At 44.1% G+C, this 66210-nt stretch overlaps 2 protein-coding genes across 2 annotated transcripts; one reads left to right on the forward strand and one right to left on the reverse strand.

The window, feature by feature from the left end:
- The first annotated feature begins 2123 nt into the window (after positions 1 to 2123).
- On the forward strand, positions 2124 to 30123 carry LOC311118946 (phosphatidylinositol 5-phosphate 4-kinase type-2 alpha). Its single transcript, XM_084193695.1, has 10 exons — positions 2124 to 3061; positions 20186 to 20283; positions 20394 to 20490; positions 21164 to 21316; positions 21931 to 22077; positions 22195 to 22233; positions 27097 to 27210; positions 27367 to 27604; positions 29479 to 29582; positions 29696 to 30123. Exons 1-10 carry the CDS (start codon positions 2921 to 2923, stop codon positions 29774 to 29776), a joined length of 1212 nt encoding a protein of 403 aa, XP_084049821.1. The 5' UTR covers positions 2124 to 2920; the 3' UTR covers positions 29777 to 30123.
- Positions 30124 to 51805: 21682 nt separating this feature from the next.
- Positions 51806 to 54475, reverse strand: LOC311118948 (SKI/DACH domain-containing protein 1-like; the record flags this gene model as incomplete). The annotated part of the gene is made up of 1 exon (XM_084193698.1): positions 51806 to 54475. The coding sequence occupies one exon, from the start codon at positions 54473 to 54475 to the stop codon at positions 51806 to 51808; it is 2670 nt and encodes an 889-aa protein (XP_084049824.1).
- Between the last annotated feature and the right edge of the window lie 11735 nt (positions 54476 to 66210).

Genomic DNA, 66210 nt, shown 5'->3' on the forward strand with positions numbered 1-66210 from the left:
GAGGAGGGGTCCTTACTGTTGGCAGCGATGACCCCCAGGGCCATGAAGGCGTTGGGGTGGACCAGCTTGTCTTCGTGGGATATGAGGTGAGGTAGAGGCTCCACTGCCCCCAGCCCCAGCAGAGAGCTCCTGTTTTCATCACCTACCACCATGGGGAGACAGAGAGACAGGGAGCGAGATTGTGGGGGAGAGAGAAAGAGAGAGAGCAAGAAAGAGATAGATAGATTGATAGATAGAGATGGCTTTATGCTCAATAGGTAAGCTGCTCCCAAGCTTTGGTCCAGGGTCAAATGAATATATCACTTTCATTGCAAAGCTTTCCACAATCCAGTTTTTTCAGATAATGTGATTATTTCAATGAAGAAAGGATACCATATTGCTATGACGTTAGTTCTCTCACCAACATCAACGGTAAAAATCCTTCTACACCCCCCCCCCCCCCCCCCCCCCCCCTTGCCCCACCCCCCCCCAAAAAAAGATTGGTTATCCCACTGGCTATAAGGTGAATGCACCAATTTGTAACTCGCTGAATATGAGCGTCTGCTAAATGACGTAAATGTAAATGTAAAATATAGGGTAATATACATGTGTGTCATTGTGTTGTTGTGTATTTATTTTACTGTCTGCCTATCTGAATGTCACCCACACACACTATTCAATTCTATTCTATTCATTAGTAATGGTGTGGCTGTGCCTTTAAGAGTTGGCCTGCCTGTCTCCCACAGCAGCACAAGAGGCTCCTGGTATGAGGAGGGTGAGTCATAAACCAAATGAGCTCCACATCATCACCAGCAGACAGAGCAGGGCTTCCTCCAACACCACAACGCCCTGACACAGCACCGCGGCTGGAAACAGCACACTGCACTGCTCTGCACCAAAACACCCAAACGACCTCTAAAAGCTCTACAGCACCTCTGGCCATGCGGGACACTGTCACTTCATTGTCAGCTGTCTGCCTGCCCTGAGTAATACAGATTAATCCCAAATAAAGGTTAAAGATTGGGGGATGGGGATGTGCAGATATTGTATAGCTTTTCATTAATTTATGATTAAGGATTGCAAAAGGACATGCATACAATAGCCTACATAGACACACACACACGGCTGATAATATTACTTTAAAATAAAAAGGTACCAGCATTTATCAATGTCCTTTTTCTAAAATGTGTCACATTTTGTATCAATACAGTATTTTATTTGAGAGAAGGGAATTACACTAAAGATAGAGAGAGAGCGTACTTGGGGGAGGTTGGACTGCAGTGTATTGGTGCGTTCACGAACACTGGGAACTCTGGAGAAAAAAAGGGCTCATGCTGCGTTCACGTCATGTAAGTTATTTGCGTACAGCTTCCTGTTGGTTGATTCTGATACATCCCAAGTGAGAAACTTGGGTACCATGGTGCTTTCAAGACAACTGGGAACATGGAGAAAAAAACGAGGACAAATCATGACGTCAGTGATCTTCAGGTCAGAATGTCGGAACTGTAGAAAGATGCCAGTTTCCGACTTGGAATACAGAGTTGGATGACCGTTCAAAACGATTTTTCCCAGTCAGAGCTCGTTTTTTTCCCCGAGTTCCCAGTTGTCTTGAACACACTGATATCGGAAGTCAGAGATTTCTGAGTTTCCACTGGTTTTGAACGCAGTATCATCTTTCCACAACGAGTAAGCAAGTCAGACATTTCTGAGTTTCCGATATGACATGAACGCAGCATTACATGGGGAAAAATCGTGACATCAGTGATCTTCATGTCGGAGAAGTCCGAGTTCCCAGTTGTCTTGAACCCACTGAAGTCGGAGGTCGGAGAATTCCTAGTTCCGTGTTCTGTTGTCGTGAACGCACCATGTAGAGAGGGAGCTAGAACAGAATGGGAGCGTTCCAGGTCGCCTACATTACGCATATTATCATATCGTTAAGTCATATTGCTGGGATTCTTGCAATGATAAACACTACTTCCATATTTGTAGATATCTGATACAGATCTGTAATCTCGAAAATCTATATAAATGCAGAACTGGATTCAACAATGTGGTCAATTGCGCAGCGTGTATGCCAATTTAGGCGACCTGGAACGCTACTATTGCCCACTGTCTGCAAGAGGGAATGTCGCTCTGGCTGTCATCCCTCCCTCGAGCTGTCAGTTGACAGTGCAACACCGAGCCGAAAGCATCGTAGGAAAGAACACAGATTTGATCAACCGTAGATTTTAGATTGATCCTCTTTGGTACTGTCATATTTCGAGGCTGACCAACGAACGCGTAGGAGGGAGAAAAACCAAAAGGACTGAATAGCTATTTTAGCGAGCTAGCTTAGCTAGCAAGCTAACGACCGTTAGCTTTGGGCAGTGCTGCCACTACTCTGCTAAAGCTAACGTTAGCTAAGGTAGGAGTGTGCAGTACCAGTAGGCAGGCGATCTGCGATGGCATTTTAGTGTGGTTGGTTGTAAAAATTATTAGTGAGGCTGCATGAACATTTGTATTTTATTTGACCATTGCGGTGCTAGCTACGCTTTTGCTTCCTAAATGTTTTGCCTGGATGCGTTCAGTCAGTTGGGTGTTTAGCCAGTAAGCAATGCTAACGACGTCGGCTCAGTGAGGCTGTCGTGTCGGGGTTGAGGAGTTTGAGGAAGGAAGAGGTGACTTACGATGTTGGAGGGAAGTGTTGGGTTAACGAGTTAGTGGTGCGTTAGCTGACAGTGAAGGAAATAACGTTACTTTTTTACAATACATTATCAACGACCGTAGTTTCGTTAGCCAGCTAACTAAACGCTAAGGCAAATTGGAGTAGCTAGGTAATACTGTTGTTTTCGGATTGCTCGCTAGCTAAATGCAGAGTAAGGGTGATCATTGAGAGGCTACTCTCCCAGCTCCATAAATAACTGTCACTGAGTGATATCCAGACGATTTCACATTACTAAAGATGGCTACAGCGAGCAGCATTGCCGCATCTATTGCGAGCAAGACGAAGACGAAGAAGAAACACTTCGTGGCTCAAAAAGTGAAGCTGTTCCGAGCCAGTGACCCTCTGCTCAGCGTCCTTATGTGGGGAGTCAACCATTCGGTAAGTCGGTCCATTGGGGTTGGTTGGTGGTGGTGGTCAAATCGATGTTTCATGACCCTGTAACGTTACTACTAACTTAAAACTAAAGCTCAGCTACCTAACAATAGTGTCATCTATGTGTCAGAATGTGGTTGACTTGACATACTAGAGACTGCTAGGTGCAAATCAGGGATGACGGCTAGCAGTGGTTATCGTCCTGTCGATGCAAATCAGCATCTGGTCACACCAGGCTTGATTTTGAATTCAAATGTAGTTGTTTTTCAATAGAGCTTTGGCAGAAATGCAATACTAACTAGGTAGCTAAGTGGGCTTTCTCATGGTGTTGGGGTAGATTGTCAGCCATATCATGTGTAATTTCTCCAACTGCATGTATTAAGACATACCACACTGCCTGGGGTAAATGTGAATTGCTGATAGAACAGTTATCATAATATTAGCCTATACTGCGCTCTCGATGTGACACTAAGTAGCTTAGCCTCTGTGTTTTTCAGTTATTTTACTGTGTGTGTGTAGGATATGCTCTCTGAGCTCCCAGGGTCCAGTGTCATGAGAGAGCAGATATTCCCATGTCAGAGAGCTTATCATCGCTCTCAGTCCCTTCCTCACTCTGTCATTCACTGTACACAGAAGGAAGGCTGAGTCAGAGCCATGTAGCTTAACATAGGCTCACTGTCCCCATGTTTCATGACATAACATACTAATTAGCATTTTTACTAGAATGTTGTGATTGTTTTGGATAGAACATTGAAGTTCTAAACCTCAAATGGAGTTTGCTGAATTCTTTAGCATACGTCTGTGGAAGAGTGGCTATGCAAAGAATGAATGATCACCATATTCTGGGTATGTCAGCATTAGATTATCTCTGCAATGCTACACTGGCTGTTTAGAAGAAGTGACGTTTTTACTCACTGAATGCCATGTAAACATAAACTGAGTGGTTTTAAATAAAGAGCAGAGGTTATTTTGTAGATGGACCTGAAATGATTACCCCAGCCTAGCCAACAGAGTAAACCAGAGATTACTTTAAACAGAAAAGAAGCCCAAGAATAAACCTTGGCTGTGTTACTGTAAAGGCGTCCGCATGCTTCCCAGCCAAAACAGTTTGGTAGAGTTCGTGCATATATTATAATTACATTTTGTGACATTTCTGTTCGTTTTGGCTTCGGTTAGTTTTTTTCCCCGGCTGTTCGGACACACAAAAATGGTTCTAGAGGCAAGCCGAAGTTTGGCGCCGAAGTCTACGCCCCTTCATCGGTGATTGGTCAACAGTAGGGATTCTTCAATAAAGTCTTTGTTGTCATTCAACGAGAGACGAATCATCTTCTTTTTTAATTGAAAGATACTGCACCAAATATCTTAGTTAGATGTAAATATGCACGACTAAGATCTCTTCGGCAAAAACGTCAAAATTAATGACAGATTTCTTAAGTTATCTTAGATTAATTCTGACTAGCAGCACTGCTTCTTGACACACTGCTTGCTTAACCCGAAAGCCAGCCGCACCAATTTGACAGAGGAAACACCGTACAGCTGTGATGAGTGTGATTAGAAGGAGTCAGGCGCAGAAGGGTAAATCACCGAATACAGAGTTTATTCTGTCGTACACAGTTGCGCTGGAGAGCGACAACAAAATACAGGCACAGGGGAACAATCTAACCCGGCAATACAAGGTACGAGTAGCTCCACCGAGCTACACTCAACTCACATAAAACAATCACCCACAAGGACAAGGGGGCAGAGGGAACACTTATACACAGACTAATGAGGGAATAAGAACCAGGTGTGTGTAATTGACAAGACAAGACAAATGGAATAATGAGATATGGAGCGGCAGTGGCTAGTAAGCCGGTGATGACGAACGTCGAAGCCTGCCCGAACAAGGAGGGGAGGCAGCCTCGGCGGAAGTCGTGACAGTACCCCTCCCTTGACGCGCAGCTCCAGCAGCGCGCCGACCTCTGCCTCGGGGACGGCCAGGAGGACGTGGAGCAGGGCGAGCCGGATGGCAACGGTGGAAATCCCGCAACAGGGAGGGATCGAGGATATCCCTCACCGGGACCCAGCACCGTTCCTCCGGACCAGACCCCTCCCACTCCACGAGGTACTGAAGGCCCCCCACCCGACGCCTCGAATCCAGGATGGAACGGACAGAGTACGTCAGGGCCCCCTCGATGTCCAGAGGAGGTGGAGGGACCTCCCGCACCTCAGACTCCTGGAGCGGACTAGCCACCACCGGCCTGAGGAGAGACATATGAAACTAGGGGTTAATACGGTAATCAGGGGGAAGTAATAACCTATAGGTGACCTCGTTGATTCTCCTCAAGACTTTGAACGGCCCCACAAACCGCAGGCTCAGCTTCCGGCAGGGCAGGCGGAGGGGCAGATTCCGGGTCGAGAGCCAGACCCGATCCCCCGGTACGAAGACCGGGGCCTCACTGTGGTGGCGGTCAGCGTTGGCCTTCTGACGACGCACGGCGCGTTGGAGGTGAACGTGGGCAGCGTCCCACGTCTCCTCCGCGCGCTGAAACCAGTCACCCACCGCAGGAGCCTTGGTCTGGCTCTGGTGCCACAGTGCCAGAACCAGTTGGTAACCTAAAACACATTGGAATGGTGTTAGGTTAGTAGAAGAGTGGTGGAGAGAGTTCTGGGCATATTCTGCCCATGGCAAGAACACCGACCACTCCCCCGGCCGGACCTGGCAGTAGGATCGCAGGAACCTACCCACATCCTGATTTACCCGTTCCACCTGCCCATTAGACTCTGGGTGGAACCCAGAGGTCAGGCTGACTGAGACCCCCAGACGTTCCATAAATGCCTTCCAGACCTTGGATGTGAACTGTGGACCTCGGTCAGACACTATATCCTCTGGTACCCCGTAGTGCCGGAAGACATGTGTAAACAGGGCCTCCGCATTTTGCAGAGCCGTGGGAAGACCGGGCAGAGGAAGGAGGCGGCAGGCCTTGGAAAAGCGGTCTACAACGACCAGGATGGTGGTGTTACCTTGGGAGAGGGGAAGATCAGTCAGGAAATCAACACTTAGGTGAGACCATGGTCATTGTGGAACTGGTAAAGGTTGTAACTTACCTGCTGGGAGGTGCCTAGGTGCCTTACTCTGGGCGCACACCGAGCAGGAGGAGACATACACCCTCACGTCCTTAGCCAAGGTAGGCCACCAGTACCTTCCGGTCAGGCAGCGCACTGTACGACCGATACCTGGGTGACCAGAGGAGGGTGACGTGTGTGCCCAGTAGATCAGACGATCACGGATAAGAGCAGGCACGTACCGCAGCCCAGCTGGACACTGAGGTGGAGATGGATCTGTGCGTAATGCCTGCTCTATATCCGCGTCCATTGCCCATACTACCGGCGCCACAATGCAGGAGGTAGGGCGTGTGGGGGTGTTGTCTCTGGGCCTCTCCTCTGTGTCATACAGCCGTGACAATGCGTCTGCCTTCACGTTCTTCGTAACCGGGATGTATGACAGTGTAAAATCGAACCGGGTGAAGAATAGGGCCCACCTGGCCTGGCGAGGATTCAGCCTCCTCGCTGCCCGGATGTACTCCAGGTTATGGTGGTCCGTCCAGATGAGGAAAGGGTGTTTCGCCTCTTCGAGCCAATGCCTCCACATGGTCAAGGCTCGGACAACAGCCAACAGCTCCTGATCACCAACGTCGTAGTTCTGCTCCGCCGGGCTGAGCTTCTTAGAGAATAAGGTACAGGGGCGGAGCTTGGGTGGCGTGCCCGAGTGTTGAGACAGGACAGCGCCTATCCCTACCTCGGATGCATCCACCTCCACTACGAACGGTAGTAATGGATCGGGGTGGGCCAGTACCGGGGCTGAGGTGAACAGACCCCGTAGTTTGCTGAAGGCCAGGTCAGCCTCAGCTGACCAGCGGAGCCGGGTCGGCCCACCCTTCAACAGGGATGTAATGGGAGCTGCGACCTTGCCAAAGCACCGAATAAACCTCTGATAGTAGTTGGCGAAGCCAAGGAAGCGCTGCACTTCCTTAACCGTGGTTGGAGTCGGGCAATTACGTATCTCCACACCTGAGGTGGTAATGCGGTATCCGAGGAAGGAGACGGACTGCTGGAAAAACATACACTTCTCTGCCTTAGCATAAAGGTCATTTTTCAACAGTCGGGCCCGCACTTTGCGAACCAGGGACACAGGCTCGGCGCGCGTAGCGGAATACACCAGAATGTCATCGATGTAGACCACTACACCGCGACCAAGCATGTCCCGAAACACCTCGTTCACAAAGGACTGGAAGATGATGAAGCATTCATCAAACCGTAGGGCATCACCAGGTATTCATAATGCCCCGTGGTTGTGCTGAATGCTGTCTTCCACTCATCCCCCTCTCAGATACGCACCAGGTTGTACGCACTCCTGAGGTCTAATTTGGTGAAGAAGCGCGCCCCATGCATTGACTCGATCACTGACGGAATGAGGGGGAGAGGATAACTAAATCTGATTGTCTCCTTGTTCAGTGGTCGATAATCAATGCAAGGGGCGCAGACCGCCGTCTTTCTTCTTCGCAAAGAATAAACTCATGGAGGCGGGTGAAGTGGAGGGACGTATATACCCATGGCGCAGGGACTCGGTGATGTATGTTTCCATAGCCGCTGTTTTAGCCTGCGACGGGGTACACATGACTCATGGGAGGTACAGCGTCTACCCGGAGGTTTATCGCACAATCCCCCGCCCCTTGAGCTGGTAACTTGGTAGCCTGCGTTTTTGAAAACGTGTGCGCCAAATCGAGTAATTAGGGCGGGGGGGCGAATGCGCACGGTGGAGGTACTGTCTGGACTTTCCACCGTGGTTGCACCAACGGAAACACCTAGACACCTACCCTGACACACTCGCGACCACGCCGTGAGAACCCTCTGCGGCCATGAGAAGGTGGGGTTGTGGAGTGCTAACCAAGGGATACCTAATACCACAGGGAAAGCAGGGGACAATGAGTCTCCTGGGTAATCATGGTGACTGGTGCAGTAACTTCCTGAACGAACCCAGACCCTAATGATCGACTATCAAGTGCTCTGATGGGGAGTGGAATGGATAGGGGAACCAATGAAATGCCTAGACGGCATGAGAATGCCCTGTCCATAAAGTTCCCAGCTGCGCTTGAATCGACTAGCGCCTTTTACTGGGGAACTACCATGTGATCGGGAAAGTAGATGGGTAGGGTACCGTGCGCAGCAGAGGGCTCTGAACGAGTGTGGGTGTTCGATACCTGGGGTGATGCGAGAGTGCCCTGCCTGCCGCCTCCAGACCCAAAAGAGCGTTGACAACGTGTGGTGTACTGTCCCTTCGTGCCACTAGAGTGGCACTGTCGCTGTCGTCCTCCGCTCTCTCGGATGGCGGCTCCACCCAGTTCCATCAGCTCGGGATCCGAGTCGGCCGGGGTGGGAACGGGCAGACCCCATCCAGGACGTCCTCTGGCTGCCAGCAGGTTGTCCAACCGGATGGCCATGTCCACCAGTTGCGTGAAGGACAACATGGTGTCCCGGCAGGCTAGCTCCTGTCGGACATCCTCCCGCAGATGGCACCGGAAATGGTCGATAAGGGCCCGCTCGTTCCACCCGGACCCCGCTGCAAGAGTCCGAAACTCCAAAGCGAAGTCCTCCTCTTGACCTTCGGGCGGGTGATCGAAGACAGCCCGAAAGAGGCGAGCAAACTCCCCGTAGTTCTCCAACGCGGCTCCTCCTTCGTTCCAAACCGAGTTGGCCCACTCCAGGGCTTTCCCAGAGAGGCAGGAAACGAGGGCGGACACCTTTTCCCGCTCCGATTGGGGCCGGCCTGATGCTGGAGAAGTAGAGCTCCAGTTGGAGGAGGAATCCTTGGCAGAGAGCCGCCGTCCCGTCAAACTCCCGTGGTCGGGATATCTGGATCCCTCCGGGTGCTGGGGTGTGGGTGGCTGGATCCAGTTGGCCAGCTGCTCTCGACATATCGGGTCCTCTCCTCTCCAGGCGTTGGACGACTTGAAGAACCCAATCCATCGCTTCCCCCAAGCTGGCCAGCATCGTGGAATGCTCCTGGACCCGTGCCACGACCCAGGCATTCGCTCCTCTCCCGCTGACTCCATAGTGGGTGGGTGATTCTGTGATGAGTGTGATTAGAAGGAGTCAGGCACAGGAGGGTAAATCACTGAATACAGAGTTTATTCCGTCGTACACAGTTGCGCTGAAATACAGGCACAGGGGAACAATCTACCCCGGCAATACAAGGTACGGGTAGCTCCAACAAAATACAGGCACAGGGGAACAATACCCCAACAATACAAGGAGTCGCTAGAGCGCGATGGGACAAGGACATCCCAGCCGGCCAAACCCTCCCCTAATCCAGACGACGCTGGGCCAATTGTGCGCCGCCTCATGGGTCTCCCGGTCGCAGCCGGCTGCGACACAGCCCGGGATCGAACCCGGATCTGTAGGGACGCCTCTAGCACTGCGATGCAGTGCCTTAGACCGCTGCGCCCCTCGGGAGGCCCCAAACAAATTTATTTTAAGGGAGTATGCGAGCACACTCCTTCAGTTCGGCTAGCCGATTTCGTCTAGGCACCAGGCGAACTGAAGCATGCTGACGCCTTAATAGTGAAGTGTTGGCCAGACACAGTGGTGTTCTCTATCTCTGTAGTGGTCTATGTGGTGGTCCTCTACTGTTCCAGACAGACTGATGTTGAGCCCCCCCACCCCCACCCCCTCAGTGTGGGTTCTCCCTCATTCACGTTGCATCAGAGGCTGGTCAGCCCAGCTCAAAGTTCTACATTAAAACAGTCTCTTTAGGTGCAGGGTTACTAGTGTGAATGAGAAGAGGGGACACACACACACACTCTTATGGAAAGAGCCTTGATTGTGCTGTGCTCTCCACTGCACAGGGCCTAAGGGCAATTACATGGTAACAGAATTATGCTGAGACTCAGATTTTAACCCTTTAAAATGTATACCAAACTAAAAACATTGATTTAAAAGTTTAACCACCCATAGAACCTATGCACAAGGACTACTTTGAACAGTTTCCACAGAACATTTTACAAAAACACATTTACAGGAAGAACTGTGCAGATACAACATTTGGTAACCGTTAGTCTGTTACCAAACTTTTCATCTGTATAGTTTTTCCAGTTAATATTTTATTTTATTTACTGTGTAAATTGTTCAAAGTAGTAATTGTGTATAGAGTTGTATGGTTTGTTAAAATTGGAAAAAAATGTTTTTTGTTTTGCATACATTTTTAAGTGAAAAATCGGTGTTTCAGCATAATTCCGTTACTGTGGAATTGCCCCTAACTAATCTCGGTGTTAAGCCAGGGAGGGGAACCAAGGGAGGTTACACAATAAATGTGTCACGACCACAACAGCCTAGCCTAGATGGTATTCTATCCAAGTGGTAGTTTACTACACCAGGCTTGTGTGACGTCGTGACCACATCTGGGATCGGAATACTTATATTAGCTCCCAGAGAGAGCTAATGCCCTAGGCTTTAGCTCAGTGGGCTAATGTGGTCCACTTTAGTCACACAGACCGTATCTGGGTTGGATTCCCGGCCAGTGTGGCATAGCCTACATGTTCAAACTTCTCTTTTTGCATTGCCTGACAGGGTGACGGATAGCCGTGTTTTATGCCTGAAGCTGCTTGCTTTACAGTTTCACTCGTCATGGTCACAACGACTTTCTCTTGCTTGCAGACTTGCAACAAGCTCTAAATTGGTCATTTGGTGTGGGCGATAGTTAGAAATAGATAGAAAGCCTGCTGATTGTGTTTGAGCTGCTGGTAATGCCCCAGGTTTGAGTAGGGGTCAGATGTAATGTCTGCTAGCGACGGAACACTGGAATGGAATGGGGAGAGTGGTAGGCCTGACAATGTGGTCCACCAGTAGAACTGTGCAGAGGCAAGACACACACACACACACACACACACACACCGAGGCAGGCAACAAAACAGAACCCTTATCTCCTGAGGGACACATGAATCAAACCCATCCACTCACTAGCACTTCATGGAAACTCACCAGCTCACTGCATTCCTGCAGCTCTAGCATCATGGGAAACCAGTGACAGAGCTAGACAACTCAACTGTTAGTCACTAGACGGCCATGGTAGAGAGGACAGAGAGATGTCACTAGATTACCATGTTAGAGAGCTTTTCTTGATTTGCAGCAGCACATCTACTGTAGTCGTTTGAGCACAAATTGTATTTGTGATTTTAAAGCGCTAGCCGCCTCTGTGCCTCGGTCCTTCCAGCTATGTGATTGGTGGTAGTGCATGAGTGACAGCAGCTAGACCTCTCTGTCTATAATCCTTCATCTCCCTAACTCAGTCTGACAGCCAAAGCCTCACAGAGGCCTTGAGGATATAGGACTTAGCTTAGAGAGAGACACTCTGACAGTTGACATGTACCTCAGCCGTACAGCGGTCCAGCAACATCCCAGGCAAGGACCTGTAGTGCTTCATCCATGGACAGGAGTTTGAGAAATACTGCTATCTAGAATGTCTGTACAAGTCTCTGGTGAATCATGGGCACATTGTAGACATTGTAGACATGTACTATTTCAGTGATTCATTTCAGTGATGATTTGATGTGTAGTAGCATTATACATTATAAATCAGTGAAATACTCTAGGGGAATGTACAGTCAGTCAGTAACCAATCAGACGAAGTGAGAGTCGATAACCACCAGTAGTTTAATTAACGTAATCAAAGTAATTCTCGGTCTCATATATTCCCAATTCTATTTTCTCTGAACCTGATTGGTCCCTCGTAGTAAGAGTGAAGCTATCTGATGCTTCATTCTTGTTCTTTTCTGCCCCTCCTGATCTTTGTCCTTGCCAACTTCCATCCCTCTTTCCTTTCTTCTCTCATGCTCTCTCTCTGCTCCCCCCTCTCCCCTCTCCCCAGTCCCCTCTCTTTCTCCTCCTCTCCTCCCCCCGTCCCCCGTCCCTCTCTCCCCCCTCTCTCTGAGCCAGTGACTATGTCTGGGTCTGTGTGTTGCGTAAGAGGCTGTTCCTATTAATAGCCACAGGAGTGACCTGCAGCTAATATGTGGTGAATATGGGTGAAGAACAGAATAGATGGGATCGCACAAAGTACCTGCAGTCCCCGGGGACCAGACAAGCACATCCACTGTGTGTGCGTGCGTGCATGTGATCTCTCAGACACGCTTGTGCAGCATTCATATGGCTGTAGCTTGCCATAGAACAGAAGGAAATATTACGCGTTATGTCTGAGGAGACGATGACATTGCATGACATTGATGTAAACTGAATATAGCTTAAAGCGGCAATCAGCAGTTGAAACAATAACAAAGCGTTCTCCCCACCTATGTTTTGGTAAGAAGCTGAGGGATGGGGATGGAGAAATGTAACCTTTTGAACTAAGCTCATGAGGCATTTATAAGTTTTATATTCTTCAAGAATCAATGGGTACATGCATATAATTGATTTAAGTCCAAAAATGGACGTAGCAACTGCTGATTGCCACTTTAAGCCACCAACAGTAGATGTTGAAACTGCAGCACACGTGTGCTCTCGTTGCATGGCTATCAATGTGTGTACAGTAGGCCCTACGAGAAGAGAAGCGAATAGAGTGCATGCGTATGTGTATGTTACCTATCATAGCTTGGCCCTGGTGGTGTGTGCTCATTAACCCTCTGCTGTGGAGGGGAAACAAGGGAGTAATGAGAGAGAAGGTGTTTTAATAAGAAAGGGTTCCTTCCTTATAGCCTCACAGGATTAGCCTAGCTAGCATTTAGCTTAGTTTAGCTGGCAGGACCCTCATACTCCCCTAGCCAATACAGAGACCATTCCCCTCACTCGCATGATATCAGCCAGGAACAAATAAAACAGATGTATTCTACTGCTAACATGATTTATACCTCTACTTGAGTAATCTAGTCAAACACAGAGTGATAAGAGCAGGGCAGGTTCCTTATATTCAAGTTGTTTACATTGTGATAAACAGGTCATGTTGAATGACGATTATCATTTCTATAGGGCCTATGCTGTCTACAGCCTGTGATAATGAATAGGCTAATGTACAGTAGAGAGAGGTAGTGGTCCCATTGTTTAAAAGCCAACCAGGCCCCCTGGTTTCTATACAGTTATAATCTGTGACCTTGAAAGCCTCATTACCTTGGCTACTCCCTAAACATGTCTGGTGATTTGACCATTCAAGTTTCTCTGCACGTGACATTTTAGCCACACGTCTGGCTTCCCACACACTCAAAGAAATCGTACCACCAACAAAGCTTTAAAGTTAGACTCAGTCATATGACATCATCATAGACTGCGAGGCCAGGGTTTTTTCTGGATCAAAAAGGGGCCTAGGTGGTGGGCGTGGCAGGGAGAGCGGTTGGCACGGCTGAATTTTAGAGAGAATTTTAGAAGTCCCCCATCTTGACGGTGTAGAGAAATGTTTGCATTTTAAACACTTAGGCGGCCCGCCCAAGCCTTTTCTATGCAGAAAAAAACCTTGTAATTTGAATCTGCCATAACCTATTCCCCCCACCCCGTTCCAAACCATGACAATATATTAGTGTCACAAAGGGCTCTGGTTTCCTTTAAAAGTACAGTAGGCAGGGATATATAAACAGGGAACAGACCATGAAATGGTGTGTTAGTGTGGTGTGTATATCTTATGTAACTGAGGGTGTAATTAGTATCATAGTGTGAAATTGGTCCTGATTAGCTTTATTGGAGGCAGAGTCAGTCAGAGAGAATTAGGCTACTCCCCCATGAAAAGGCTACAGACTACTCTCAAATTGCATAAAATAAACTATACATGGAAACTGACAAAGAACACAGCTGACACTACAAGGGACAAGGACACCAAGGAGCACAGCTATCAACATACAGCCTTCCTAAAGAGAAAGGTCTTCAGGCCCGTTTCAAAGGAGCCCAGAGTCTGTGGTGCCTTCAGGTAGGGCTGGCGATATAGCCTAAAAATCAGATCTACATTTTTTTCAAACTTATGGGCCGATTTCAAGATATCTAAAAAAATAAATAAAATAATACACTGCATTTCAAATAGTCAGCAATAATCCTAATGAATTCAGGGCTTGTGAACTTATACCTAGGTTAAACGTAAACCTTCCACAACCATAAGACCCAGATGGGTTGGGTTAAATGCGGAAGACACATTTCACTTTAATGCATTGTTGTACAACTGACTAGATATCCTCCTTTCCTTTTCACTAGACATTTAATTATTTAATCAAAATAGTTCAACCTGCTTTTTTGCAATAGTCACTGATCTGGCTTTCAAGTCTGTCTATGAAAATGCCATTTTTTTGTTACAAATTTAACCAGAACCATGCATAATGGTAGCCTGGTGGTTAAGAGTGTTGGGTCAATAAACTAAAAGTTGCTGTTTTGAATCCCCGAGCCAACTAGGTAAAAAAGCTGTTGATGTGCCCTTGAGCAAGGCACTTAACCCTAATTGCTCCTGTAAGTTGCTCTGGATATGAGCATCTGCTACATAACAAATACAAAATAAAAACATGATGCACATTCACTATTAATGACTAACTTCTTGTGACAGGCATTTGGCTAAAGAAAATGAACACAGGTCTCATATAAACATTCTCTCAAGCACAAGCCCACGTGCTAGTGAGTAGCCAGCTAATCTGTATATTTCAAGTTTAGCCAACTTTGATATTTTTGCTAGCTAACAAGGCAGAACAGTTGAATTGTTATGAACACACCGTTCTGTCCGTCTTCAACTGTTTGAACAGCATGCTAGCCTGTCCACTTTGTTCAGATGTTGAAATCAAGTGGCCTACCTTATTTCTCAGAATGAGAATGAGTTGCCAATTCCTTATATAATTGTGTTTTATGCTTATTGCACGTTTATATAACACAGACTAGACAGCTAGTATAACAGCCTTTGGCTAAAATGCTGCTAGTGGTACTTAGTACCGCAATGCCGCACGCAACGAACTGAGCATTCATTTGCCAGAATCAGTGTTCATTGATACTTTCGTTTTAGTGGTGTCATTAGAAATGTTAACTTTTCCTCTATTACGGTAGCATAATGTCTCAATATGTTTCGGTGTCCATATGACCAATTCTGTTGGACCAAACCTCAAATGCAAATAGCGAGTTGAAACCGCACGTCAGAGAGGAAGACGTGATCTCTCATCTTTGTTGTTGTGAGGGGCTTTGTGTGTGTGTGTGTGTGTGTGAGTGAACCAGAGAAAGAGGGGAAACGTGCGGTTTCACTCTGGCAAAAATAAGCCCAATGTGTTTTTATGGGCTTATTTTGGACCTTGTCACCTGGCTTCCTGCCTTTGGGAGAAAGACTCCCATTGTTAGGGCAGAGACGTGCTTCTCGTCATTATATCCAGATCTCTGGTGTAAATGGGAAGGTGCACAGAAGGAGCAAAGGAGACGAGACCAAAAAGACAACAAGTGGACATAAACGTTCATATAAAAATAAAAACGTGATTCTTGCGATACAGGCATTTGGAATATCGTGCAAAAACATTAATTTGCATGAATTCGATATATCGCCCAGCCCTACCTTCAGGTGGTCCGGCAGGGCATTCCAGACGCTGGGGGCAGTCGAGCTGAAAGCCCATTTCCCCAAGCAGCCGAGCTTGTTTCTGGGGGCGTGGAGAAGCAGGCTGTCGCTTGACTTGAGGGTGCGGGTGGGTTATGGGGGTTGGGAGACCGATAATTTAATTCTACATTACACGCAATGATGCGGGTTTCTCTTCACATGATGACTGAAATGAGACTACCAGGCTGAATTGTTAACCATCACAAGGACCGGGTTGCCTGTCTTCTTTGAGATGTTACTGTTGGGGTGCAGAAGACGTGAGGGAGTGAGACAGATTGAACAGGGTTTACCCTATTTGTTTTATCACATCACACTATTTTGTTCCAAGACACACAGTGGTGGAAATATTGCTAACTAGCCTAACTGTGCATTCTGCACCCTTTCATGTGATAGGCCAGATTTGTACACAATTGCACCTGTGAAATGTGCTGGATCTCGATGTGCGTAATATGACCACTATCCTGAACAGGTGTCATCCGGTTTAGAGCAGTATATCTCTGTCAGTGCTGCTAGGAGAGATTACATACCAGCTACACTTACTAAATCTATCCCCTTTATAGTCAAACAAACATTAAATCAGTCACTAAGCGGTAAGCACCAACTGCTAGAGTAGGCCTATGTACTGTGACTGTACCATAGTAATGTCTAGCCTGTCCCATAGTACTGCTCTGTTTGAGTATAGACTGGTTGTACTTGTTATATCTTCCATACATGTAACAACTGGTTATCTTGACTTAAGTACCAGTGATCTGTCAGCAGGTGCACCAGCCAGCGCTGTTTCTGTCAGTCAGTCAGAGCTGTGTGTCTGTCTGTCAGTCAGAGAGTTGTGTGTCTGTCAGTCAGAGAGTTGTGTGTCTGTCAGTCAGAGAGGGTGTTATGAGAAATTAGGCTCCCTGTGCTGAGTTCCTCTCCCACTTCCTGTCCACTGGGGCCACGGAGCGCACTCACTCTGCTCCGAGGCGGAAACCCCAAACTCCGTCACCAAGGCGACGAAGAACAGGAAATGGCACTGTGAAAGTTGGCCAGGCTGAGATAGACAGAGGGAGATAGACGCGCTGCAGAGAGATAAGAGTCATCATCAGAGGAGGAGATTAAACACAACATAAACATGAGAGCTGCACTCTGCATCACTCAGTTTCACTCCGAGGTGATAAGAACAGGCCAAGGAACACAGTGACTAGAATATATAGGATGCGTCCCAAACGGCACCCTATTCCCTTTATAGTGCACTACTTCTGGGCCCTGGTCTAAAGTAGTGCACTATAATGGGAATAGGGTGCCATTTGGAACACATCCATAGACCGGTCAGGGTATTCGAAACCTAGAGGTCCGGGGAATGCTGTTTTATGTGGTTCTCTTCATTCTGGGCTAAATCCTGCCTGCCTGACTGAACAGATGAATGCAACATGATATAATTAGACAGAGAGACTAGTAATCCTGCTTCCTTCAGGGGAGATGTTTGTATTCTGTCACTGTCAGCCCCCAGAATACATTGCTGCTGCTGCCTGCCTCCTGAAGGTTGGCCCTGTGCCACTCCTCTGTCTCTGTGTGCGTGTGCGGGAGGGGGGGGTGGACTGACTACTTTCACAGAGGTCATGTCGCTCATCTCCCCTCCGATGATAAGAGAGAGCCTCACCTGCTTTGCATGTGTATCTGATCAGTTACAGGCATGAGAATGGAAGTGGAGGTGTGTGTCTAGGGGCATTGTCTTCTCTCCTGCCTCTGTACTGTGTGTGAAATAGAGCTTTGTGATGTGGGGACGTCTCCTTCTGATGTACACAGGATGCATCGGTCTCTCTGGGTGACGTTGTTGCCTGGCACCCTACATCACTGACAGTCTCTCTGGGTGACGTTGTTGCCTGGCACCCCACATCACTGACAGTCTCTCTGGGTGACGTTGTTACCTGGCACCCCACAGTCTCTCTCTCCTTAACATCTATCAAGTTCCTGCCCCCTCCTGAAGTCCACTAGCTTCCTTTCCTTGTCTCCTTTCCTCCTGGACCAAGCTGCAGTCTCGCTCTCTTTCGGATGTTATTACACCTGAATTGGTCTAGAGGAGGAGTAGAGTCCTGCTGAGACCATATTCTACACCGTCTGTTGTGTGGATCCTTCAGCATTAGGCGAGAGATGCAGGCATCAATCCCACATGACAGGGGCATATTGGCCCACTACCTATTAAAACAGGATGATATGATAAGATGATATCGATACTTTTCCACTATATTGGATTGCAACATAAACGTTTAGCTATGGTACATTTTTTAATCAAGTTCTTACAGAAATGACAGAATATAACGGAATTGCGCTGAGACTCAGATTTTTCACTTATAATGTATGCCCACGTTTGTCCACGTTGTCCAAAAACTCTGTTGAATATCTGCTCCGAATTCAGATTCAAAGATATCCGCGGAAATAATGGGGTGTCAGCTATGTTTTGATTTGATTTGACACTGAATTTAGAAAAAATATTTTTGGGTTATTGACCTACAGTAAATGAAGTGGAATTTCATTATTGGTCCCTGATCTGTACTACACAGAAATTAGGGCTGACCCCATTTAGTCGACTGGTCGATTGTTTGGTCGATAGGCTGTTGGTCGACCAAGATTTCTTTAGTCGAGCAGTAGCCTCCCGAGTGGGGCAGTGGTCTAAGGCACTGCATCGCAGTGCTAGCTGTGCCACTAGAGATCCTGGTTCGAATCCAGGCTCTGTCGTAGCCGGCCGCGACCGGGAGACCCATGGGGCAGCGCACAATTGGCCCAGCGTCGTCCAGGGTAGGGGAGGGAATGGCCGGCAGGGGATGTAGCTCAGTTCGTAGGGCATGGCGTTTGCAACGCCAGGGTTGTGGGTTCGATTCCCACGGGGGGTATGGGAAAAAAAATAATTATACATGTATGCACTAACTGTAAGTCGCTCTGGATAAGAGCGTCTGCTAAATGACTAAAAATGTAAATGTAAAAAATATATATATATGTATGTGTATATATATATGTATATACACAGTACCAGTCAAAAGTTTGGACACACCTACTCATTCAAGGGTTTTTCTTCATTTTTACTATTTTCTACATTGTAGAATAATAGTGAACACATCAAAACTATGAAATAACACATTTGGAATCATGTAGTAACCAAAAAAGTGTTCACAAATCAAATATATTTTAGATTCTTCAAATAGCCACCCTTTGCCTTGATGACAGCTTTGCACACTCTTGGCATTTCGTTTTTTTTTTTTATATATATATAAATTAGCAAACATTTCTAAAAACCTGTTTTTGCTTTGTCATTATGGGGTATTGTGTGTACAGTGATGAGGAAAAATTTGTTTTTAATCGATTTTAAAATAAGGCTGTAACATAACAAAATGTGGAAAAAGTGAAGGGGTCTGAATACTTTCCTAAGGCACTGTAGGTATGTTTTAGTGAGAAAGAGTTGGGATCAGATACAACTATGTTTACCCACCCCCAAAAAGTAATATTTATGAGCAATTTTGTTTTACATTTGATGGGGTTGGGCAAAGGCTGAGATTGGGGTTGAGAGTTACCCTTTAAGACTTTTTCTGCTAGAGGTTTTTTCTAAGACCCCTTTTCCATCTGTTCGACCAGAAATCGAATGTTTTGGGTGGAAAAATGTATATATGCCTTAATTTCTCGAAAAGATTGACTCTTTGCTTTCATTTGACACCCAATTTGACATGCTCCTATGAACTTCACTTGTTGGTGCACATGGGTCCTTTTACATGGAAATGATCCTCTCCTTGGGTAATTGTAAAACCATGATGTGTCATTGGCCCTGGTCTCATTATGTTTGTAACAGACCTATAAGACTGGAGTGGCAGCTATAATAAGTAGTTAATAAAACCATAGACTGTGGACCTGAACAGCGCCTCAGCATGACACGCGCAGAGTGACACACAAACACTCACACAGACAGCTAGAAACTGAGTATGACAATCTGTCTCCAGCCCCATCCCTCAATCTGTGTGAGTCACGGCAGCTCTGAAGATCCATGCTGTCTGGAGGCTATCTTGACTACAACCCTGTTCCTGCCTGCCTCCTCCTCCGCACACACTCTCTGTCCCATGTGTTGGATTCAAAAACCTTGTTTCACATTTCTTGCAGTAGATGAAATACAGAATGTCTAGTCACGGTTGTTGGCAGCAATAGATGGGCTGTTAGTCTTCAGGCATTTAGTACTGGGCTGGAACAAAAGCCTGCACAACCAGGAATGAGGGTCACTGAGCTAAAGAGACTGATGAAGGGGGTTTGATGAGTATGGAGGTCTGAGGTCCTGTATGCTCATCTTGAATAAAAAAACAAGCCTCTGGACTTGACTAACATTAGTTAAATCTGATGGGAGTTTTATGTTTAGTCATTACTCTACAATAAGACAATATGCTCTCTCTCTCTCTCTCTCTCTCTCTCTCTCTCTCTCTCTCTCTCTCTCTCTCTCTCTCGACAATATTCTCTCTCTCTCTCTCTCTCTCTCTCTCTCTCTCTCTCGACAATATTCTCTCTCTCTCTCTCTCTCTCTCTCTCTCTCTCTCTCTCTCTCTCTCTCTCTCTCTCAGATCAATGAGTTGAGCCATGTTCAGATCCCTATCATGCTGATGCCTGATGACTTCAAGGCCTATTCCAAGATCAAGGTGGACAATCACCTCTTCAACAAGTAAGTGTACACACACACACACTAATTTAATTGCTCTGATGTTAAATGTCTACTACCACAATAACAGCTTGTACTCAGTGTTGTGACTCTATGTTTTGGTGTGTGTGTAGGGAGAACATGCCGAGCCATTTCAAGTTTAAGGAGTACTGTCCTCTGGTGTTCCGCAACCTTAGAGAACGGTTTGGCATCGACGACCAAGATTTCCAGGTACACACATGCAGAAGCAGACTGAACAGCTCTCTTCTCCTCTCGCCCCCTCTCTCTCTCTGTTCTCTTCCTAATCTTGCAAGATTTATTTCATGGTTATCGCCAAGTTTCTCTTTCTCTCTCTGTCTGTCTCTCTCTCTCTCTCTCTCTGTCTGTCTGTCTGTGTCTGTGTCTGTGTCTGTGTCTGTGTGTGTTCCCAGGGTAGAGTGTGTGCTCTGTGTTGGCATTAGGGAGGTCAATGTTTTCTGGTCCTCTGAAGCTGTCTCTCATGTTTATATTACGGTGGAGGGAGAAGGAGTGGGCTGAGGGTAGGAACAAGCACACATGGAGGGGGTTACAGAGAGGACTGGGGTAGGTTACTCTGGAGGGCATCAGCTGTGTGCTGGGGGGCACGAGGTGGTAGGAGGGTGGCACACACCCAGGGGAAGGAGGGGTGTCTGTCCACACACAGTGGCTGGGCTGTTGGAGGGTGTGGGAGAGGGATAACAGGGCCTTAGAGGCCTGCCTGACTACAGCTGTCTCTGACAATCACACACAATCCCACTCTCTCTCTTTCTCTGTCTATCTCTCTCTCCACAATTTCTCCCTTTCTCGTTCACATTCTCTCTATAGATTCAAAAGAAGTTTCAGATTTTTATAGACATTTGTGATTCACTGTTCTCTCTCTGTGTAGAACTCCCTGACCCGTGCGGCTCCGTTGAACAGTGATTCTCAGGGTCGGAGCGGCGCTCGCTTCCACACCTCCAATGACAAACGCTATGTCATCAAAACCATCACCAGTGAGGATGTGGCCGAGATGCACAACATCCTCAAGAAGTACCACCAGGTACACACACACACCTCAAGAAGTACCACCAGGTACACACACACCTCAAGAAGTACCACCAGGTACACACACACCTCAAGAAGTACCACCAGGTACACACACACCTCAAGAAGTACCACCAGGTACACACACACCTCAAGAAGTACCACCAGGTACACACACACCTCAAGAAGTACCACCAGGTACACACACACCTCAAGAAGTACCACCAGGTACACACACACCTCAAGAAGTACCACCAGGTACACACACACCTCAAGAAGTACCACCAGGTACACACACACCTCAAGAAGTACCACCAGGTACACACACACCTCAAGAAGTACCACCAGGTACACACACCTCAAGAAGTACCACCAGGTACACACACACCTCAAGAAGTACCACCAGGTACACACACACCTCAAGAAGTACCACCAGGTACACACACACACCTCAAGAAGTACCACCAGGTACACACACACCTCAAGAAGTACCACCAGGTGCACACACACCTCAAGAAGTACCACCAGGTACACACACACCTCAAGAAGTACCACCAGGTACACACACACCTCAAGAAGTACCAAAGTGAGTCTTAATCCAACTCTCCTCTAATTCTTCTATTTCTCTAGTTCATAGTGGAGTGTCATGGCAACACGCTGCTGCCTCAGTTCCTGGGGATGTACCGCCTCACGGTGGACGGAGACGAGACCTACATGATCGTCACCAGGAACGTCTTCTCCCACCGCCTCTCCGTCTACAAAAAATATGACCTCAAGGTAGGTGGGGAGGAAGGTAGGTGGGGAGGGAGGGAGGGAGGGAGGGGGGGAGGGGGGAGAGATAGTTGTAGACTTTTATAAGGAAAAAGGAATGTCTGACATCTTTCTGTCTGTCAGGGCTCCACTGTGGCCAGGGAGGCCAGCGACAAGGAGAAGGTACAGTAATTTACACACACACACACAAAGTACAGACACACAAAACAACCAGACCTATACATGGTGTGTTTTAATGTATTGATATAGACACTGATTATGTAGTTTGATTCTGATTCCTGGCCACTTCCTGTCCTATAAAAGCCATGTGGAGGAACCGAGGGTGCGAGGGAGGGAGCGAGCTGTGTGTTAACACCTGGTCCTTTAAACCAACATAGCTTCTGTCCATTACCTACCTGCCCTTCCTTCTGTCATCATCAACTACATGGCTCAACTTCTACTGAGCTGGTTTGCTTTGGTTTTTGGGGTGGGGGTGGGGGTGGGGGGGTAGTTCAAGCCATCCATCCTCTTCTGTTAAGACCCCTGCCCATTATACTCCCCATACTCTTGCACGCTCTCTGTGTCTTCAGTTTGCTCCATCAGTTTACTACTGCTACAGCAGTTCCAGTGCTTCCCCTGCTTGCTGTCTGTGTGTGAGAGACTGAGGTGTGTGTGTGTGCGTGCCAAATGCTTTGTTCTTTGTCTTCTAGAGAGTGAATGTTTTTTGTGTGTGTGCGTTTACATTCCTGGATTATTTGATCAGATGCTGTTTGTTGTATGAGGCAGTTTTCTGGTAATGAGAGCAGACTTTCTCTGAGAGTGAATGAGTGATTCAGCCCAGAGCCATACATTCTAAATATATATCTGTGATTCAGCCAATGGTAGTTGTACAAACAGAACACAGGCTTTGGGATTCTGCAACCTTCCCTGTTGGCAGGAATCTTCTTTGCGGCATACTGTTTTTGGACGTTGTGTTTAGTGTGGGTGTGCGTGTGTGCGTGTGTGTGTATGTGTGTGTGTCTGAGTAGCCAGGTCATCATTTGACCCTGAAAGGCCGGATCTTTCCTCTAGCGACTGTAGAAGCTTGGCCGGGTGGAACACCAGAACCAGCGGGGCGTTGTAACTTCGGGGAACCCCTCAGTCTAAATATATCTGACAAAGAGAATAAGGACTTAAATGGAAGTACAGAAGCCGTTGATCACACACTCTGTACTACACAGTAAGCTCTACTCTCTTCTCTCAGCTTGGTGTGTGAAAATGTGTGACTATTACAAAATGCCAGTAGTTATTGCTGACAGATCAGCGATAACGGACTAGCCAAGATGTGGAAGGACTTCAATTGTTCATTTTCCAACCACGACAGCCGCAGTACTACTACGATAAGTACCTTCTGCTGCTTCTACTACTGCTGCCTCTGCTTTGACCACATTTGCAGCATTCACAGGCCTTCAAGTTGTGTACTGTTTTGTCTTAAAAGTTTGACATACAGTGTACACACACACACACACATTGTATGCTCACAGAAATCTGTAAACGGGCATGCCATGGCCACCCACCATCACTGTTCAATTACATGACTGAATAAAACACCTTCTCACATTGAGTGTAGTCGTGTGTATGTTCGGGCGTGACTACATGCATTATCATGTTTAATCTTTAATGGCAGACTGGCTTTAGAAATGCACATTTTCTGCATTTTCAGGTTAGGTTGATTTAATTGGTTAGTTGGTTAAGAGTTGTGACTGAGATGTGTCCATTGCTGTGTATTCATAAATACTGGAGGGGTGAATGGAGGTACAGGGTATTTGGTGTGTGTTGAGCTACATGGTAGTTAGTATGTGTTAGGTGGTGTAATGTGTGTAACAGCGGTATGGTGTGTAGGGTTTCACACACAAACAACAAGCCCTCTTGACTGACTGCATGCCAACCCCCCCCCCCCCCTCTCTCTCTCTCTCTCGCATGTTCTCTGCATGGTCCTACATCTCTAGGCTTGTGTCTCCAACACCCCGACCAGCCCCACTCTGTGCTGCATGCTGTGGACTCACTTGTCCTACTGTCCTCACATGGAACCTGGATTTTTATTTTACATGAACATATTCATAGTTTACAGCCAGGGTGGGCAATGGAGCTGCGGTATGCACTGTGCAGGGTTTTGTTCCAGCCCAGCTCTTAACACACCTAATGCAAGTGATCTAATCACAGTCAATGTTTAGACCATGAATAGTGATGTGATTAGGAATCAGTTGTGTTAGTGCTGGGCTGGAACAAAAGCCTGCACTCCCAGCTGTCCCCCTGGGTCCAGAGATTTGTCATGGTACCTGTTTACCACTGTAGATCTCTGCTATCTAACGTTGTTGTTTCCTCTCCCTGGGCTCCTTGTGCCAGCTGGTAGTTGTTATTAACACTGTTAGCTACCGGCTGGCCCTCCCTACAGGCGACATGGCTTTTACCTGAGACAGTCTGTCTAAGCAGCAGTCTAAAAGAACACCTGAAATGCCACCCTAGCTGTTATAGCTCTTCCTTATGCGCACAAAACCGGAGGATATGCAGATTCTGTTTACATGAAATATAATATGCCACTTAGCAGATGCTTTTATCCAAAGTGATTTGCAGTACAGTGAGAGCATACAATTTAGTATGTGTATGTGATCCCTGCGGAAATTGAACCCGCAACCTTGGCTTTTCTAGCAGCACTTGCCAGGCTGTACGCTCTTTCAGAAGCTCTCTTCCCTTGCCTCGCTTGAAACAAAACTAATACAGTTTGTGTATTTCCTAAACACTTGCCTTTCCTTCCAACTTCCTTCCTTCCTTTCCCCGGCTCTCTCCTCTCATCCTCCTCCCTCCATCCCTCCCCCGCTCCCCTCTTCCAGCAGCCACGCCCTCCTGAGGATGCGCCCCCGCGGCCCAAATCTAACGTTCAGCAAAGGCTGCAAACGCTGCGGATCGCCACACGCTTTTACTGCGCCATGAAACACGTAAGAGACGTAAGGAACAAGGCCAGGCATGCTCAATCTATCTACCTATCAGATCAAATCATATTATAGAACCAAGGCCAGGCATGCTCAAGTTATCAGATCAATCGTATCTCATTTTATTTTCATAGCTTTTTTCAGATTCATGTCATGACGGATACAGGACAGGACACCTGCAATGGACTGGCATGTAGGAAACAGACAGACGGAACTGGCTTATTCTGGAACAGTTTTTCAAACTGCTGTTTTTGCCCCTTTTCCTTTATGGCTATTGACTCACAACCAATCACTTTCACTTCCTGTCCCTCTCACAAACACACACACACAGTGTGATGATGCTGTACCTCAGAGAGTGTGTGTCTGCTTCTGAAATAGCACCCTATTCCCCATATAGTGCACTACTTTTGACCAGGGCCCATCAGTCCCCCTGGCTAAAAGTAGTCCCCTTAATAGGGAATATGGTGCCATTTCAGATGCAGCCTGTGTGTAGTTGACCCAGATTCCCATTCAGTGTTGACGTGCAGGCAGAGAGAGACACGTGGCTGGTTGGAACAGCTGTTGTCTGAGCATGCCCAGAGCACAGCACCACTGGGCTGCAGCTGCTCACCACCAGGCCTGGCCTCTCCTCTCCTGTCCTTCCTGACTACTAATCACAATCCTGCAGTACTATCATCACACCAACCTGTTTCACTGACTGCTTTTGTTTTTATTTACCTGGAGGTTTGACTGTATATTTTTGATACTTCAGTTGGTGATCTGGTACAATTCTCCTGTTCTTTCTCCCCAAGCTGTGACAAATTCACTATTGAGCGACATCACTCACATCTGATGTGCCACAAACTTCCTGTAGCGCACTGTGATGATGATGATCAAAAAACTGCCTTCGGTCACCTGATTGAAGGCCATGTGCAATGACCCTTTGATCTCCCTCTTTCTTCTCTTGTTTTCTCCCTCTTTCTCTCTCATTCTCTCAACCCATCTTTATCTGTTTCTTTCTCTCTCTCCATCTCTCTCTCTCGTGGCTGTTTTCATCCAACTTCATCTATTCTGTTTTTTTATTTTATTTTTATTTTACCTTTATTTAACTAGGCAAGTCAGTTAAGAACAAATTCTTATTTACAATGATGGCCTACACCGGCCAAACCCGGACGATGCTGGGCCAATTGTGCGCCGCCCTATGGGACTCCCAATCACGGCCGGTTGTGATACAGCCTGGAATCTAACCAGGGGGTCTGTAGTGACGCCTCAAGCACTGAGATGCAGTGCAGTGCCTTAGACCGCTGCACCACTCGGGAGCCCGGGTGTTTGTTACTGCTACTCTACCATGTCAGCCCAGTCTACCTCTGAACCACAACCATTACGTACAGTACCTGATCTACTGCTTGTATGGGCTCCTCTATACTTTCTCTGAGAATAGAACTGATAATTGAGCGATTAGAGGGGTTGATCAGGAAGATGGGTGTTTGGGAAGAGATTGAGGATGCATAGAATGGGTGGCTGGATATCTGGAATGTATATTCTTTTCAGGATGCTGTCTGTAGCTGGTACTAGTGTCTACCTGCTGTTTGACTCTCCACATTATTACAACGTTCACCCATTTGAGTGTGCAAGGGTGCCTTGGCCATCGCAGCATTGTTTGTGGTCTTTGTGTTTGTTGCTATATGTGTGTGGGTTTGTGTGGCTGCTTTCCTCGTGCTGCCATAGAACTGCTTCTGTCAGCTCTCTGAGCAGTGCTGCTGCTGTAACCTAATTTCCTGCTCACTCCTTCCTCTCTGCCACAGAATAACGCCCACCCCCCCTCCCCCCGCAGACCACAGGCCACACATGGTACTGTAGCCAGATGGCTCAATGGAAATTCACAAGCCTCCATAGAGCTCACACTGTTTGTCTCGAACTGTTGTTATATGTGTCACAGACAAACATGATTCAGATCACTTTATTCAACGAGTCAGTTAGTTAGAGGATCATTTTAAAGAGTGTTCATTCTGACTCCTTTCTAATAATGTAAATAGTTATAAAGTCCAGGTGTGTCCTCTGCTGTCCTGACTGTTTGTCTGTCTGTGCGGGGCATCAGGCCAAGGAGCTGCCCACCTACAAGGACAACGACTTCATCAACGATGGACAGAAGATCTACATCGACGATGACAACAAGAAAATGTTCCTGGAGAAACTACGTAAAGACGTGGAGGTGTGTTTGTGGTTCTGTTATTTCTTCTGGTGTGAGGGAATGAATACTTGGGTTGGATTAATCCTGGTCTCACTCTAAAATGTTATTCTCCCCTTTTACTCTCTCCATTACTTTATTCTATGTCTCCTCCCTCTCTCCCTCTCTCTCTCCCTCCAGTTCCTGGCCCAGTTGAAGCTGATGGACTACAGTCTGCTGGTGGGGATCCATGACGTGGAGCGGGCTGAGCAGGAGGAGGTGGAGAGTGAGGACAACGAGGGGGACGATGAAGGGGAGAGTGATGGAGGGATTGGCACTCCCCCTGACTCCCCCAGTAACACCCTGGACAGCACCAAGCCCCTGTCCCCCGGGGAGTTTGACCCCACCATAGACGTCTATGCCATCAAGAGCAACGACAGTGAGTGGAGAGGGGGAAGGAGGGAGGAGGAGGAAAGGGATAGGAGGAGTGGTACAGGAGACTAAAAAGTAAAGGGTTCACTTCAAAACAGTGGGTCAGAAATACCAAATAGATGAGCAGTATGGTTATACCAAATAGATGAGCAGTATGGTTGTAGCCCTCTGGTAGGCTTCATTTTATATAATTAAGAAATAAGGCCAGAGGGGGTGTGGTATATGGCCAATATACCATTGCTAAGGGCTGTCACGGAGTGCCTGGATACAGCCCTTAGCCGTGGTATATTGGCCATATACAGTGGGGGGGGGGAAAGTATTTAGTCATCCACCAATTGTGCAAGTTCTCCCACTTAAAAAGATGAGAGAGGCCTGTAATTTTCATCATAGGTACACGTCAACTATGACAGACAAATTGAGAATTTTTTTCTCCAGAAAATCACATTGTAGGATTTTTAATGAATTTATTTGCAAATTATGGTGGAAAATAAGTATTTGGTCACCTACAAACAAGCAAGATTTCTGGCTCTCACAGACCTGTAACTTCTTCTTTAAGAGGCTCCTCTGTCCTCCACTCGTTACCTGTATTAATGGGACCTGTTTGAACTTGTTATCAGTATAAAAGACACCTGTCCACAACCTCAAACAGTCACACTCCAAACTCCACTATGGCCAAGACCAAAGAGCTGTCAAAGGACACCAGAAACAAAATTGTAGACCTGCACCAGGCTGGGAAGACTGAATCTGCAATAGGTAAGCAGCTTGGTTTGAAGAAATCAACTGTGGGAGCAATTATTAGGAAATGGAAGACATACAAGACCACTGATAATCTCCCTCGATCTGGGGCTCCGCGCAAGATCTCACCCCGTGGGGTCAAAGTGATCACAAGAACAGTGAGCAAAAATCCCAGAACCACACGGGGGGACCTAGTGAATGACCTGCAGAGAGCTGGGACCAAAGTAACAAAGCCTACCATCAGTAACACACTACGCCGCCAGGGACTCAAATCCTGCAGTGCCAGACGTGTCCCCCTGCTTAAGCCAGTACATGTCCAGGCCCGTCTGAAGTTTGCTAGAGTGCATTTGGATGATCCAGAAGAGGATTGGGAGAATGTCATATGGTCAGATGAAACCAAAATATAACTTTTAGGTAAAAACTCAACTCGTCGTGTTTGGAGGATAAAGAATGCGGAGTTGCATCCAAAGAACACCATACCTACTGTGAAGCATGGGGGTGGAAACATCATGCTTTGGGGCTGTTTTTCTGCAAAGGGACCAGGACGACTGATCCGTGTAAAGGAAAGAATGAATGGGGCCATGTATCGTGAGATTTTGAGTGAAAACATCACTGCTCTAGAGGAGATCTGCATGGAGGAATGGGCCAAAATACCAGCAACAGTGTGTGAAAACCTTGTGAAGACTTACAGAAAACGTTTGACCTGTGTCATTGCCAACAAAGGGTATATAACAAAGTATTGAGAAACTTTTGTTATTGACCAAATACTTATTTTCCACCATAATTTGCAAATAAATTCATTAAAAATCCTACAATGTGATTTTCTGGATTTTTTTTCCTCATTTTGTCTGTCATAGTTGACGTGTACCTATGATGAAAATTACAGGCCTCTCTCATCTTTTTAAGTGGGAGAACTTGCACAATTGGTGGCTGACTAAATACTTTTTCCCCCCACTGTATCACAAACCCCTGAAGTGCCTTATTGCTATTATAAACTAGTTACCAACATAATTAGAGCAGTAAAAATACATGTTTTGTCATATTGGGGTATACGGTCTGATATATCACGGCTGTCAGCCAATCAGCCTTCAGGGCTTGAACCACCCAGTTTATAATATAGGGATAATCCTGTGTGTCTGTGTCCAGGTGCTCCTAGGAAGGAGGTGTACTTCATGGCGGTCATTGACATTCTGCAGCATTACGATGCCAAGAAGAAGGCTGCTCATGCTGCCAAGACCGTCAAACACGGGGTATGTATGTGTGTGAGGTCGGATGCCTACGCCTCCGTTGGTGTGAATGTTGTGTGTTTGGGTTTCTTCCCTTGACTCACTGTCTTCCACCGTGTGTGTGTCTCCCCCTGCAGGCGGGAGCTGAGATCTCCACGGTGAACCCAGAGCAGTACTCCAAGAGGTTCTACGACTTTATCACCACCATTCTCTCATAGCCCCCAGGGGAAGGGGGGGAGGAGGACTTAGGGAGAGGAGATATGGAGGAAAACAAGTGGAGAGAGGAGAGAAGGGATGGGTGGGGGTATCACTCTCTTTCTCTCCGTCAGCAGGGGTGTCCCTCTCAGCAGCTAAAACCATCATTCGTTTACATTCATCTTCTCATCTGTTGATTTGATCTCTGTTACATTGAACAGGAGAACAGGTGTTCTAGGTTCTAGTCAGTACTTTTTTATTAACTTGTTTTGTTTACTTTGGGAATGTTTTTTTTTACTGCCTCTTAACACCATTTCCTCACCCTGCATTGTTGTTGTTTTTGTTTGTTGTTTGTTCTGCATTCCCCGTTGGGAGGGGGGTGGGGGGGGGGGGGGGGGGGGGGGGGGGTTAGAATGAGGATGAACAGGGATCAGTGATTGGATAACAATAGTGCCGTCACTTGGAGTAAATAGTATAGGATGAAGTAAACAGGAAGTGCACCTTGAGGCTTATCCAATCCAATCGCTCGTCTTCAGGAAGTAGGAAGCAGTCTTCCAATAGGCCTTCAGCCAGACCATCCAATCGCCATTTAGTACAGCCCTGCCCCAGCCAAAGCTACCTTCCTATTTGTCCCCTCATCCATCACTTTCCTTTTAGACCCTCCTCCTGGCAATGGATGTTACTCTTCCATACTCTTCCTGTCACACACACTGCTCTCCTCTACCCCTCCCTCGATATACAAGATAAGTTAAGATGAACTGTGTTTAGTAAGACAGGGAGCTGGTCAGTAGAGCTGTGTTTAGTAAGACAGGGAGCTGGTCAGTAGAGCTGTGTTTAGTAAGACAGGGAGCTGGTCAGTAGAGCTGTGTTTAGTAAGACAGGGAGCTGGTCAGTAGAGCTGTGTTTAGTAAGACAGGGAGCTGGTCAGTAGAGCTGTGTTTAGTAAGACAGGGAGCTGGTCAGTAGAGCTGTGTTTAGTAAGACAGGGAGCTGGTCAGTAGAGCTGTGTTTAGTAAGACAGGGAGCTGGTCAGTAGAGCTGTGTTTAGTAAGACAGGGAGCTGGTCAGTAGAGCTGTGTTTAGTAAGACAGGGAGCTGGTCAGTAGAGCTGTGTTTAGTAAGACAGGGAGCTGGTCAGTAGAGCTGTGTTTAGTAAGACAGGGAGCTGGTCAGTAGAGCTGTGTTTAGTAAGACAGGGAGCTGGTCAGTAGAGCTGTGTTTAGTAAGACAGGGAGCTGGTCAGCTCCCTGTCTTACAGTCTTACAGCATGACATCACTGACTGATCTGGTTTGTGTCATTCTGGAAAGGTACCAGGAAGTGACATTAGGAAGTTGGTGTGTCTGACTTCCTGTGGGACAGGGCAGGGCGGTGGTGTGATACTTCATGGACCTTTGACCCTGCATTGTCATCAGCACCTTAAACAAATCGTTGCACTTTTATGTTGTTAAAGATAGGATCTCTTGTTCTGTTACATGCGCTGCAACAAAAGCACTGTTTGAAGCTATCAAACTCAGCCCCAAGATTTCTGATGGGGATGTAGGGGGTGTAGTAAGGACTAGGGAAAGTGTCTAGGCTGGAAGGGACTAGGGGGTAGGAGGGACTACAGGTGGGTTTGGGACAGGGCCTGAATGTAGTGAGCAGCAGAGAGAGAGGAGGGGTGCATTCAGGAAAGATGGACAGACAGCTTAGTGTTTACCGCTGGCATCATACCAGCACACACCAGCCTGAACCAGAGTCTTACCCACATCTGTCTGTCTCAGGGGTCTCCAACACCGGCCCTGAAGAGGTAATGGGTATGCAGGCTTTTACTCCAGCCCAGCGCTAGCACACCTGATTCAGCTAATTGTGGTCCAGACTGAAAACCTTGATTAGTTGGTTATTTGAATCAGGTGTGTTAAAGCTGGGCTGCAACAAAAGCCTGCACGCCCTGTAGCTCTCCAGGACCGGAGTTGGAGAACCCTGAGACAGACAAAGATCTCTACATATGGTTCAGGCCTGACTCGGACGTGTGTCTCAGTGTTTGATGAGAGAGAGGGGGAGGGGGGGAGGGAGGGGGGGGGTAGGGAAGAGGTGCTGGGTTGTAGAAAAATACGCTTTTGTTGTTTAAGTGGTGATGTCATGCCAACCTGTCAGCCTCTCCTTTTAACATTGTTGTCTGCCTGTTATTCAGACTTGTTGTTTATCTCTGAATTTGGCAGGTTTGAATTGACTTGGTAAATTTGTATATTTTGCACAAAAAGGAACCAAATGTTATGCACACGATCCCAACTGGTTGCCGTGGTCTTAACAAGGGAAACGCAATATCATTATACCTGTACCAGAGCCATATACACACTGAGTGTACAAAACATTAGGAACACCTTCCTAATAATGAGTTGCACCCCCCTTTTCCCTCAGAACAGCCTCAATTCGTCAGGGCATGGACTCTACAAGGTGTCGAAAGCGTTCTACAGGGATGCTGGCCCATGTTGACTCTAATGCTTCCCACAGTTGTCAAGTTGGCCGGATGTCCTTTGGGTGGTGGACCATTCTTGATACACACGGGAAACTGTTGAGCATGAAAAACCCAGCAGCATTGCAGTTCTTGACATACTCAAACCGTTGTACCTGGCACCTACAACCATACCCCATTCAAAGGCACTTAAATATTTTGTCTTGCCCATTCACCCTCTATATGGCACACACACAATCCATGTCTCAAGGCTTAAAAATCCTTCTTTAACCTGTCTCCTCCCCTTCATCAACCCTGATTGAAGTGGATTTAACAGGTGACATCAATAAGGGATCATAGCTTTCACCTGGATTCACCTGGTCAGTCTATGTTATGGAAAGAGCAGGTGTTCCTAATGTTTTCCTCAGTGTATACTGTTTATGTCTCTATATATGGCTCTAACTTGTACCAAGTGAGAAGAATCTGTCTGTGGTGTTGTATCTGTGATGGGTAACCAACTTAAACCAGTGACATCGTCCTCCTCTACTATTCTAACCCAAGCAAAAAGCTTCCATTTTGTTTTAGATGCATAGATTATATTCACATATATTTTTACATTGCATTTAAGTCATTAAATATAATTGTATTTTAAAGCACCACCCTTTGAGTGAATGACAGTGTTGTGTTATATGAAGAATGATACTGCTTGAATTTGTACAATGCTTGTACGTACTGTAAAAACAAAACAAATGCATGTTGCAGGAATACGGTTTCTTTCTCCTATGTCTTGGCTGTTTAGATCTATTGTAGCTCTCCTAGACTTAACCCCATCTGAGTCTCTCCTTACCATGCTTTAAACTGTGTTTTCATCATATACACTGTGTAAGAGGTGTGCCTTTATCCTCCAAGTTATTTACATTTTTTACATTTTTTTTTTTTTTTTTTACAACGTTAAAAGGTTATTTTAATAATAGGGTGGTTACTTTGAGATGTATCCCCACTTTTATTTCCCACCTTTTCTCCATCCCTATGTAGTAGGTATTTTCAATCTATTATTGTTATGGAGTCAAATTGACAATTTTATTGACTTTCAGTTTTCAAACAAAAAAACTAAAATGTCCGTCTCTGATGTGGAGGTTATTTTATGTGTAGAACTTAGTCATTAGGCACTGATCTAGCTTACCTTCCCCAAATCCTAACCTTACCATTTGGGGGGAAACTGCAAATCTGAACATAGATCAGTGTCTAGGGACAACGTCTACCTCCTCCCTGGTGTGGAGATGGCAGCTGTGCTGATGTTAACCATTTGTTCCTCGCTGCTTCTGTCTCAGTAGAGACCTGTTTGTGTGCATCGTGGCTGTGGTGTGTGTGTCCGTGTCTGTGACTGTCGTGATGGTGTTCGTCGTGCTTGTCCTCTGATGGCTTCTTCTCAAGTTTGAGTGTGTGAAATGCCACCATATTCCCTATAACATTGCAATTATTTTGACAACATCCCACGTAGGTTTAGGATTAGGGTTAGCTGGGTTCTGGTCAAAGGGTAGTACACTATTTAGGGAATCAGATGCCATTTCAGATGCAGTCTACACTCTTAGGAGTCGCTCCCCCTGTCCACCATCTTATGTTAATGTCACTGCATCGTCACTGCTCACTAAGCCCTAACCTTTTAGGTTAAGGGAAAACGTCTACCTGCTCCACCTCCCACCCACTGACCGGCTCTCACTTTCCTCACGAATGGGACTCAAAAAGAGGATACAGCTCTGTTTGGCCTTGATGGCTTCCTGTAGTCATGGTGAGCACACTTTCTGAGCGAAAACAGTGGGTTTTTTTGCTGTAGGAGGATGGCGGCTGGATCCATAGAGAAGATGCTGCCATGTCACAGACTTGGACAATAATACATCTATCCATCCCCACTGAGCCCCAGTCCATTAAGATATAGGTGGCTGGTTTTGTCCATTGTTGGCTGATCCTTCAACCCTCACCCTCTGCGTAAAGGTCCCGATGTCGCCCTACTAAACCCACCATTTTGCCAAAAGCAACTTTTCCTATCTATGTGCATCCATCTACAGTCAAAACGACCCCACATATTAGCTTTAAAATATTGTACGGTGTAAATGTACCGGTTTGATTGAATCTGTAAATTTTTTAATGGGAGAACGTTTGGAGGGGTGTGTGTGTGTGTGTGTGTGTGTGTGTGTGTGTGTGTGTGTGTGTGTGTGTGTGTGTGAGACAGATGGGTGTTAATGTTCACAGCTATTGGGACAGACGGGTGTGAGGTTTATCTGTGGAGTTTTAACTGTTTTGGGAAATAAGACATGATGACTTGGGCTTGACAGAATCTGCAGGGGCTGAATTTTCTCAATCCCTCAGAAAGGATTTGAAGTCGATAATACTCATGGAATCAACTCCAATAAAACAGAATACTGTTACAAAATAAATAAGTAGTTTGTTGGATTGAATATGCAGACCGACTAGATGACTATAAAGGTTTTGGTGAGAGATCTTCCCTGTAGATTGTGTCAAGTCTGTAATGGTGACCCAGAGTCCTTGCTAAGCGTTGCTAAAGCGTTGTGTGTGTATTGCTGTCTGCTGTTGGTGAATGTGGTCAGTGGGAGTAAACTGTTGTGTTCTGTGAGGGAGGCTAACTCATGTTCTATGATGTTTATTGTTCAACACATAATGATAATAATAATAATATACTCCATTCGCTCAAATACAATAAAGCACTTTGTCTGCTTAGAATACTGTGCATTCCCATTATTTTCACCATCTGACTGTCTTGTGGGCTTTTATTAATGAATGTTTCCTGTTTTTCCAGGTAGTGCCATTGAGAAGTCTATTTTTTTTCGGGAGAGGAAGTGTTAAGGCGGCCAAACACACACAGGACACCACTAAAACTATATGCTACTTAAAGGAGATTGAAAATAGAATCACAAATGACATACAACCTCTTCCAGCTCCGTCACAGGCGCATTCAATTACACAAACTAGTCCCTGCAAGCCCTTTAATTAAGTTTGCCCTGATGTATTTGATGAAAAATATTGCATCCTTTAGACTTTAGGGTGATGTTTAAAAGGTATATTATTTTTAAATTATTACGGAAATGTCTCTACATTTTCGTTTATGAAAGGTGGGCTTTTATTTATTTAACTGGAGAGTAATCTTTTCGCGTAAAGTTAAATATACATTGCAGTTCATTCAGTCTGAAATGGGTGTTACATTCCATCGGAAGTAATTTAAGCAGAGTTACCGAGGTGTTTTTGGCCACATAAACGATGTATTATCTTACCAAATATTAGGCCTATTGGATTTCATTATGCTTTGGCCCTTTGATAGGATTTTATTAATAAATTGTACTTATCAGTTGCGGCATAAATCTCATAGGATCAAATACAGGGACATGAGGAAACGAAATACACGTACTAATGCTCACAAAATGGTTATAGATTTTATTTGTATTTAGGAATGAAGTAAAATGTATTCCTTTGTTTTGTCAAAAGTTTTCTTAATTTATTTTTAAGATTTAGCCCAGGCTAATACAGTTTTGCTCACCTGCTACTGTAAATGTCTTGCCCCCAAAAGAAAAGAAAACATATATCCAGTTAGTCATTGATCTAGGTAGGCTGGATCTGTGTAATTTCATTTCATTTAGCTAATTGAATTGATTGTGATTAGAGTTGAGCCCAAATCCTGCATCACACACATGTAATCCTGCGTCCATACACAGGTAAACTGTCCCAGCGCGCGCTTCGCTCCAGTGTGGTTGAGTCAACCCCAGAGCAGCGGAGTGAACCTGAGTTGAAAGTCTGAGGTGAGATAAGACGCTGTGACAATTAACACCAGTAGTAACACGCTGTTCAGATAGCCAGCCATTAGAGGTATATATAGAGGCTATCATACACTCTAAGAAAAAAGGGGTTCAAATAGGTTATTCGGCTGTCCCCATAGGATAACCCCTTTTGGTTCCACGTAAACCCTTTTTGGTTCCATGTAGAACTTTCTGTGGAAAGGGTTCTAACTGGAACCAAAAATGATTCTTCACAGGGTTATCCTATGCGGACAGCCGAAGAACCCTTTTAGGTTCTTGATAGGCCTATAACTTTTTTTGTGAGTGTAGGTCTATTCCCTGCATAGCCCATTACCCCATTTAGAAAGACTGTGTAGGCTAGTTTTTACTAAATATTTTTTCTTAACGTTTTTTCGATTATCCTATTAGAGTCGGTATCCTCCTGCTTTTATGCCTACACAGTTCTTTCTTACGGATTCTGCTGTGAATTTAATTTGAATAGGCCGATTTCTGTCTTTGTTATATTATTATGGAAGCTATTGGTAATGTATGCTATGTGACCGTTTTGGTGGAGAGTATAGGCTAGCTAGCTAAGTAGACTAGTGAAAAATCACCTGGAAAAAGGAAATAGTGGTTGAGATTAGGTTTATGCACAGAGCCTTATGTTTCTCAATTGCCTCTGGCTGGCCTTGGTGTCGTTTCTGTTATTGATAGTGACGGGGTAGCATAGGGCAGGGATCATCAACTAGATTCAGCCGCAGGCCGATTTTTTGCTGAGTGGATGGTCGGGCATGAGCATAATTACAAATAATTTGTAAACTGCAAATAGACTACAAGAAGCCCAAACAGATATAATGTTTGACTAAAACATAACCATTTCAAACCTTGCTTACATTTGTATACAATCACGTGTCTCTCTATTATGCGTGAGAATATTGGGAACAGATTTCTTACATTAAAATCACTTGGAGCTGATTTCCTGGTGTTTTTAGTCTTTTATGTCCAATAATGAAGAAATGAAGTGAAAAACAAAACGTTTATTTATTTTTTTGCTCAGTAAACTTAGGGGGCCAAATGAAACCACCTAAGGGCCAAATTCGGCATGCAGGGAACCCTGGCATAGGGGATCACTTCTGCCCATCATTTAGCTTCATGCAACAACATCTAATATACTGCCATGCACCTATGAGCAGTTCATTATAGACCCAAGATTGAAGCTTGAATAGTTTCGAATCCATCAACAGCTAATACACACTGCCGACTCAAACACGGCAATATTACAAATGTCAATGTGTTTAGGTATAAAACACTAAATAGCAAGAAACATGACTCCACGGAGGCCTTACACCAACTCGTTGCGGGCTCTATGAATCCCTTGCAAAATGCGCCTGTATCTCTCCCGTTCCACCTTAAATTTCATTTTTGATATCCCTGACATCCCCTTTAAGAGAGCGCGTCACACCCTTCTGTGGCCGGGAGGGGGCGCTCGTAGATTGTGTCATCGCATACTAGGGGCTGGGGAATAGCTGTGTGTCTTATTTCCGAGTGGAAGCCTAATTTTATCCTCACTGTTAAAAATGACATTTTTCATAAAATTAACACCCCGTCTACGCTATAGGCGATATATTCTCACTCAACAAAACCAACAAATAGTCTAACTGCAGACAGAATCAAGTCCAAATCATTTCACCGTTAGGCAATTCGTTGTCCTTGCTGTTTTTTTTTGTTGAATTATACAATATTACATAATCAGTTAATTATCAGCCCACCAAGGCTCACAAAACATTATCTATCTAGGGGGGCAGGGTGCAGCACGCACGCAGAGAGACGCATCTTCTCCGTGTAGCCTTCTATGACCACTGCACCGAGCACAGCAGAACAGATCGCTCTCCCGCGGTAGAGAAATATTTTATTACTGCGTTATGTAAGCGTTGTTTACATCGCACAGAGAACGTGTAACAGCTGATATCCCGTTAAAGTGTTCTAATGTAATGACAAGTGTTTTCAAAACAAGAATCTAGGCCTGTTATAAATTCGTGACACATGCAGACATATTGTCAGGTTAAAATTATGCAACAATGCATTGTGTATTCAATTGTCACCCTTTCCTATGTGACAAAACTGGGCATGATAACGACTTGGTTTTTATCTTTTAAATGAATGAAAAAGATAGTCACATTCATGTTACACAAATATGAACATATTTCAGAATGTATACGTTTGAGTAGAATTGTATGAACTTTTATCAGCATTAACTGAATTAATTGCCCATGCCCGCCATGCAATTATCAGTGCAGTTTTATTATTTTCAATAGTTATTTCAGTCATCCATCCTTTTCCTAAACAATTCGTTTCTAATGTTTCATATAAAGGACTGACCACATTAGAGTATTTTCTAAAACACAATTGCAGAAGGTAACACCCCATATAGCATGGGAACTATATGACTACCGATGTAATATGAAACGAGGATTCTCTCTGAACTCTAAGTAAGCAAGTCTCAAATAATCTGCTCAAACAAACAATATGATGTGCAAATGAATCATTAACTTAGTCATGATATATCTGGTTTTGATATGGGTAATTATTCTGAAGCCATGTTCCCCCCTATTCTTATTGTTCTCAGTCTGCCATCCTTTCTTTCACATATTTATTTATACACCTTTATCTTACTGACCTGTCTGCTTATTCAATTAGGATTCATCAAATTATTTACCAATGCTATAATACTACCATATTATGATGATTTAGGCCTAAATCGCTGATATAGACTCACTCTCAGTATCCGATTTAGATTTAGTAGCATAATTGTCCCACTCTGAAAGCCTTTTTTTGTTTTGTTTCTCTTACAGAAGACAGGACTGATAATGGGGGGGAAATATAGCCAGTTATTCACCGACTGTTTCTGTTTTTTTTTTAAGATTGGTGGAGGTTGGTATTTTCATGTCAAATGAGGTTTGAGAGTTAAGTTTTAACAAAAAAAATTAACTGGCAACAGTTTCAAGTTGCCTTATATGTATTACATTTAAGTTTTTGTCATTTAGCAGACGCTCTTATCCAGAGTGACTTACATTAGTGAGTGCATATTTTCCCCGTGGGAATCGAACCCACAACCCTTGCGTTGCAAGCGCCATTCGCTACCAACTGAGCCACATTGGACACAGCCTATATCACTTTGGTAACCAGCACATTAGCCTGCAGATCAAAGATATGCACATAGAACAATAATTGAATTGTAATAAACGGAAACTGTAATCCCTACACATCGTTTATGAACAGTTACAGCTACTGTGTGCATATGCATAGTCTACACGAAACCACAAGTAGCCTAAACTAGTCTGCTAAAGCGTAAGAATGTTGGTATCAAACTTTTGTTTTGTTAATGCTATTATAGAACTTGAGAACATTTAGTCGGCCTATATTGTGGATAGGCTTGCCTATTGAATCAGTAAAATATGTATTTATAAAATAAGCCAAATTCATTTAAATGACCAAGCCAGTAAAGGACTAATGAGGTAGTTGAGGTGAAGGCACTGCAACATTTCAAGGTGTCACCCAAGGTGCGTTTTCTTAATGAATCAGATTGTCTTATTTCAAAAATCATCTCAATGGACCGGCCTTCATTTCCTGATTGTACATCACATCCCTGACTGCTGATCGATTTGATATTTTACTGATCAATATTCCATTTATTTAATAGAATTTGGAAATAATTAGGCCTACATTTTGACTTAACTTTGAACGCGTCCTTAACAAATTTTAAGACAATTAGATCATAAAATATGTCACTAAAGTTCAACACAACCTCCAAAAGGATCACGTTCTTCACTAGCTATTCCCTTAATTGACATCATAGGCTATATATTTTTTAACCTGATAATTGCTTGATTGGCTTCAGACACCTCTCACCATCATCCTGTTTCCGAACACATCAAAGAATAGCCTGTATAATTTGACATATGGGTGAGTATTATACAGTACCTTCACAAAAGGGCTTGACTTCTTTTCAGCAGGCTTAACCTGTATGCATTATGAACCAGGGATATTTCGTTAGCCATATTGGATTCCAGCAAAAGCAAAGGTAGCTTCCTACATATTTTGAAGTTCCACATATTTGAAGTATTGGGCCTATAAACTGTTCGACTAGGTCCGTTGACGCTCCGTGTCCCCCGGCCGGATTACCCTCCAAACAAGCCCCAATCAAACCAAATCATTAACGGAGATCCACCGTGACATGCAGATCTTATCAAAACCGGAACGCCGTGAGGGTCAAGTCACGTAGTATTATAAGGATTCAATTCATTCATATAACTTTTTTTTTTTTTTTGCTCTTATCCAGAGTGACTTACAGGAGCAATTAGGGTTAAGTGCCTTGCTCAAGGGCACATCGACAGATTTTTCACCTAGTCGGCTCGGGGATTAGAACCAGCGACCTTTCGGTTACTGGCACAATGCTCTTAACCACTAAGCTACCTGCCCTGTTTGATTTCGTGGAGCGTTAACGAGGTGGGTTGAATTTCCGTTGCTTCACAACAGCTATAGGCATTGCGTTCCCTTAAGGGTTAAATATAATACTGAATCCCTTGCTTTTCCACTTTCTTCCAGACCCAAATACCCAATTTAAAGAAGTGGTCCAAAAGTTGGCTGAAACCTGAGTGGTAGGATATAGGAGAGCCAGACAGCCAAGGGTCCTATTGTGCTTATTAAGAAATATAACTTTTAAAGTGAAAAAAAGGGAGCTTTTCCAATTAAAATGTATTTGACATACAGTATCAGCCTGCTGCACTAGTCCATATTTAGGCTGTAAGTGTTTGGCTTCTATGAATTATGTCATCCCTCTTTTCTCACAAATCTGCTAGGCACAGAAATGACATTTTCATGTTTCTCCTTTTATTTCGTGTTCAATAGCCTACTGTTTTCCGTGGCACTCATTTTCAGGCTTTACTGCATGCTCATTCCAAAGCTGATGACTTGACTTTAATTACTTTTCAGCTACTCAGTTATTAATTAAGAAAAAATTAAGATAGAAAGTATAGGCCTAATAAAATATAATTCATCTCAAAATGAAGGGACTGTGGCAAGGTTGTGTCCATGAATTGAACGTTGCTTTGGAAATGTTTCCTAATGATATGCCTTGGCTAGCCTATTTGTTGCTATGAATTAATGAATAACTATGAGCTAATAATTTGTTTGGCTATAGATCAATAGACTGTTTGTAGCTATATAGGCCTATTCGTTGGTACGTTCGTGGCATTCACCCAGCGCATACCGCGGAGCCTGATTCCGTGGTATGAGGGGCCAAAGGTCACCGCTGGACGAGATTGTTCCTAATAAATCCCCGCAGGCGGGCACGCGGACGCGGCCACAGCCTATCGGACAGACAATGGTGTTTATCAATGACGAGAATGTTCGTGTTTGAGCTGTCATTTTAGAATGCAGAATGGAGCGACATACTTTTTTTGTATTAGGCTATTTGTCAATTAAAATGTTTACGTTTTATCGTTATATGCAATGGAAGATAGTCAAAGTAAAACCGATGCATTAGGCTACACTGGTTCGGTGGATTCTGTTGGGAATATTGTCTGTAGCTGCTGTTGGCCTACATAACAATTTATAGAATAATATTAATGTATTGTAGCCTAGGCCTATACATCATTTATATTTCAAAGGTAATTGTGAACAAATATTCTGGACACATTTAACTTAGTTTATATTGAGCCTCAGATTTGCCTGTGTAAGAGGCTATAGGCCTATAGCCTATTAAGTAATCTGGCACAAGTGATTCCAAACATCACAGGGCAGTTTAGTGTGATTTGATGTAGGCCTATCTCTCTGTCCAATAGCCTAATGTTTTTCTGTAAATTCTATAGCCTATGTGTTACGATGGCTGTTTTTCATCAGTACATTTTAAATATCCCATTTAAACATTGACAATTGTTGCTGAGAGGACTATTTTTGGTAAATACAATTATTTAGCCTAAATAAATAAAATAGATGATCGCAGCCCTGTTTTATAGATTTCAGCTATAATCAATATAATCATGTTAGAGTCATCGGCCGTGGCGCTTCAAGAGAGGAGAAATACTCAAGAGAAATCACTATCATAATTTCAGCTGCTATAGTTGGACATTTAAGTCAGTTGTAGAACAGCTGTTCTGAATCTATAGCTTAAAATAAGGATTAGAAATGGACTAGAGGAATTTAAACTATACATTCAGGTAGACCAATTATTACTCGATGGAAAAATGTGGACCGTACGAGAATAATAGCCTATACCTTCAACAATTCTTAAATAATATGAATAATAATAGTAAATAATGAGAATGAAACAGGGACTACAATGCCTGTAAATTGGTATGGTAGGCTTTATCTTATGCCTGTTTGGGGTCGTTGTGAAATCAGTCCTTTAACCCCGAAGGAGGTCACTCGGGGCTCCGGTGTTAATCCGCTTCAGATGTATTCAGAAATGGGATTGTTCGGAGAGGATGCGAGGCAGACCTTTTTTCCACGGCTGTAACTTTCATAAGAAACACTTTTGCTGAAGGTCTGCTTATGAACTGATTAGGCTTATAGTTTATATTAGTAAAATGTTTGTAAATGATTAGCCTATGGGTGATCCTGTTATTGTATTGATTACCAATATAAATAGGCTACATGTAGCTGTATAAATACAAAGACCTGAAACATAATGATAAAAAAGTATCGAACATGAATGCAGGTATTTACTTAGGCTAATTAAGCCTAATTATACTTAAAGGCCCAGTGCAGTCAAAAACATGATTTTCCTCTGTTTTATATATATTTCCACACAATGAGGTTGGAATAATACTGTGGAATTGGGAAAATTATGATAATTTCCTTTTAGTGTAAGAGCTTTGAAAAGACACCTGAAATTTCAACCTGTTTTGGTGGGCTGAGTTCCAACCCTCTCTTTTTAGTTTTCCCTTCACCACTCAGACCACTCCCAGACAGTCCTAGCCAAATTCTTGCTTGACAAATTGCTCTTGCTACAGAGCTTTTTATGTTTATTTTTGACAATGTTGATTGAAAAACAATCACAGTAAGGTACTTATTTCTTACCCAGAAAATATTTTATATAGAGATTATAAGGGCTGCATTGGGCCTTTAACAAACAGTTGAATAAGGATTGCAATCAGTCTAAGCATATCCTCATAAATGGTAACTCATTTTTATTTACCCTTAACTATCTAAATACACCCTAGGCTATAGGCCCTTATGGGATCTCTCAGCGCCTGGATATAAGTATAGCCGAAGCTTTAAGAGATCAGTGCAGAATAGGCCTACAGTAGTTTTATGCGCAGAACTCCAATCCGGATTTTGTGCTGAATCATGAGGCTGACGTTTTGCATGGAGTTGTCTAGGCCTTTCCCGACATGTTCCTTGTCCTCCCAGCATAAGAAGCTTTAAAATCGCGCTGAGCTCCATGACCAGGCTCAAGCCCTCCGCCAGGCGGTTTTCCACTCGACCCACGAGCCCCTTATGCAGCCCCGCTCCCTCGCGATCAGGAAAAGCCTCTCGCCTCTCCCTGCAACCTGTCGATTATATTGCTGAAGGCTTGGGGTGCTTCTGAAACCAACATGATTTCCCAAATGTCTTTGGATCACGTCATTCTAACCAGACGAAAACAGGCGCCTTTGAAATATGCCCCAGATAAATTGGCTTCATGAACTCATTGGCTACAATATGCGAGCAAGCGTTCAGCTTCACGCTGGAGGTCTTTTGTGTCTTTTGACGCATGCATCCATGCATTGTTATATAATTTGAACCATGTTATGTAATTTGAACTACTTCTCATGACATTATTCGCTCCAATTTTGTTCGAGGCCTGTTTGTATTGGACTGAAATATCTCATTATAAAACCTTAATTGAAATCACATTAAGAGCTATGGTTATTTTCAACATAACTGTGAACAGGCTATATATTTAAAAATATTATGACTAAAGAAAACTCATATTACCTCCGCACGTTTATCTTTTAAAATGAGGCCTAGTTAATTTATAATGAGAGACTGTGTGTTTTAACATTTAATCTGAAAATGCAATAGGCCTATGTTCATTGAAAATGTTGCCATTTTATTCACAGTGCATCACAGGCAAAATTAGGAAAATAGTCAGCAACACTTCCAGTATGCCCTAATAGTCAACAACACTTCCAGTATGCCCTAGTAGTCAACAACACTTCCAGTATGCCCTAGTAGTCAACAACACTTCCAGTATGCCCTATAGGCGTCTCGGCCTTCACCAGGGATTAACTGTAGAACACGTTATTCTATAGGCCTGTCATAAACCCATGAATGTATATTTATCAAACTTTCTCTGACTGAAATAAGTATAGCTACACCGCGGTGGAGAGGTTAAGGTTTACGGCAGAAGGAGGTGGATGATCAGGCAACCATGTTTTCTGGATTGTGGACTGGGCTACGTGGGCCTCTGCATCTCTCTCTACCCCCCTCCTCTCTCTCTCTCTCAATTCAATTCAATTCAAAGGGCTTTATTGGCATGGGAAGTGAAATAGATTATAAACAAAAGAGAAATAAACAATCAGAAATGAACAGTAAACATTGCACTCACAAAATATGATGTCTATGTGAAGTGTTGTAACAATGTGCAAATAGTTAAAGTACAAACGGAAAATAAATAAACATAAATATGGGTTCTATTTACAATGGTGTTTGTTCTTCACTGGTTGCCCTTTTCTTGTTGCAACAGGTCACAAATCTTGATGATGTGATGGCACACTGTGGTATTTCACCTAATATATATGGGAGTTTATCAAAATTGGATTTGTTTTCAAATTGTTTGTGGGTGTCTCTCTCTGTCTCCGTCCTTCGCCACAGCAGAACCGTGTACAGTTTAGGCAGTCTCTCAGCTCTCACGGTCTCATATGTTTCTCGAACTTCAAATTTAGGATAGGCTTAAAACAAAATTCTCAGAAGCGGCTTTATATTACTTGATTCGAACATGCAACCTTTGGCACTAGAGGCAGACCCTTACCCATCCGCCATCCCCGTCCAAATCGCAATTTAGAAAGCTTACTTCAAGGTAACAGCGCTCACTGTTGCCCCTAGTGGCCAGTTTCCACGTCATCTCCTGATGTCCTCAGACATCGATGGACGTCGAATACTGATTTGTATCACGGGTGATCTTGCTGGGCAGTCCACAGCATCTCTCTGGCCTCAGATGAACAATCTGAAGCAACTCTGTGGAATCACACAATAATAATACTGTGTGCTGTAACATGCCACTGAGAACTTTAAGAATTGTATGCCACTATAAGCAAATATATACTCAATAACTCCTTTCTTTGATGTCAAACATAGCTGAAGTGAAATGTGAAATGTGAGTCAAGGGTTGATTTTTCAACAACTATGGTAATTCAAGTGAATAATGGGATTTAAATCAAATTAATGCAAAAGTCTCCAAAAGTCTGAATGAAGCGCGCTTCGATCTGGGACGCATTGTGTCCTGCACAATAAACCACAAACACATTTCCCCACCACTATATTTTCTAATAAAGATAAGATAGTTTTGTGCTTAAAGTTGAAATTGCATAAAAAATACTACATATTTACTTTCCTTTTCAGCTCTCGTTTACTCGCGACCAACATTTACAGAAGAAAAAGCTTCAACTTAATGACAGAAAATTGCTGAAAAAATAAAACTTTCACCAATTTTTCAAAAAGGGTTAACATGAATTTATAGATTAGTTTATGTATAGACACGGACTTTGGAGAATTTCTTCAATTTTAGATTTGAATCACGAGTTGACTAAACATTAGAAAAGATTATGCCCATGTTTCGTCCTCTCTCTTCGCCTCCACTGCAGGGCTCTATGCAGGTTTCAGGCAGTCAGTCTCATATGGAAGTGAAGAGGAGATGTGCTGTTATGATCACACCTCTGTTATCATGGCTGCTAACTCTGCTGTTCTGCCAATGGAGACCAAACCAGCGTGTTTACAGAAGTCAGCTTTGTAAAACAGACGCCCGTCGGTTAAGTAAATAACCACCATTGTCAGTGAGACAATAAAAGCTATGGGTGTTTCACTTATACGGTCTTTGAATTATACGGACTGAAGTGAAAACGTTTGTTCTGATTGAGGTTGAGTTGCTCTCGGTGAAATGATGGTTCGTGGTGTAGCGGTTTAGCATATACATTCGTCTGTTTCAACGGGGCTGGACTGTACAAATCCCCGGGTCTACGAGCTTTCGCTTATGGAGTAGGTTATATAGGTCACACACACGCACGCACGCACAAGCACACACACAGGCAACTCTCTATAGTACGTTTTTAAAATACTAGCTCATTATAATATGAACATTTCAGTAATTTAGCAGACGCTCTTATCCAGAGCGACTTACAGTTAGTGAGTGCATACATTATTATTTTTATTTTTTCATACTGGCCCCCCATGGGAATCGAACCCACAACCCTGGCGTTGCAAACGCCATGCTCTACCAACTGAGCTACATCCCTGAACGAGAGTGTAATTCAAAAAGCATATCCCTCACCTCCAGAAGACTCTCCAAGCCGTTCAGTGAAATACCGTAGCAGGATTGAAATGCAGGGTAATGGGTCGCCTATATAGAGCTATGGATGTGAAGAGGATAATTGCGTTTTCACTGGTTTTCACCTCCATAGATATTAGGTGCACTCTCCTATAATGTGTAGGCTTTTTTAGAAGTTTAAGTACAGGTTACAACATCATCATGTGTGGCAGTGGTGAATTTGTATAGTGTCTAAGGCAGCAGTGCTATTTCTTTCTTGCTATAGCAACATAATTAGGTGGTTTCAATATCTATTCATTTCAAAATAATTATACTTCTATGAATATAATTATTTAAATGATTGAACTAATACAATTCGTGGATGGAATTACCATTATTCAGTAGTTAGGTCATTTGATTCAGGCGTTGGTGCAACACCCTGCATGGCCAAATCAGTTGTGGATTTCTGCTGTACATGGTCAGCTAGGGCCTAGTGCTGCAAGATCACATAGTCCTACTTTGGTCTGGCTGCATTTACCTATTGAAAAGAATGAACTAGGCCTAATATATGTGTTGAAAGTAAGCCCTATTATTATTCCATGAAGATTATTGGTAATTTGGACGATTAAGTGCACAAAATACATATCGTAACTTGGCCAACGGATAGGCTATGTGATTTCTGGTCTTCATGGTGTGTAGGATCAGGCATTATCAGACTGCATGGGATGGGTTAACACCGGCAGCATTTGCCTATTGATTACAGCCATTGTGGATGGGTCCAAAGTGATATATGCTCGTGTAACCCGAACTCTCACGGAAATCTCCCATTGATTTAAATGCAGGATTTTACTAGAAGGTCGAGATACTAAATGTGTGTCCATTTTTTTATGGGAAAGGAAAGCTAAGAAGTGCAGCAGCCATTCTTTTATATCAAAAGTTTGTTTTAACGATGCGTAATTGACACAATTGTTTCCCACAAGTGACCAATGAAAACTAGCCTATATATAGATTAAATTGTATTTTACTGAAGCTAGTAACTTGTGTGTGGGTTTTCTATTGGCCCTATAAAACTTAAAATCTAAATCATTAGCCTAATTAATTCAATTTTCTATTTGTTCATTAATTCATATAAGTATTTTGAGTTATGTGATTTTGAATAGTCTTTTCAATTACCGTTTGAGAGGAAATTAATGACAGGCAACAATCTTTTTTTAATTTTATTTTTGTACAGTTGAGAGATTTAATAAAAGCTACTGACAGCTTTGATCGGTCTTTTGTATTTAATTGTCTGATAGCTCAGGGCGTTGTGCTGACCCTGATTCAGGCTGTGTCCTTCAGCGTTACTCATATAACTTGGTTTTCTAAACAAGGACAGCAGGGAGAATACTGTATTGAGTGCCTTGGATGCAATAACTGCCCACGCAGCGATGGCGCAAGATAGAATAGTCAACCCCTTTTGTAAATTGCTTGAGTTTTTTCTTAATCCAACTAGTGGTTTAACTCATTTAATTCCTCTCTGCCTATCTCCTGTTATTCTATAGAAGTTACAGTCTATTGTTTCGCAATCCGCACTGGAATTGATCTCCAATAGTCGTCTGTTGCAGCCTACTGGCTAACCTCCACCCGTAGGCTACCGTGGGGCCTCCAGGCAGACAGGCCTGGCCTAGGTTAGACAGCCCTCTACCCCGGGGTCCACCCATCAACCTCCTGGTTTACCATACCATAAAATCCCATTAATCAAAACCGCAACAGAGAAACAAACATGGCGGAGGAGATGTTGTCGGCTGTGAATGGGTACTATGCACTACGAGTCGATCATATATTCGTGTGGATATCAATTGTGAAACCCTTCGTACGGCCTTAATGGCACTCATAGGCCCACATGTGTGCTACAGGTTTGTGTCTAGAAGTGTGTGTACTAGACTGTTGTATTGACTTGGCCTATATGTTCACTAGGCCAATATGTCAATAATTACGTAGAAGTAGGCCTATAGTGTGTATCAAGCATGGCAGTGTAATATCTCTGTGGGTCATAGTTACATTTCAGTAACCCAATGGATAGTAAAAGTGTTCCCTTGCACCAATAGATCCTAATCCAAAATACGCACTGATTTACACATTTGTCCACAGAACCAATGCTCTGCCAACATGGTATCCTCTTGGTGACGTTACAGTCTATATAGGCATACAGTGTAATATCAAGATGAATGAAGTGTGTTATTGTTCAACTCACAACAAAGAGAATGCAGCGTCACTCACACTCAGATGTCTTTAATGAGTAATTCATAACTCGGAAGAAAGGGAAAGTGCTTCAGAAATCCAACATTCAAGTTTTTCATTTCGAGTGCTTTATCCTAAACAACAATGATATACAAAAACCCAGTAATTCACAAAAATAAATATTCCGTTTTTTATATAAACAACCAGTGACTTCAAATTTCATGTCAAAACCCTGACCTCAATCAAGTATTGTATCAAAAAGCTAAGATAAGGATTGGAGCTGAGAGGAAAAGCGAGAGGGAGAACGAGAAAGAGGGAGAAAGAGCCCTGTGCCTCGAGCTGCGACACCATGCAATTGTTTACATTGATAGCGTCACTGTCAGAGCTCTTTTAGTCTTCCCTAAACGCCTCTACCACCATCTCCTTGCCCGGGTGATGTTCTCTGTGATCGGCGTGAGAATTGGCGAGTACCTACAAAGGGACGTGTGTGTGTACCCTCTCTGAACGCTGCGCTGTATATCCCTTCTCTGGCCCAGTACACTTTAACACGGGATTACGTGGTGGAAGCTTCCCTCGTGCAACATATGATCCCCCTCCCTCCCCTCCCCCTAACTCCCTCTAGGTTGGAGAGAGATTACGTCATTTTCAAATGGAGAATAAAATGGCTGTGTTTAGTTTGGAGGCAAATTTGCCATTGTTAAATGCTTCTCTACCTTCGCTACAAGGGAAGTGCGCACTATGGTATGGGAAGCCTACAGGCTTGGGGTGGTAGAGGTGCATGTCACACACAGATCAATCTATTCAAACTCTGAGCATTGGGTGAAACGGCGCGTTTTTCCCTCTTAACTACAATCACCAATCGAATGTCTTTGTTGCTGATGTTGATGTGAGAATCCTGACATCATCAGGCATGTTGTTTGTGGTTATCTGTCAGGCTGGCTCGGCCTCTCATTGTCACAGGGAGAAAAACGAACTCTTAGCCACAACTTCACCAAATCAACATTTTTTTAGGTGCAACTTCAGTTAAATGTGACAGAATTTTCTTCTTATTTTTTGGTCTATTCTGAGTGTATTAATTAGCAACATCAGGATGTTTAAAATAAGGGTCAATGAAAAAAGTTTGACATATAGGCCTACATTCATCGCGCGTCCATTTTTAAAGGCTAGATTTATACATGTTTATGTGGCAAAATTAGACAATATTATTCTGACTTGATTCATGTGAGAAAACAGCGTATAGACTATATCAGTTGAAGTGGGGACATGGAGAAGGCCATGGACTTTTGTGTAAAACAGAGTGCAATGCTATCATAACAAAGGGACACAACCAGCTTTGTGTTTGGGCCTACATTTTCGACTGACTGCAGGTATGTATGTATGTATTGTAATAATATGTATACTCTATTTTAATAATTTTGTATGGCTGGAGATTTTCCCAGGTCAATTCAGCACCGCGGGCTTCACAGCAGAATTTAACTGGTAATTATGCATTTACCCACTGGGCTAATAGCTAACTATTCCACAGCAACGTGCTGTGCTGGGCATTTTATTTATTCTTGCAGATACAAGGGTACAATAAACAACTGATAAACTGCTCTAGTACCATGTTGACCCAAATAGAAAATAATCCAACCTCATGTGTAGGCTATGGATGGCCACAAATAACCAATTATACATTTATACATTTTAGGTGAAATATTTAAGTGGACATAAGCTAGCAGCCTACCTTATCTTACATGTATATTATTTTTACTTCTCTCATAATGTAGGCTATCCTACAATCGTCAAGCGGAAATGGGACCCTAGAGTGTGTCAAAGTGAAAAGCATGTAAGCCTACTACTTGTGCTTCCATGTGTTGTTTCTAAATTAAATTATATTAGGCTCGGTGTGTTGTAAGACATCGTTTTGGTGTGTTTGGGTTTTTGTTTTAGTGTGACGCAAACCCCAAACTGGTATTACGACAGTGTCTTGGACAGGAGTGTAATTTTCACTGTTTTTCTCATTTTTTTCCCGCATGTTTTAATTGACAAATAAACGTGTAATATAAAGGAACATGTCCCACCAAAATGCCGTCTCTCTCTGTGTGATTGTCTGTACATAAGGCCTGCAGTGTTTTGGAGCCTATATGGGCGCTGGTGGCTGTCTGACTACAGCCAAACATAAGCTTACCAGGAAATACTCTCATAAATACAAACAACGCTGGAAACCAGATCACAAACACTCTGAAAAACTGCAAGCACCAGCCAGACCAGAGTAAGGGTCAATTCCCTCACAATTCTGCCTTATTCAATATAGCCTGTCCAAAGAACATTATGAATTTGGACTTGCTTGGATAAATTAATTGACATTTTAAATCGAATTCAAAAATAGTTATCTGAATTAGATAACATTTACCCAAACTCTGGCAAGCATAAAATTAGGGCTTCTGTAAGGTTTTAGAAATCCTATAGGGGAAAAAACAACCACAGCTCATAATAGGGCTAAGGTGACAGACAATAGTAGTAGCCCTAACCATGTTACCAACGGAAAACCCTGAATCTGTTGATTAAACCCAATTTTACCCAAATTAAAGCTGATGTCAGAAAAATACAGTAAAGAAGACCAACATATAGGAGTGCTGTGATTTTTATGGGAGGGAGTCTCCCCCTCTCTTTCTCTCACCACAAAGGGAGTAGGCCTACAGCACAACTAAATGTTTACTTCACTGAAACCCTGGGACAATCCAACCGCTCAGCGTCAGGGCGAAGAGAAAATAGATCCGAGAGGAAGTCATGTAAACACATTTTGCCAAACCGTGTAGCCTATTGCTTATGATAGATAGCTTATTTAGAGTTAGTTCGTCAGAATAAATCCATGAGGAGGGATCGCCCAATGGCATTGGTAGAGAGTCTCAAATATGGTCCGCGCGATATGGAGAATAGCAATGTATAACTGATCTATAACTCCACAACGAGGAACGTTGTAAATCCACTACATAATATAAAGGATAAAATAAAAATAAAAACAACTGAAGGACGCAAGCCATTAGAGCCTCCCGTTCAGTTTAAGACTTAAGTTGTAGTCAAGGTAGGTTTCCATCCAGGTGTTTTTTATTTATTTTGTTTTTGTCAAATAAAAAAACGTGAACATTTCCTGATTCTCTGAGCGGGTGGGGGAGGGACAGGCAGACCGCCAGGCTGCCACCGCCACACGGGGTGAGAGCGAGGAGGAGGCCGGGGTCCCCCCAGAGAGTTCAGAGAGTAAGCAGGGCTTAAATCCCCGTCTCTGCCCACTACCAGGGATGGAGGAGCGGGGAAATTCGCCATGAAGCTGAAAGGCCTCTTCAGAGGGGCTGCTACATTACTGAACGGGCGTTTTCGTTTACTCGCCCCTGTTAGGACCTCAGTATTTCCCTCACAAATCTCGGCTTTGCCCGCGGGACGAGAAGATAAAGTCCTGTCAACTTTAGACACGTTCTGTTTCGGCTGCACCCTCGAAATTCCAGGCTTCTTCCCCAGCACCAGACTCCTGTCGTTTTTCCTGAACCCAGCTCCGTTTTTATACTCCCCCTCCTCAGGACAAGGGGTATCTTGAGTGCTCCCGCATTCCTGCAAGCCGGAGGAGGACTTGGGAGCCCCAGCAGAACTTTCAATGGCTTTGGTCTCGTTGTTGAAACAGCCAGTAGCTTGTTTGATGTTGCCGCCGGGGTATTGGCCATTGTTGATATCCGCCTCATCTCCTTTGCATTGGAACCCGGAGGCCTGGCTGTAGTGTTCGTATTCATCATAGCTCTCCTCCACTTTGATTTTCACATTCTGAAGGTTGAAGGGGGGAGTCTTGACCGCCCTGCGGCGCTCAGGGAGGGGACCCGCGGCCACTGATAGCTCCTGCGGCTCGGTCTTAATGGTTTTGAGCAGAAAGGGCAGTTTCAGGTTGGGGCTGATTCTCACCTCTCTTTTTAGATTTGTCGCTAATGAAACCTTGTTGTTTGTAGGCTTGGGGTACTTTGTGTCTTTGTCATGGGCGCAGTGTGAGCTCAGGACTGGGAGGCATTTCTTTGCGTGTCCCGGTGTCCTGTGTGGAGGAACCGCTTTGATCCCGTTGGGATTAGGTGAGCAGCTCAGTGCATAAACTGTTCTGGACACAGGTTCGGTTGTCTTTATCCCTCGTTGGGACAGGACCTGGGTCTCAGGAACCTTCCTGTCTCTCCTCTTAGTGAAATAACTCCCCCGGTTGAAAGGCGAGCTGAACCTGGGTGCCTGTGCATCCTGCTTGGCCTCCCTGGCTGTAAAGTCATATTTCTGTTGTTTCCTCGGACTGGCATAGTCCACCTGGCTGGTTCCAAACTGGCCCACCGGTCTAGATGGCTGCTGCTGATGGCTGTAGTGGAAGGTAGGCTGCAGGAGAAAAGGTGCTTTAGTGTGGGAGAGAGTTCTACTGTTGGATAGAGTTCTAGAGTTCGACTGAGTTCTAGTGCTGGAGAGAGTAGTGGAGAGAGATTGAGCATTAGGCAGAGTTCTAGTGGTGATATTTTTGGTGGTGTTGAGAGAGGGGAACCGGGCCCTCCTGAAGCGGATAGACTGAACAGACACTTGGCTGGACACAGAGCTGCTGTCAGACTGAGATGAACTCTCCTCTTCAGAACTGACCTCAGAGCTCTCCAACGGGCTCTCCTCTTCATCCTCCTCATCAGAGGTCCCAGAGTTGCTGCTGGTGGATAAACTGGATCCGAAGTCGGAGTCGTTGTTGAGCCGCTCTGAGTAACAACTGGACTCTGTGTCACTGCTGTAGCTCTCCGGGAAACCCCCCACATGTTGATGCGGGTGACGATGATGGTGAGCTCGGTGGTCGAGGTAAAACTCGTGTCCAATGTGAAAATGGCTCAGAGTTGTACCGCTGTGGTTGTAGTGTGTTTTGGGCTTTCTGCAGCACTTGTTGGGCTGCACGAGGAGCACCGGGTGGTGTATGTGAGAATACGTGTGTGAGTGTGTGTGTCTGCTCCTGCTCCATGACTGCCTCGCGCCGCTGCTGCCCCTATCCCTGCCGCCGCCCCCCTCGCGCCTCCTCTTCCTTTTGTGAAGTAGGTCGCCGGCTGCAGAGAGCCTGGACTGAGCAGCAATGGCGGACTGAAACAACACCGGCTGCCTGCTCACCACACTCCGGAAAAACGAATGTCCCTGGCTAAACGCGACGCAATTGCCCGGTATTTGAGTGGTTTCATAGTTTTTAAAGGGTTTACATGATGATTTGGTGACAGAGGAGTAATCCTGACCGAGGGATTTATTGTAAATTTGAGGTAGATTGGAGTCGGGGCGGGAGGTTGGTTGTTCTCTCTTGCCGGCTTTGTTTTTGAGGGACAGAGTCTGTGGAACGCTGTGCAAACTTAACCAAACTTTCTCCCTCCATAACCCGGCAGGGTGCGTGTCTGCGTGGAGCTTGCCTTCCCCCACACCCTCCGGTAAACTGACCTTCTTTGCTTTTCTTTTGTTGGATTTTAACACGCGCTCGGTTTTGCAGGAGAAATAAAGCGCCTCCACGTCCTCCCGTGATATCAGAGTACATTTAGCCGCGTGGAAAGCAATAGAATTTATTGCTTTGAGCTTTCTCAGCTCCTCCAAATCACAGTGGTGTTTTTTTACGTTCAGGTGATCCATGCGTTTGTGCACGGTAGTTCGGGGAATATTTTTCAGCAGGTCGGTGAAGACCTGGGAGAGGGCGAACATTTGTTTTCCTTTTATCAGCAGGTATCCCAGGCTCACTCCCTGCATTTCCTCAAACCCAAACTTCAGGTCTCCCATGTTGCTTTTCATTCTCTATTGTAATAATCTCAGCATTTAGCTCGGTCAATTGTATACATGCAGCCACGAAAAGAAAGGAATAAACTCCCTGTTTAGAGCTCAAGGCATTCTGACGCGCCGGCCGCTGCTTATGCGTCCTAGTAGCCTACCTCCACGCTGCGTCATGGACAGGCAAACTTTGAGATGCAGAGTTAAATGGAGTAGTATCGGATGGGTTCACAGCATCAGTCCCCGGGCCCTGCCCCGGACCAGGCATGGTGGAGGAATGCGAGGGATTACCGCCAGGCCGGCTGCTGGCTGTCTGCTATCCCCTGTCTCTCCTCCTCTCCAGCTCACTCCCTCTGACCGGCACCACGACAGGAAGGTGTACACCACTGCCACAACGAGAGGATAAAAAGAGAGAGGGGTAGGGAGAGAGCTACACAGAGAGAGGGAGGGAGAGAGAGAGAGAGGGGGTGGGAGGGAGGGATGGAAGGAGAGAGAGAGAGAGAGAGAGAGAGAGAGAGAGAGAGAGAGAGAGAGAGAGAGAGAGAGAATAAGAGCTTAAATGCAGCTGCTCTCCTGGATTCGGGGTTAGCCACAAATAAAATGACAGAGGGGAAGTGCACGAGCCCGGAGACACCTTCATCAATTAATGCCCTCAGACTCGAAGCTTATTGGACGCCGCTGACAGGTGATGCAATAAAAATGGATATTCCACCCCCTGACCTCCCCCTCTCAAACCCCCCGTTGATTACCATACCATTGTACCCCCACCTCCGTTTGTTAAATATGCTAAATAATGCCGCTATGAAAAGTTCATATTTCAATATTGTTTTTTAAGAGATTAAGTGGTATAGCTGAAGTTGCTGAAACGGGCAAGTCGTCTCCTATATCCTGCTAGTGGGCTATTTATGGCTTTATGCCTATAGCGCTGTCAGTCAAACAACGTGGGATTATTGAGAGCACAAATATTATTTCAAATAAATATAGGCCAATAGATGTCATATGATTCCCAAACCATACATGGTTGAATTCAGGCGTGTTTGAATTCAGACGTCTGTCAATCTGGCTAACCCCCTTGCTAATGCTATTGTGAACATTTGTTGTAACCTTCTTTCAAATGGACTCAGACAAAGAGATTTACATTTTTCACCTGAGTAGAACGCTGTTTGAACTCCCAAATTATGTCGGGGTACTCGAGGAAATTATTATTTGGCATGAGCTTTTTTAGTTCTGTCGTGAATTTCGAGGTTGAAAGGAGAGCTCATTCTAACGACGATTTGGCCAAACCGTTACGCATAGCGACACATATATGCGTGGGCGGCTTTATTATTTCAGAATTAATACAAACATAGGCCTACGTACACAATTGTGTTATATTTGATTAGTTTTCGATACCATTCTACATTTTGTTAAATGCATTTAGGTTGCAAACTTGGTGAATGGTCAATGTGTGTCTGTGTGTGCCCTCCTTTTATATTTGATATTTATTAAGGATCCCCATTCCTGGGGTCCAAACAAGATTAAGGCAATTGCATCAACAACAACAAAAACATTACATCATACAACACATTATTACACTACTACTCTACCACTACATATATACACTTCAAAATGTATAATACATCTATATCACAACATTACAATGCACGTGTGTGTAGAGTGCGTGTGTTAGAATGTGTGTGGGTATGTGTGTGTGTATCTCTTCACAGTTGGCGTTGTTCCATACGGTGTAGTTTTATTTTCTCGGGCTTGGAGAGACATTGGGGGCAGCGTGCATTGTCATTCACCTCGGTATTAATGGTCAGTCTTTCTCGCGGTCCCATTCCAAACCGACAGATATGCTATTTCTATCCCGGCCACCAAGTCTGCTGTTCCCCGGTCCACCACGATAAAAACACGAGCAACGTGACGGGCGCTTAGTCTGGGAAAAGCTCTTGCTTTCACTTGCTGTAAAAGTGCACGCTCAGAGTTGCCTCTTCTGCAAACTTGATAATAATTAATATCAGGTTTATTATAGGCCTATTGCACATAGGCATATCAGTATGCATTTAGGTAAAATACACACACACACACACACACACACACACACACACACACACACACACACACTGTTTAAGGCTCTATTATGCACATGCATATGTTGATAATGGGTTGATATTCTGAGAGCAGAGCCGGGTGAGGGTGAGAGGAGAAATGTGACACTGTGCCATATCATCACTAACTGCGCCCTCCTCCTAATGTAAAGAGGCCTGTAATGGATTGTTAATTGTTGTTGTAGTTGTTGTTGTTGTTGTTGTTGTTTGTGTTCGTGTGAGACAACAAGCATGCGTGTGAGACAACAAGCATGCATAGGAGATATATATGATCATTCATGATGACGGTTTAACCTGTACAAGTATATCTCCCTTGGTTATATGCTGATTTCGGTACATTTACGGTATAGGCTTCGCTGCCGAGCTGCAGCTCTCTGTGACCCCGCAGATGATCAGGAGAAAGCACCGGCGATGGCGCTAAACCGACGGGTTGAATTGTGAACTGAACGAAAAGAGAACATGCAAATCATGGGAACTGTTTCTGACGCACATGGTCGTGGGTTAGAATAGCCATAGTGAGGCCTAACCCTCGAAATCTCTCCACATAGGGTATAGGCTATATAATCTTTGTCTATAAATACTTGACCAAGATGCAGAGGATTGGGATGAGAACTTTGGAATTCTACATCCTGTCCTTGCAGTTTAATTCCATAACATTTACATTTTTTTTCATTTAGCAGATGCTCTTATCCAGGGCGATTTACAGTTAGTGAGTGCATAGATTCTTTTTAGATTTTTCATACTGGCCCCCCGTGGGAATCGAACCCACCACCCTGGCGTTGCAAACGCCATGCTCCACCAACAGAGCTACATCCCTGCCGGCCATTCCCTTCCCTACCCTGGACGAAGCTGGGCCAATTGTGCGCTGCCCCATGGGTCTCCCAGTTGCAGCCGGCTACTACAGAGCCTGGATTCGAACCAGGATCTCTAGTGGCGCAGTGGTCTAAGGCACTGCATCGCAGTGCTAGCTGTGCCACTAGAGATCCAGGCTCTGTCGTAGCCGGCCGCGACCGGGAGACCCATGGGGTGGCGCACAATTGGCCCAGCTTCCTCCAGGGTAGGGAAGGGAATGGCCGGCAGGGATGTAGCTCTGTTGGTAGGTGCTTTTCCACTAAGGGGCTCCAATGTACTTCGATTATTTGTGAAAAGTAGGCTATACTGGGGAGTGTTTTATTTGTTTGTTTATGTTATATTATTATAGGCTATAATGTCAACGAAGTGGTTGTTGTAATTGTGATGATTTACCCTATTCACTGGATCTCAGTCATATTTAATGACATAAGAACTCCAGTCTCACCTCCACATAAAGAAATACACAACTTCCTGACTCATTTTTTGTACTACGCTTATCTGCTTCAGTCCAGTCAAGTCATTAGTCGCTTTTAGACCACTATTGCACATTAATTTACGTGTGTTTACTTAGCAGCCTGTGATCCAGGGCCAGGTACAAGTTGAAGCACATCCCGGCCTGTAGCTCCCTGCTGAGAGCAAAGGCTGAGCGTTGTGCTCGCGGTTTTACCTGAATTGTGTGTGTAGCGTATATACATGGTAAGTAGCCTATGTGTATTAAGTAGCCGTAGACGAAGGCACAATATGCATGAGATACTTGTCCTGTTGATATGGTATTTCACCTCGTGTGTGTGTGTGTGTGTGTGTGTATTGTGGACGTGTTTAAACGAACACAAATTTGACCAACTGGGGACATTTTTTTAGTCCCCACAAGGTCAAATATTATTTCTAGGGTGTTTAGGGTTAAGGTTAGAATTAGGATTAGGGTTAGGAGCTAGGGTTAGGTTTTTGGGTTAAGGTTAGGGTTAGGGTAAGAGTACGGGTTAGGGTTAGGGTTAGGGGTTAGGGAAAATATGATTTTGAATGGGACTGAATAGTGTGTCCCCACAAGGTTAGCTGTACAATACTGTGTGTGTGTGTGGGGGGGGGGGGGGGGGGGGAGTCGGGAGTCCAAATTACCTGACATTACTATCGATGCTGAACTTTAGGGGGGGGTACGTGTTTAACTATACTTGTGGGGACCAGAAGTTCCCACAATAATAGTAAACCAAGATACATTTGACGAACTTCTGACATTTTGTTGGTCCCCACAAGGTCAAATGCTATTTCTAGGAGGTTTAGGGTTAAGGTTAGAATTAGGTTTAGGGTTAAGGTTAGGAGATAGGGTTAGTTTTAGGGGTTAGGGAAAATAGGATTTTGAATGGGACTGAATTGTTAGCAGCGAAATACTGTGTGTGTGTGTGTGTGGGTGTGGGTGTGGGTGTGTGTGTGTGACAACTGTAATTCAACCCAGTCCACATTACTTTTCCCATTTGTACCATCTTCAGTGAACAGAGTTATCATGCATAAAGTATTCTATAGCTTTTGCAGTGTGTGTGGATAATTGTTTTGCCTTCGGATGGACAAAGGAGAAGGGTCCTCTGTTAGCTGAGCTCCACCCTGAGGCCTGATCGGTGGGGATTACGGCTCGACCTCTCCAGCTCTGCCCGGCCACGGGGAGCCAAGGATAGCCGGGCGGGAGAAGAGTTTAACTACAATGTTTGGTTGGACGTTCTGTGCATTTACCCACACTATGGCTACAGATAAAGCATATGGTTTGATCTCGCCTTGCAGATTTAAAAACGTTCATAGTTTCATCAACACTTTATACAGATGTCTTCATTGTCATCACTGTTCTGTTCGGAACATCATCTGAAGTCACTCGGCCTGAAGAAGTAGCCAGACAGACATAAATATAAGGCCTATCTGTTGAGGGAATGTCGGCATACAGCAAATCACAGGGTTTACAGGGCAACAGAATAAATCTAGTCTGATTGGACACTGAACGTTTTTAGCCCTTATAACAAAAATGTTTGCTGTCATAGGTTAACGATCCTGTTATGAATAAAACAATAATAATTAAGTAAAGTGACACGTTCACAGGAGCAGGGGGAATCATGTATAGGGCTATCAAAAATTATGCAGAAATTGACACGATGATTTGCAGGCCCCTACTCCTCGATCCATTCTCCAAGAATTTCTTACATTGACTTGAATATACATTTATGGACGTTCCCTGAATGAATCAATGGCGCGTAAAAAATAAGGTATTTTTTTGGTCGTGCAACAGGTATTTAAATGGTGTGATGATGCAGAACCCAAAGGGCAATTAAAAAATTTGACAAAGTAGACTATATTGTTTGGGGGGCGGGGGTAACTTGTTAACCCGTTACCTATAGCCTACAACCAGCTGACTAAAATGTAAATATAATTTCACTGATATTGTAGGCTAAAGACCCGCGAATCATTATTATGTTTAACAAGGTAAATTAGGCCTGTGAATTTCATTTGTGTAATTTCAGCGTATGGGGAAGCCTACAGCGCATCATTTTTATACAGAATGAACCAATGAAACATTTTTATTGAAGAATTAACCAAAATACAAAAAAATAAATGATTTGATTTGAAACCCCAAATTATATATTGTGTATTTGTTCATGGTCCGTGCTATTCCCCTGTGCTCTTTATGAACCTCCCTATTGCAGCTCGGTATTTTCTTGTTCTGCATAACGTTTTGAGTTTGAAAGTTCAATTATTTTTTTTTACCACGCATTTGTTTACCCATTACACTGTTTGCTTATAAAGGCTAAAAGTTTGGGCTGCTCTTTCGTTTTGTGTTGCAGTTCAGTAACCTATTTAACATCGATATTCCCATCAGCTGCTACATGCTATTCAGAAGTTGTGGCTACTGTTGCCTGCGTTTCTCCGGCCCATTGTGAGAGGAGCCCCCTCGGTCCCTCTCTTCTCTCCCTCTGAGCTCAGCCCGTCAGGCCGGTGGACTGCATATGACTCACGCGCCAGAGCCGAGGCTACATCAGCGTGCTGCATGGAAGCTCGATAATACCGGGGGAATACCGCGACCAGAGACCCGACCGGCAGACTAGCCTCGTGCATTTCCCGGGGCGCACATTCATCACTCGCGCGGATAGATATGTTTGTTGTAATGTGCACGTGTGCTTTTGGCGAGGACATGGCTGCGCTGATGGAGGAGATTGGCAGATTAGAGCGAGTGGAAGGTAAGAGGACACACACTTAGTCATTCACACACACACGCGCACGCACTCTCACACACGTCCACGCTTTTCTCGGAAAACGATGAAGAACAAAGAACAAGAGTAATGTTTCCCTCTCGTTTACACTTCTAAAGCCTTTTCTTGAACTTTACAGCCTACAGGATGTGGTTGCACGAAGGTATAGTCTATTTGAGATACTTGTGAAGTGAATACGAAGAAGAAAATATCGGCCTATCGGCCAAACAGACAGTAGAATATTTGAGTGTAATCAATAGGATTAAACAACACAAATCGGCCTTCCATTACACACGTAAATGCAGTTATTTTAACAAAATTATGCCCACATGGAAATGTTGAGGCACAAGACTTTAAAACCTGTTGGTGTAGCTATTGTATTATATTAGGTGTATGTGTGTGTTTCCCATGTGGGAAAACCACACCACAAAACGGCTATCTTTCAACCGTGATTAAATAGCTGAATAACTCCCGTTCGTGTTTCGGTTGATTTCTTAAAAAGCAATGCTGGTAGAAAGAAAACCCGTTGCTCTAAAAGTGCTTCACTGTACCCAAACTCTGAAATCCCAAAACCTTAAACCTTGATACCAACTTGCTTCTCTAACACCCAATTTAGTGTGTATTTTATTAAACGTGTCCCTTTCCCACACCCTGCCCCAAGTCATTTGTTTTGCATTGAGTTTAATGGATACACTTGGTCGAGGCACTTGTAGATAGGCTTTTTACGGTACAAATTCATTAGCCATGCCAAAACAAATGAATTCCCTGTGTCCGATCCCTCCTAACAATGCGATTTTACATGCAATCTGAGCCTGAAGTGTGAGCGTGTTGTGGCTGGGGGGGTGGGCACCAGAGAGGAGAGGATGTAGGCCTATGTCCAATAGGTATGCAGGCTGTTGCCACAGTAGAGTCTGACGCATCACCACTGCTCCAGTAGATGTGGAGAATGTGATTTATTGTCAGATCTAAGCACACGACCCATTCCCTTGACCTTTCGTGAATGCCACACGTTTTGGACGGAGGTTTATTTCACACACACACAAAAAAGATTTTTCGTGTATATTACACATAACTTTGCGTGCATTTCATGTTTTTTACTTTCTCATGTTTCTAGGGGAAAGCTCAACATGTAGCTTGCAACTCAGTCTTTACTTCAAAGCCCAATTAATTTACCACTATACCATCTCTACCAGCTTAATAGCCCAATCATGCTGCTTTTATTTAAATCAATAATTGAATTGATGTGAACTGTAATTTAATATAGGCCTAGTCCTATACAATCATTTAATATAGCCTACATTACAATCATCAAACATAGGCCATTATCATGTAGCTGGCTACTGTATTTCATTGACAGTGGTGTGGTAATATAGTTGCAGCATGATTATTTGACCAACATTTTAGAATTATAATTGTACTATTTGATCTAACATTAGTCCTCATTAAAAAAAAAACACATTTCAAATCAAATAATTGGTGCATCCATTTTTGATGACCAACAATATTCGTGTGCTATATTCGTCTGTCAAATGTCAACATTCTTTAAAATCTGAAACATATCACAAATCACAGCACAATAAATGAACACTGTCTATTTTATGAACAGGGATATAGCCTAGCGATTTGTAACCTATCAACGTACCAATAAATAATTCATAAGGACGTCAATGGGTCTTAGCATGAGGAAATATGCTGTGTGTAGCCTATGGATGGTGTATGGCTCTATTGTGTAACCCGTGAACTAATCCTCCAGGCCTGAGGTTGTATAGGGACGTCCCGCTTCCACTCAGACGGGGCTGGGACACACCGAGGCCGGCTGCATAGTGGACAGACCCGCCGGGTAGTGTTTATGTTTAGCCTACTGTAGCTACCTACGTCAACTATGATTTGGGAAAAAGTATAAAAAAGCTAAATATGGAGATAGCAAGGCTACCTGTTAGCCCATTCTCGTAATTCAGATTCATACATTGAACAGTTGTGGAGGGTGGAAGAGCAAATGCGCCCAAACTCATTCATGGAGTGTTATGGCCTAATGATGATGATGAAAGGAAAATGCAGCTCTCTTCTCTCTGAGGCGCTTCCTTAGCTGAGAGAGAGAGAGAGAGAGAGAGAGAGAGAGAGAGAGAGAGAGAGAGAGAGAGAGAGAGAGAGAGAGAGAGAGAGAGAGAGAGCGAGATGGTCATCGCAATGCATATTATAGTAAGCGTTTCACTGTTAGTCTACACCTATTTTTTAGGAAGCATGTGACGAATAGAATTTGATTCAATTTTGATTTTATCACCAAGCAGAGGCTAACTAAAAGCTGGTTAACATGTGCCTTCCATCCGGAGGAGTATCAACACGCCATATATCTCAGACTACATAGGGCTGTGAAGACTCTGGCCCAGCTCGCTAATCACTCATTACATACCGTGTAATTATACGTTTGGCTTATTGTTAGAACCAACAGACAGAGGACTGAATGAGGCACTGAAGCCTTGCCATGCGTCAGCTTATCCTCAGCTCCGTGCACTATAGAACTTTGAGTTGGTGAATGTGTGTATGTGTGTGTGTGTGTGTGGTTGCGTGGTTGCGTGCGTGCGTGTGTCGTTGGATGATTATTGTGTTGTTTCATTATTTAAAAATGAGTGCAGACAATATAAAACCATGTTGATTAATTATCTCTTTGTCAACAAGCTACTCATAATGAACAACAGCCACCTATGGAGGCGAGGCGAACAATAAAACAAAGAATAGATCAAAGGAGAAGGTACTCGAGTAAAAAATAGAAAACTGTATGTAAGTTGCACATTATGCAATCATGAAAGCTTTCTTAGCAGTTGACGGTACGTTTCCCACTTATCTCTGTCAGGAGAGCCATAAGCCACAACTTCATATGATATTACAGTGGCAGCCTAACAATCGATACACATAAATAAGATCCAATTTCTGTAGTGGCCTTTTTATTAATGAACAAGGTTGTGTGTGTGTGTGTGTGTGTGAGGGAGGGAGGGAGGGAGGAGTTGATCATTACCCCTCCTTCCATGATCTGAACATGAATTATTAACCGTGTTGATCGAGCGTCAATGTTCATCATACACAACAAGGCCGATTCAGCTGTCTGAAGTCAGTTTGATGAAGGCTGGTCTTAAACAATCTTTTCCACCTATAGTTTCTCACCCCTCAACCTGGTTTACCCTCCACGTTCTCTGGTTCAGTCTCCCCCATAGACCCGATGTCCCATCCACAGTTTAGTTCTAGTTCTGAACTAGAGAGAGGGTTTCTGACATGAACAGTCAGTGTGAAAGTTTTAAAATGTTGCCTGGGTGGGAAATAATTGTAAGACGTTTAACATACGACAGAAGATAAAATAAATAGGCTAATTATTTGGTCGATATTTAGACAAAAATAATACATATGAATTAATTTATGTTGGTTAGCTGTTATATATTTTATATAAATATTCATAATTATAGAGGTAGCCTATGCGATGTATTTGACTTCGTATTCCACCATGTGCATCATGCCTTCTATATATAGGTCTTTACTCTGCGGAGCCTTCGGTTTTCCCACTTAATCCCCACAGCCTTTAGGCCTACAGGCTGCATGCAAGACAACCCCCATCACCATGAGTGTCGTATGGAACAGGACAGTCATGCAGTGTCATGTTGGTTTAATGTAGCCTATGGTCTCTGCCCGTGTTAATAAGCAGTCTCTCGACTGAACAGAGGACTGACTGCCAGATACTGTTGGCCATCATTTGTCTGAAGTGGTAGCCTACAATGTGGGGGGACATGATGAGGACATATTTAATACAATAATTCATTGATAGTAGATGGTGTTTTCCAAATGTCTTTTGTGGGATGGTATATACATCCATAAAAACACCCAGGTGCTGGACTAGAGGGTAAACTGAGGAAGACCCAGTTTGGTTCGAAACGCTGTCCAAACGATTAAAATACACTTTGAAAGCAGCCTACCAGACATATTTATTATTTACTAATTTCCCAATTTCTTTCACACAACATTGAACATTTCTTAGATCGAGGTTTTATTTTTTTGTCATGTCACTGACTCAGGAAAAAAAATCTCCCTTTCATAATTGATATTGTAGCCTACATTTTTAAGCTTTAAAAATATTTAGGCTTTTAACAATTTCCCCAATCATTGAGCATAGGCCTATAGACGTAGCCTACAGTTAATGGAATGTGACAAGCGATACAAAAGGGGTGTGTAAAGACAAAGACAATAAATATATAATTATGTGGTTTACTTAATTCGGTTAAAAACCATATAGGCCAAGTGTAATACGAGAGAAGAACATTCCTTTTTTTTTTTAGATGCATTGTTTTGGAAATGTGAATGGGGTAAATTCATTTTTAGTTTTTCTCATTTTAAAAGGGTTTCATTTCACACTGCTATGTTGTCGAGGTTCTCAACAGGAAAGACCTGACCCTGACAAATACTATACATCATAAATAATATTCTAAACATGTGCAAAACTTTACCTAGAAATATATAACATCTGAGATCAAATGCAAGATATCAACCATAATAGATGTTCAGCCTTTGGATGAATTTGGATCCGAGTCCAAAGAAGCATGGCACTGCTTGACAGAAAACATGTTTGGGAAAGTTGGTCAGATGTAGAAATGTCTCTCCTTCCAAATGTCTCTCTTTAACCGTTACAGTGTACTACATCAGTGGAGATAACATCTGTCAGGTCAGAGTGAAACATGAAGCTCACCCCCATGTCTCAAACACCAACCACAACAAACAATAACAAGTCACATGAGGTGTGGAACTCCCAACAACATTTTACATGGTAAAATGTGATGTTGATGCAAGAAGACATTACAGTTCAGTAGGCTATTTTATCAAATACATTTTTAAATACTTTCAAAAATGTATAGCCCATTTCCAAGTTTGGAATTTGAAATATTGAGGATATTCACGATTTAATTAAATATAGGTTACCGAAGTTCTTGAACTGTATATAGGCTCATGACCAAAAGTAACTGTGATGTTGTGCCATGGATTAGACTATAGGCCTAAAAAAGTTAAAATCTTAATTTAATGTGTGCATGCAAGGTTAGCCTACTATTTAGTACAAAATAACGTATAGACCTAATAACATAATAGGCCTATGTTTGTTATAGGCCTATATGTTATATGTGTTGGTCACTAAAATGAAGCCAATAGATAACCTCGCTATATTGTTACCATAAGCAAACCCGTTATAGAGGCACTGAATTGTAATAGGAAGCAGCGAATAGGTCGTATTCTCTCGCCAATGCATGAACCCTCTTCTCTCTGAGCACGAAGAGAGCACATGCACGGAAAGACTTAGACTTAATCAAGTGCAAGTTGTAAAAATAATTTGCTATTTCAGTAGCCTCCAACCCTCCTACAGCTGCCCCCCCTCGCCTTCCTTTGTTCTCGCCAACTCTAATAGGTTTTCCCCTGCCACACACAATTCACTTTTTTTCCTTTTTCTTTTTCCCTCCTCTTCCCCTTTTCCCCCTGTTTTGTGCGGAGCCCAGTGTGGACTGGAGCATTTGAGCAATTTGAAATTAAAGCCAACAGTAGGGAGCCCACTCCC

This window comes from Coregonus lavaretus (assembly GCF_964263955.1).
Source record: "Coregonus lavaretus genome assembly, contig: HAP1_SCAFFOLD_1382, whole genome shotgun sequence".
Classification (NCBI taxonomy): Eukaryota; Metazoa; Chordata; class Actinopteri; order Salmoniformes; family Salmonidae; genus Coregonus; species Coregonus lavaretus.

Coding starts and splice junctions, on each gene's coding strand:
- LOC311118946 (XM_084193695.1), top strand. CDS start 2,921: ATGGCTACAGCGAGCAGCATTGCCGCATCTATTGCGAGCAAGACGAAG. Junction 20,284..20,393: donor GACAATCACCTCTTCAACAA/GTAAGTGTACAC, acceptor GTGTGTGTGTAG/GGAGAACATGCCGAGCCATT. Junction 22,234..27,096: donor AGGCCAGCGACAAGGAGAAG/GTACAGTAATTT, acceptor GCGGGGCATCAG/GCCAAGGAGCTGCCCACCTA.